Here is a 72,089-nt window from a genome sequence, read left to right on the forward strand (position 1 = left end):
ATACCCCTTTAACCCCTTAACCCCTTAAGGACTCAGGGTTTTTCCGTTTTTGCACTTTCGTTTTTTCCTCTTTACCTTTTAAAAATCATAACCCTTTCAATTTTCCACCTAAAATCCATATTATGGCTTATTTTTTGCGTCACCAATTCTACTTTGCAGTGACATCAGTCATTTTACCCAAAAATGCACGGCGAAACGGAAAAAAAAATCATTGTGCGACAAAATCGAAAAAAAAACGCCATTTTGTAACTTTTGGGGGCTTCCGTTTCTACGCAGTGCATATTTCGGTAAAAATTACACCTTATCATTATTCTGTAGGTCCATACGGTTAAAATGATACCCTACTTATATAGGTTTGATTTTGTCGCACTTCTGGAAAAAATCATAACTACATGCAGGAAAATGTATACGTTTAAAAATGTCATCTTCTGACCCCTATAACTTTTTTATTTTTCCACGTACGGGGCGGTATGAGGACTCATTTTTTGCGCCGTGATCTGAAGTTTTTATCGGTATGATTTTTGTTTTATCGGACTTTTTGATCACTTTTTATTCATTTTTTAATGTTATAAAAAGTGACCAAAATACGCTTTTTTGGACTTTGGAATTTTTTTGCGCGTACGCCATTGACCATACGGCTTTATTAATGATATATTTTTATAGTTCGGACAGTTACGCACGCGACGATACCACATATGTTTATTTATTTATTTTTTTACACTGTTTTATTTTTTTTTATGGGAAAAGGGGGGTGATTCAAACTTTTATTAGGGAAGGGGTTAAATGACCTTTATTAACACTTTTTTTTTTACTTTTTTTTTGCAGTGTTATAGGTCCCATAGGGACCTATAACACTGCACACACTGATCTCTCATCCTGATCACAGGCGTGTATTAACACGCCTGTGATCAGCATTATCGGCGCTTGACTGCTCCTGCCTGGATCTCAGGCACGGAGCAGTCATTCGTCGATCGGACACCGAGGAGGCAGGTAAGAGCCCTCCCGGTGTCCGATCAGCTGTTCGGGACGCCGCGATTTCACCGCGGAGGTCCCGAACAGCCCGACTGAGCAGCCGGGATACTTTCAGTTTCACTTTAGAAGCGGCGGTCAGCTTTGACCGCCGCTTCTAAAGGGTTAATACCGCACATCGCCGCGATCGGCGATGTGTGGTATTAGCCGCGGGTCCCGGTCGTTGATTAGCGCCGGGACCGACGCGATATGATGCTTCATATCGCGGGAGCCGGCGCAGGACGTAAATATACGTCCTGCGTCGTTAAGGGGTTAAGGACTCAGCCCATTTGGACCTTAAAGGGGTACTCAGGTGGTCAACGTGTTTTTCTGTTTTTGACTTACTCTATTTGTTTTGTTTCATTTCTATTCTTGTTGTTTAGCCTACCCTATTTCCGTTCTTTGTTGTCTTTTTATTCCCCACTTTGTTTTCCTATCTTTGCTTCTATTTCCTTTTTCTTGCTGTGCTGAAAACTACAAATCCCAGCATGCCACATGCCTTGCTGGTTTGGGGCGGCTCCATTTTTTGTTCCGCACTTTACCCATCCTACTATTTTCCCGGATCAGCCCCCTTATACACAACACACTAATATAATCAGCCTTGGTTGGGATACACTGGCATACACACACAAAAGGGACTACAACTCCCAGCATGTGTCATTCAGGAGTCTTCAGTCTGTGGTATAACACCAGCATGCTGCCTCTGTAGTCTCCTGGAGGTTGTAGTTCACCACATCTCTATAGGGCATACACCAGTATTTCCCAACCAGGGTGCCTCCAGGTGTTGCAAAACTATTACTATCAGCATGCACAGACAGCCAAAAGGTGTCCGGGCATGCTGGGAGTTGTAGTTTTGATACAGGTGAAGACACCCTGGTTGGGAAACAATGCACTTTGTTTGTAATATACTGAATAGGCTAGGCCAGCATGCTCAAAGGCTGTCAGGGAATGCTGGGAGTTGTAGTTTTACAACAGCTGGAGGCACACTGGTTTGGAAACATTGGTGTAACATGACGTGTATGCTGAATAGGCTAGGGCAGTGTTTCCCAACCAGTGTGCCTCCAGCTGTTGCAAAACTACAACTCCCAGCATGCATGGACAGACTTTGGGCATGCTGGGAGTTGTAGTTTTGATACAGCTGGAGGCAGACTGGTTTGTAAACACTAGCATACACACACATAACAGAGACTACAACTCCCAGCATGTGTCATTCAGGATTCCCCCCTTCACACATAGAAATCATCCCCAGTCCGAGATTTATTCCCCTGCAGTCTATACATCCCCAGCCTGTGCACTTTGTTATCCCTTCACACACATCTTCTGTCTTCTTTCAGTGCAGACCTGCGTCCTCACAAGACAAAGCAGGGGGGAGAGGAGATGAGGAGCTGTGTAGGAGCTTCTTGCTTTCATGCACACCTGTGACCACCTGAAGGGGGAGACGAGGGGGCGTGGCTTATTTCCCTCATGCAGTTTTGAAAGAACAGAGGAAAAAAAAACACATGACATCTTGTCCACAGCCTAATCCGAACCTGTGGACAACAGTCAGAGATCCAACACAGAACTACAGAACTTCCTGGCCTACAAACAGGTAAGAAAAAAAGGCACATGCTATACAGACATATAATACATGTCAATTGCAAAAAACATTAAAAGAAGATGCAATATAGCCAAAAATCTTAACCACCGGAGTACCCCTTTAAGGACTAAGACAATTTTATTTTTACATGTTTGTTTTTTCCTCCTCCCCTTCAAAAAATCATAACTTTTATATTTTCATCCACAGACTAGTATGAGGGCTTGTTTTTTGCGCGACCAGTTGTCCGTTGTAATGCCATCACTCACTTTACCATAAAATGTATTGCGCAACCAAAAAAATACTATTTGTGTGGGGAAATTAAAAAGAAAACCGCAATTTTGCAAATTTTGTAAGGTTTTATTTTCACGCCGTACAATTTATGGTAAAAATTACATGTGTTTTTTATTCTTTGGGTCAATACGATTAATACAATTAAAATGATACCCATGATTATACACTTTTCTATTACTGTTGCCCTTAAAAAAACTTTTTAACCAAATTAGTACGTTTAAAATCCCCCTATTTTGAAGACCTATAACTTTATTTCATTTTTCTGTATAAGCGGTGGTATGAGGGCTCATTTTTTGCGAAATGATCTGTACTTTTTATTGATAGCATATACAAAACTTATATTACATTTTTTATAAAAAATATTTTTTAATAAGATGTTATAAAAAAGCTGCTATTTTGGACTTTTTTTCTTTTTACGTTCACGCCGTTCACCGTACGGGATCATTTACATTTTATTTTAATAGTTCGGATATTTATGTTCGGATACCAAATATGTATATAAAATAATTTTTTTACACTTTTTGGGGGTAAAATAGGGAATATGGGACAATTTACGTTTTTATTGGGGGAGGGAGTTTTTCACATGTTTTTTTTTTAACTTTTATTTTTACACTCTTATAGTCCCCAAAGGGGACTATTTAAAGCAACCATTCGATTGCTAATGCTGTTCAGTGCTATGTATAGGACATAGCACTGATCAGCATTATCGGTCATCTTCTGCTCTGGTCTGCGGGAAGGCAGATCAGAGCAGAAGACTCCCGGAAGGCAGCGGAGGCAGGTGAGGGGACCTCTGTCTGCCGTGCAGGATGATCGGATCGCCGCGGCAGCGCTGCGGGCTATCCGGTCATACTGTTAAGTGACCGCGATGCTGCAGATGCCGTGATCTATATTGATCACGGCATCTGAGGGGTTAATGGCGGACATCCGCGGGATCGCGGGTGTCCGCCATTATCGGCGAGTCCCTGGCTGCGATCCACAGCCGGGACCTGCCGCGCATAATGCCGGCATCGTTCTGATGCCGGGGGTTATGCTCAGGATGTAAATGTACGTCCTGGTGCGTTAAGTACCTCATCACCAGGAAGTACATTTACATCCTGCGTCATTAAGGGGTTAAATACCAGCGCATCAGGACGTACATTTACATCAGTTGTCATTAAGGGGTTAAAAATTATAACTTTTTGTTAGAAAATGAGTATGCTTAAAATTGTCCTTCTGACCCCTATAACCTTTTATCTTTAGGTATACAGGGCTGTATGAGGGTTTCTTTTTTGCGCTGTGATCGGTAGTTTTTATCGATACAATTTTTGTTTTGCTGGGATTTTTAAATCATTTTTTTCTTTTTTTCTAGTATATGAAGTGACAAAAATATGCAAATCTGGACTATGGTATATATATATATATATATATATTTTTTTTTTTTTTTTTTTTACGTTTACGCCATTGACTGTGCGGTTTCTTTAATGTTATATTTTCATTGTTTAGAAATTTCTGCACGCAGTGTTACCACATGTGGTTATGTTTATTTTTGCTTACTGTCAGGCCCAAGGCCTGATTATGGAAACATACATGTGTTTCATAATCGTATCTGTGTATAAACTAAGACATGGGTGAGGGGTCATTCAGACGGTGTATCCTTTGTTTTTTGTGTATTGCATTTTATTGGGGGTCTGGCTGTTTGTTTGTATCTCTTTTGAAGTTATGCACTCTGGTCTCATCATATAATCAAAGAGATAAAGAGTCAGGGAGAGAGATGCCCCACCTGGTGGGATCAGAGGGGAGGGGGGGGGGGGATGGAATTTCCCTCCAAAGAAGCAGATAAGACTTAAAAATGTTGGACTCAACTGTTGTTCAAGGCTGTGCAAAAAGCTGACAAGAGCTGGATTCACTGAAGGACGCCTATATCATCATGCTGTAAGAACTTCATCTTTTGTTTTCTGAACTTGTCTTGCAAAACTCTTTTATATATTTTTATACCTGTATGTAATTTGTTACTGTATTTTTATATGCTTAACACTGTGATACATTTTATCAGATTAAATGTTTAATTAATCAGCTCTGGTCTTTGATCTCTAAATATATGAGCTCACCTTTCTGAAGGCAGCTCTGGTGGAAACACGTTTATCTCAGGGTTAATTTGGTGACTTGCTGGGACTAGTAGTGGATACCTAGAGGTCTGGCGGCTTTAACCCTTGCACCATCACACTATTTGGGAAAAGGGGGGTGATTTGAATTTTCATTATCTTAAAAAATCCCCAGGATAGGCCATCAATATCTGATTGGTGGGGTTCTGAAACTGATCAGCTGTTCTACTGAGCTGCCTCAGCTGGATCTACGCTGTCAATGGGGCCAGAAACAGATGTAGATACAGTGAATGGGAGCAGAGCTGCAGGAGCTCAGCATGGGCACTACACAGTGAATGGGGCCATCTCATTCCGGCCCCATTCACAGCGCAGATCCAGCCGCGGCAGCTCCGCAGAACAGCTGATCAGTTTCAGAACCCCACCAATAAGATATTGATGGCCCATCCTGGGGATAGGCCATTAATATGTGGAACAGGAACTACTATCAGGGGTAATTAAGACATTTTATTACATGTATCAGGGTGCATTCACATGCTGGTAGCAAGCAGTGTGCTCAACATGGCAAACTAAGACCTAGCTCGGTCTTAGGTTCGAGTTCCCTTAACCCCCCCCCCCCCCTGTTTGGTTTTTCTGTTTGCCAGAACCTTGGTCGCCCCATCCAGCAGACAAGCAGCTCCCACCTCCTAGTGGTTAGAGCAGCTACCTTGGAGTGTAGAAGTTGTGAGTTTGAGTCCTGTGAAGACCCTGAGACCAATAAGGAGCAATCGAAGGTGACAGCAGCTGTTAAAGGAGATGGATTGTAGCACCAGTGGTTGATGGACTGAGGCAAGGAGAGCAGAAGGTGGTCCATTGTTGATGGTGGAAGTGGAGGCAGGTGCTCTCCTTCCTGTGATAGTGGGTCCTAGGTTGTAGATCTGCCAAAAGTGGTGTTGTGTCTGCTGAAGCAAGTAGATCAGTGGGATTTGGCAAAGGTGGGCTTTTATTGCTTTTTTTTTTTTGTTTAAAATTTTATATATCAAGAAATTGGGCTCCTCTCTATCAAACACCATTGTCTCCAAACACTTTAAGCCACACACCCCACCCATCTTCCTCCTATGACACCTTCCACCCCACCAACACAACCATCACCCCTGCCCACCCACTCCCTCAGCCATTCAGTTCAACAACTCCCCCACTTTGACAACTTCTGGACCCATGACCATCAGCTGCTTCTCCCACACACTCTTTCCTCAACATCCTCTATTTCTACACTCCATCAGCATGTTATCCATCAGGCTTGCTCCACTCCCACAATTTCTCCAAATCAGGGTCCTCAAGGGACTTGAACTCACAACATCTGCACCCCAAGGCAGCAGTTCTGATCACTGGGCTGTGGGAGCTGCATGGAAACAGGTCAGGGCAACCATGGTCTTGGCAAAAAGAGAAAGTGCACAGAGGGGGGACTCAAAGTCTAACACCAAGCTTACCATATGGGTATGTTCACACTACGTAATTCCCGCGGAATGGGTCTCTGTTCACACTGCAGAGTTTCATCGGCAGACAATTCCACGCATAGAAAGAACATGTTCATTCTTTGTGCAGAAGTCCGCAAGCACTGCATAGCCATCAATGGTGACGGTGCAGTGCCACACAGTCCTACCACCGCCATCGACTGTCAGGCTGAATCTCAGCTCCCGGAATTCTGCAAGCAGAGATTCCATTCACACTCTGTAGTGTGAACATACCCTATCTAGAGTTTGAGTCCCACAGCCTAGTGGTTAGAGCAGCCCCTTTGAAGCACAGAGGTTGTACATTTTGTACATTTGAGTCTTGTGAAGGCCCTGAGACTGATTTGGAGCAGATGTAGGAGACAGCAGCTGTTTTGGGGCTTTCTATAGATATATATATAGCAAAGAGGTTCTAGAGCAGCACTACCAATATGAATAGATGCAGGTGCACGCAATCCAGAAAAGCCGGGTCACTGCTACAATAGGAGATATATACAAAGAAGATTGCAGCACTCGTGGTTCAGGTGAAAGAACTTTCATGCTTGAAAATGGTCGCATGTGGCGACCAAAACGTCACATTTTGGATGGAATAAAACCACTCTAAGTTTTTTCACCTGAACCTCGAGTGCTATATATATATATATATATATATATATATATATATATATATATATATATATATATATATATAATCATTTTAATTGCATTAACCTACAGAATAAAGGTAATGTATCATTTTTACTATAAAGTGCACTGTGTAAAAACCAATCCCCCCAAAAGCTGCAAATATGTAGTTTTCTTATAAGGTAAATAATATTTTTTGTGTTGCACTGAACACTTTGGCCCTCATTTACAAAGACTGGAGTGTCGGTTAGGTTTTTCTTTTCAGTGTACTCATCTTTATTTTCCTTGTGATTTAATAATCTGTCACCCAATTTCCCTTTCTTTCTGTCGCAGGTTTTTTTTGTCTCACAAAATGTATTCTGTGCGACAGAAAAAAGTCTCTGCAAATTCTGACTACATTAGTGCTTGTACTACTATCCCCATCATGGAACAGGGTCTGTTCCATGTTGGGGGTAGTAGTAGAGGGGCTGAGGGATTGATCGCACCAGGTCTCACTTCTGAGACCAGATCCGATCAGATGTTTTTAAGCAGGGGAGTGGGCGGCATGTTCCGATCCCCTGCAATGTACAGTAAGCTTGCCTGTTTGGCTGTGAACAAAGCAGGCTGGCAGCTCTGAGTGTTTAGGACTCCAGCATGAGTCAGAAATGCTTGCTGACAGGACTGATCGGGAAAAATACAATAGAAAGAAGCATATTTTTCATTAACATGCTATTGGAAAGTTATTCAACATTCATTAATCTAAAATATATCCAAAGTTTATTTGATGAGAGGTACCCTTTAAATTTCTAACCAGAAGCCCTGAATGGCTGGGGCCGAGGAGCCAATCAGGGCTCCTGGCAGGGTTTTAATATAGAAGCGCTGTGGTGGGCAAAGATGTATAGAATCGCTGGGGGGGTATATATCTGGCCCCTCCAGCGTTTCTATATATCTTTTCCCCTGCTGCACTATATCAAACTTAGTTCTCGCTGTGCTTGAATAAATGTACTGCCCCCCAGCGCTATTATATATCTATACTGACCCCCGCTGCGCATATTTATATATACACTGACCCCCCCAGCTGTGCATATTAATATTCATATTTTCTCCCTCCCCTGGCTGCCAATGAATGAAAACTCTATTAGCGGCGGAGCGGAAGTCTGCTGCCCACTCACGCTGCTAAGAGTTTGTCATTCATAGCGGGCAGCAGCTGCATATCATGCTGTGGGGGTCAGACATATGGATATATGTCTGACCCTCACATCATACATATACAAATGCCGGCTCACCGCTATGAATGATAAGTAAGCTATTAGGAGCAACAGCGCAAGCCTCCCTGCACTGCTTTACTTGCTATTCATAGCAGTGAGCCGACATTTGTATATGTATGATGTGAGGGTCAGACATATATCCATATGCCTGACCCCCACAGCATGATATGCAGCTGCTGCCCGCTATGAATGACAAACTCTTAGCAGCGTGAGCGGGCAGCAGCCTTCCGCTCCACCGCTAATAGAGTTTTCATTAATTGGCAGCCAGTGGAGGGAGAAAATATGAATATTAATATGCGCTGCTGGGGGGGGGGGGGGGGTCAGTGTATATATAAATATGTGCAGTGGGGGTCAGTATAGATATATAATAGCGCTGGGGGGCAGTACATTTATTCAAGCGCAGCGGGCACTAAGTTTGATATAGTGCAGCAGGGGGAAAGATATATAGAAACGCTGGTGGGGCCAGATATATACCCCCCCCAGCGATTCTATACATCTTTGCCCACCACAGTGCTTCTATATTAAAACCCTGCCAGGAGCCCTGATTGGCTCCTCAGTGCCGGCCATTCAGGGCTTCTGGTGGGAAATTTAAAAATGAAAGTTTACTGTACATTGCAGGGGATCGGAACATGCCGCCCGCTCCCCTGCTTAATAAGATCTGATTGGATCGGGTCTCAGAAGTGAGACCCAGTGCGATCAATCCCTCAGCCCCTCTACTACTACCCCCAACATGGAACAGACCCTGTTCCATGCTAGGGGTAGCAGGATTCACTCCGTTTTGAGGAATTTACCGACAGCTCTGAGCTGTCGGCTTTCTGTGAGGCAAAACTCACAGGTTTTCCTGTGTGTTTTCTTCACACTCACTGTTTTTTCTGTTTTTGTCGGGTTCACGCCCCTGTTCGAGTAAAACACGCCATTTTGTAGGGTATCTCGGAGTGTTTAAGAAAATGTAGGTTGTGCGCCTAAATTGAAGTCACAGATTTGGTCGCAAGCGGGATGCGACCAAATTTTAGGCGCAATAACCCGAGAAAAAGTGTTGGTTATCCTTCAGTAAATGAGGGCCTTTATGGTGAAATGAAAGATGTTATTACCAAGTACAATTGTTCGCTCAAAAAAATAGCTCTCATATGGGTATGTAGGTGAAAAAATAAAAGAGTAATGGACTTTAAAAGGAGAGGAGGAAAAAGTGAAAATGCAAAAATGCCCGCCACGCTCCCTCCCATAGACTTACATTGAGGGGGTGGGGCCATGACATCACAATACTCCTTCCCCTGTACCGCCAGTCATCAGCCACAGAGCAATCCTCGCTCTGTGCAGCTGAAAAACAGGGTGCTGCAGGAGAGATCGCGGGGGGTCCCCAGCGGCAGGATCCCCGTAATCTAACATCTTATCCCCTATCCTTTAGACAGGGGATAAGATGTTTGTGGCGGAGTACCCCTTTAACCTCTTAAGGACCAATGACGTTGTGGAACGTCATGGCACCCTGGGCTTTAAGGACCAATGACGTTCCACAACGTCATGGCGTTTTCCGGTCTCTGCCTCTCGCCGGGCAGAAATCCTTCAGCAGGCATCCAGGGCAAACGCCGAGGGGGGCCATGTAGGGAAATCGCCCTTGCGATCTGCGGTGATACCGGGCTGATAGGGTCTTTGGGACCCGACCGCCCGGTAATTTTGCATGATCCCGGCTGTCACAGACAGCCAGGACCATGATGGAGCCTAGGAGCGAGGTGGCAAATCGGCCACCTCCTCCTATCCCCTGCGATCTGTCGGTTAGTTAACCGACCAATCGCAAGGGGGGGGGGGGGGCGGTTACTTCCTCCCATCCTGCCCGGCCCCTGGAAGTCCGGAGAGGACGGGAGGAAGACCGGAGGACGCGGCGGGGGACGGGGGAGTGCTGGGGACCGGCCTCGGTACTTACCTCGTCCCTGAAGACCCGGATCCCGGCGACGGAGACGGCGGCAGCGGCGACAGGTGAGTTGATGTTCAGCCGCGGTCGGGCCCTTTACAGCAATGCACGTCGCCGTAAAGCGACATGCATTGCTGTAATGGGACCCTGTAAACTACAACTCCCAGCATGCCCAGACAGCCTTTTGCAACATCTGGAGGTCCACAGTTTGGAGACCACTGTGCCCTTCCAGATGTTGCAAAACTACACATCCTCAGCATGCCCTTACTGTCCAGGCATGCTGGGAGTTGTAGTTCTGTAACATTTGGCCCTTCAGATGTTGCAGAACTACAACTCCCAGCATGCCTGGACAGTTTTGGCATACTGGGAGTTGTAGTTTTGCAACATCTGGAAGGGCACAGATTGGGAACCACTGTATTAGTGGTCTGCAAACTGTAGTCCTCCAGATGTTGCAAAACTACAACTCCAAGCATGCTGGGAGTTGTAGTTCGGCAACATCTGGCTCTAAAGATGTTGCCGAACTACTACTCCCAGCATGCCTGAGAATGTTTGGGAGTTGTGGTTTTGCAACATCTGGAGGCACACTGGTTGGGAAACATTGTCTGTTTCCCAACTCAGTGTTTCCCAACCCGTGTGCCTCCAGCTGTTGCAAAACTATAACTACCAGCATGCACTGATAGACTGTGCATGCTGGGAGTTGTGGTTTTGCAACAGCTGGAGGTCCCCCCCCCCCTGTGAATGTACAGGGTACACTCACATGGGCAGGGGGCTTACAGTGAGTATCGGGCTGCAAGTTTGCGATGCAGCAAATTTTGCACGGCAGCTCAAACTCGCTGTAACCCCCCCGCCCGTGTGACTGTACCCTAAAAACACTACACTACACTAACACAAAATAAAATAAAAACTAAAAAACACTACATATACACATACCCCTACGCAGCCCCCCTCCCCTCCCCAATAAAAATGAAAGCGTCTGGTACGCCACTGTTTCCAAAATGGAACCTCCAGCTGTTGCAAAACAACAACTCCCAGTATTGCCGGACAGCCGTTGACTGTCCAAGCATGCTGGGAGTTTTGCAACAGCTGGAGGCACCCTGTTTGGGAATCACTGGCGTAGAATACCCCTATTTCCACCCCTATGCAAATCCCTAATTCAGGCCTCAAATGCGCATGGCGCTCTCACTTTGGAGCCCTGTCGTATTTCAAGGCAACAGTTTAGGGTCACATATGGGGTATCGCCGTACTCGGGAGAAGTTGCCTAACAAATTTTGGGGGGATTTTTCTCCTTTCACCCCTTATGAAAAGGTGAAGTTGGGGGTCTACACCAGCATGTTAGTGTAAAAAAAAAATTTTTTTACACTAACATGCTGGTGTTGCCCCATACTTTTCATTTTGAAAAGAGGTAAAAGGGAAAAACGCCAAGACTACGGAGATACCCCATATGTGGGCGCAAAGTGCTCTGGGGACGCACAACAAGGCCCAGAAGCGAGAATGCACCATGTACATTTCATTTGAGGTGATTTGCACAGGGCTGGCTGATTGTTACAGCGGTTTTGACAAACGCAAAAAAAAAAAAAAAAAAACACATGTGACCCCATTTCGGAAACTAAACCCCTCACGGAATGTAATGAGGGGTGCAGTGAGAATTTACACCCCACTGGTGTCTGACAGATCTTTGGAACAGTGGGCTGTGCAAATTAAAAATTTTGTACAGCCCACTGTTCCAAAGATCTGACAGACACCAGTGGGGGGTAAATGCTCACTGTACCCCTTGTTACATTCCTCAAGGTGTCTAGTTTCCAAAATGGTATGCCATGTGGGGGTTATTTTGCTGTCCTGGCACCATAGGGGCTTCCTAAATGCGACATGCCCCCCGAGCAAAATTTGCTCTCAAAAAGCCAAATATGACTCCTTCTCTTCTGAGCATTGTAGTTCGCCCGTAGTGCACTTCAGGTCAACTTATGGGGTACCTCCATACTCAGAAGAGATGGGGTTACAAATTTTGGGGGGTATTTTCTGCTATTAACCCTTGCATAAATGTGAAGTTTGGGGGGAAACACACATTTTAGTGAAATTTTTTTAACATTTTTTTACATATGCTAAAGTCGTGAAACACCTGTGGGGTATTAAGGCTCACTTTATTCCTTTTTACGTTCCTCAAGGGGTCTAGTTTCCAAAATGGTATGCCATATGGGTATTTTTTCCTGTTCTGGCACCATAGGGGCTTCCTAAATGCAACATGCCCCCCAAAAACCATTTCAGAAAAACGTACTCTCCAAAATCCCCTCGTCGCTCCTTCGCTTCTGAGCCCTCTACTGCGCCCGCCGAACAATTTACATAGACATATGAGGTATGTGCTTACTCGAGAGCAATTGGGCTACAAATATAAGTATACATTTTCTCCTTTTAGCCCTTGTAAAAATTCAAAAATTGGGTCTACAAGAACATGCAAGTGTAAAAAATGAAGATTGTGAATTTTCTCCTTCACTTTGCTGCTATTCCTGTGAAACACCTAAAGGGTTAAAACGCTGACTGAATGTCATTTTGAATACTTTGGTGGGTGCAGTTTTTATAATGGGGTCATTTATGGGGTATTTCTAAGATGAAGACCCTTCAAATCCACTTCAGACCTGAACTGGTCCCTGAAAAATTGTGATTTTGGAAATTTTGTGAAAAATTGGAAAATTGCTGCTGAACTTTGAAGCCCTCTGGTGTCTTCCAAAAGTAAAAACTCCTAAATTTTATGATGCAAACATAAATTGGACATATTTTATATGTGAATAAAAATTTTTTTGGGGGGGAATATCCATTTTCCTTACAAGCAGAGAGCTTCAAAGTTAGAAAAATGCAAAATTTTCAATTTTTTCATAAAATTTTGGAATTTTTCACTAAGAAACGATGCAAGTATCGACAAAATTTTACCAATAACATAAAGTAGAATATGTCACGAAAAAACAATCTCGGAATCAGAATGATAGGTAAAAGCGTCTTAGAGTTATTAATGCTTAAAGTGACAGTGGTCAGATGTTCAAAAAACGCTCTGGTCCTAAGGTGTAAAATGGCCTGGTCCTTAAGGGGTTAAGAACTAATTTCTTCCAAAAAAAAGTATTACCCCTGTCCTAAGGTTGTGTGTGGTATTACAACCTGGCTCCATTCACTTCAATGGAACTGAGCTGCAATACCACACAAAACCTGAGGACAGGAGTGGTGCTGTTTCAAAAAGAAATCAGCAGTGTTATCCTAATCCTGGATAACCCATTAACCACATTTTATGCATTTCTCTCTGAAGTTTTCAAACATGTAAGAACAGCAAGTAGGAGCAGCTGAAAACATGGCTGCCAATACAATGAGCACCAAACAACAAACAACTGGGGCTCAAGGGCCGGTGTGCCGATCACTGATCCCACGTGGAGGTGCAGTAAAACACAGGAAAGCTGTGAAAGTGTCCTCCACCCCGTTACACCCCAAGGTTCACTTAGGGTAGGTTCATACTGTGTTTGTGCCCCATTAGGGGTGTCTGTTTGCATTCTGCCAAAAACAATAGCAGTATTTGCAGTTAACAGGAGCAGCGAACCCGATTGATGTCTGTGGCCAAACAGTGTCACCTAGGGGGAGATTTATCAAAACCTGTCCAAAGGAAAAGTTGCTGCGTTATCAATAGCAACCAATCAGATTTCTTCTTTCAAGCGATCTGGAAGAAGCAACTCAGCAAATTTTCCTCTGGACAGGTTTTGATAAATCTCCCCACTAATGACTCTGCACTATTTTCAGGGGACTCAATAGAGCGGCAGCCTACACTTTTGAGTACGCAGAAAATAGCGCATATGTCCCAAACCTATTCATATACCAGTGCTTCCTAACCAGGGTGCATCCAGCTGTTGCAAAACTACAACTTCCAGCATGCCTGGAAAGCCAAAGACTGTTTTGAACTGCTGGAGGCACCCTCGTTGGGAAACATTGCCTTAGGGTAGGTTCAGACGAGCGGATCCACAGCGTATTTTGCGCTGCAGATCCGCCGCTGAAGATCAACTACAGGGTGCCTTTAGATGTGCCTGGTCAGAGTGGCAATACGTCGCTATGAGCAGACACACTGCTGCAATGTGCGAGTTGCCGCGCATGCGTGGTGTACTCGCACACATCGCGGCCGCTCCCCCTGCTCCCGGATGTTTTATACACTTGAAAACTTTAAAAAACGTAAACGGTATCTGATGCTAAAAACGAATGCTGCTGTATGGGTGGGTTCACACTGCACTTTTACATTTGCGTTTTATACACTTGAAAACAGAAAAAACGTAAATGGTAACGTATGCTAAAAACGGATGCTTCTGTACGGGTGGGTTCGCACTGCACTTTTATGTATTCGTTTTATACAGTTGAAAACGAAAAAATGTAAACAGTAACGTATGCTAAAAACAGACGCTGCTGTATGCGTGGGCTCATACTGTACTTTTATGTATGCGTTTTATATACTTACAAACGAGAGAAAAAACGTAAGCGGTAACGGATGCTAAAAGTGGGCACTACTGTATGGGTGTGTTATATCCTTAAAAATGAGGAAAAAAATGGTAAATGGTAATGGATAAATGGTAATGGATGCTAAAAAATGGACGCTGCTGTATGGGTGGGTTCAGACTGTGCTTTTACTTATGGGTTTTATATATTAACAAGCGAGAGAAAAAACGTAAACGGTAACGGTGTTAAAAACGGACGCTGCTGTATGGGTGGGTTCACACTGCGCTTTTACGTATGCATTTTATGTACTTACAAACAAGAAAAAAAGCGTAGACGGTAATGCGTAGACGGGTTCACACTGCGCTTTTACGTATTCGTTTTATACAGTTGTACACGAAAAAATGTAAACAGTAACGTATGATAAAAATGCATGCTGCTGTATGGGTGCGTTCACACTACGCTTTTACGTATGCGTTTTATATACTTGAAAACAAAAAACGTAAACAGTAATGGATGCTAAAACGGACACTGCTGTATGGGTGGGTTCACACAGCTTTTGTGTATGCGTTTTATATAATTAAAAATGAGAAAAAACGTAAACTGTAATGGATGCTAAAAAGCGGATGCTGCTTTATGGGTAGGTTCACACTGCGCTTTTACGTATACATTTTATATACTTGAAAACGAAAAAGCTGAAATGGTAACGGATGCTAAAAATGGATGCTGCTGTATGGGTGGGTTCACATAGCGCATTTGCATAACATATACATTTTAATAAAGAGATGCTGCAGACCCCATTCACTTCTATGGCCAGAGTTCCCTAACGAATACTTTTTGGGACATATTCGCTATTTTTAGCAGACTCCAAACAGGGGGAGGGCGCTGTTGATTTTGTTTGTCCATAGAAGTGGGGTCAGCTGCCCCATATTTACAGTATAAGTCAGCATCCGTTTTTGGCGAGGTGTTGATGGATACGATTAAACAGGAACGCAGTGTGATAAATTTGATAAACCAGCTCTGAAATATGTCCAGCGCTGAAAGGGTGTTTGTGATTCCAGCTCTGGAGGGGGCGTGGCCACTTTATTAAGGACCCTTAAATACAGCTGATCCAGTGTGGCTCAGGTTTCCTGGAGGAGATGAGGACAGGTGTGCACCAAACTTTTGGAGGGAAATGTCAAGGAGCGTTTGTGGCCAAAGTAAGTGAACCTTGGGGTGTAATGGGGTGGAGGACACTTTGGCAGCATTTCCTGTGCTTTACTGCACCTCCATGTGCCAACAGTTATGGGCACACTGGCCCCAGATGTTTGGTGCTCATTGTATTGGCGGCCATGTTCTTTGTTACTCACTTGGGCTGTGTTCACACCTTCGTGTTTTGAGAACTGCAGAGATAAATGCATAAAAATAACACAAGACTTTATAGCATTGTGCTTTATGAGCAGCAGTGAGAAAACAGTTTGTCATAAACAATGTGGTTAATGGGTTATCCAGGAATAGGAAACACACAGCTGTTTCTTCCATCACCACTCCTGTCCTCCGGTTGTGTGGGGTTGCAGCTCCTTTCCATTGAAGTGAATGAAGCAAAGTTCACTCCACCATAAGGCAGTGTTTTGCTGTCGGGGCATGCTGGGAGTTGTAGTTTAGCAACAGCTGGAGGCACTCTGGTTGGGAAACACTGCTATAGGCAGGAATGCTGGGAGTTGTAGTTTAGCAACAGCTGGAGGCACTCTGGTTGGGAAACACTGCTATAGGCTGGAATGCTGGGAATTGTAGTTTAGCAAGAGCTGGAGGCACTCTGGTTGGGAAACTCTGCTGTAGGCAGGAATGCTGGGAGTTGTAGTTTAGCAACAGCTGGAGGCACTCTGGTTGGGAAACACTGCTATAGGCTGGAATGTTGGGAGTTGTAGTTTAGCAACAGCTGGAGGCACTCTGGTTGGGAAACACTGCTGTAGGCAGGCATGCTGGGAGTTGTAGTTTAGCAACAGCTGGAGGCACTCTGGTTGGGAAACACTGCTATAGGCTGGAATGCTGGGAGTTGTAGTTTAGCAAGAGCTGGAGGCACTCTGGTTGGGAAACTCTGCTGTAGGCAGGAATGCTGGGAGTTGTAGTTTAGCAACAGCTGGAGGCACTCTGGTTGGGAAACACTGCTATAGGCTGGAATGTTGGGAGTTGTAGTTTAGCAACAGCTGGAGACACTCTGGTTGGGAAACGCTGCTGTAGGCAGGAATGCTGGGAGTTGTAGTTCAGCAACAGCTGGAGGCACTCTGGTTGGGAAACACTGCTATAGGCTGGAATGCTGGGAGTTGTAGTTTAGCAACAGCTGGAGGCACTCTGGTTGGGAAACACTGCTGGAGGCAGGCATGCTGGGAGTTGTAGTTTAGCAACAGCTGGAGGCACTCTGGTTGGGAAACACTGCTATAGGCTGGAATGCTGGGAGTTGTAGTTTAGCAAGAGCTGGAGGCACTCTGGTTGGGAAACTCTGCTGTAGGCAGGAATGCTGGGAGTTGTAGTTTAGCAACAGCTGGAGGCACTCTGGTTGGGAAACACTGCTATAGGCTGGAATGTTGGGAGTTGTAGTTTAGCAACAGCTGGAGGCACTCTGGTTGGGAAACACTGCAATAGGCTGGAATGTTGGGAGTTGTAGTTTAGCAACAGCTGGAGACACTCTGGTTGGGAAACGCTGCTGTAGGCAGGCATGCTGGGAGTTGAAGTTTAGCAACAGCTGGAGGCACTCTGGTTGGGAAACACTGCTGGAGGCAGGCATGCTGGGAGTTGTAGTTTAGCAACAGCTGGAGGCACTCTCATTGGGAAACAATGCTGTAGGCAGGCATGCTGGGAGTTGTAGTTTAGCAACAGCTGGAGGCAGTCTGGGAAACACTGCTATAGGCAGGAATGCTGGGAGTTGTAGATTAGCAACAGCCGGAGGTACTCTGGTTTGGAAACACTGCTATAGGCAGGAATGCTGGGAGTTGTAGTTTTGCAACAGCTGGAGGCACTCTGGTTGGGAAACACTGCTGTAGGCAGGCATGCTGGGAGTTATAGTTTAGCAACAGCTGGAGGCACTCTGGTTGGGAAACACTGCTATAGGTAGGAATGCTGGGAGTTGTAGTTTTGCAACAGCTGGTTGGGACACACTGCCATAGGGGGAGATTTATCAAACCTTGTGTAAAGGAACAGGGATGGAGCAGTTGCCCATAGCAACCAGATTCCAGCTTTCTTTTCTAAAAAAAATAAAAGCTGGAATTTGGTTGTCATGGGCAACTGCTCCATTGCTCCTCTGTACAAGGTTTGAAGAATGGACACTGCTGTATGGGGGGGGGGGTTCAAAATCACTGCACCTGTTCTGCCTGTTTGGTCCTAAACAATCTGGTTATAGATTATCCAGGAATAGGAAAAACACAGCTGGTTTCTTCCTCAAACAGCACCACTCCTCTCCTGAGGTGCTTTGTGGTATTGCAGTTCAGGTCCATTGAAGTAAATGGAGCCAAATTTGTAATTCCCTAAGGCAGTGTTTGCCAACCAGGCAGCCTCCAGCTGTTGCAAAACTACAACACCCAGCATGCCCCGACACCTTAGGCAGTAAAGCAGTGATTCCCAACCGCGGTGCCGTGGCACACGTGTGTGCCGTTCGCCACTGGCCGTGGTGCCGCGGGATTTTGCCGTGATTTTTTTTTTTTATTGATTTTTTTATTGATTTTTTTTTAAAATATCCCGCCCCGGCCTGCGCGCTTATGACTGGCGGCGCAGGGGGGAAGGGAAGCCTGCGTGCGCACACAGCGTCCCCCTCCCCCTCCCCACTGCGTCCCCTGCGTCCCCTTCCCCCTGTGTCCCCCTCACTCTTCTACCTTGCGGTGCAGTGGGCCGAAAATGGGTCCCTGGATCGGAACGATCTTCACCTGCCGGACTCCCGTGCCTGCCGGACCTGCAAAGCTGCGCGGACCGGCTTGCTTAAGGTACTGTTCCCTTTCCACCCCTCTGTTACCCCTTCTCAACCCTGTCCAACCCCCCCCCCACTCCATCACCCGGGTCCACCGTATACCCCCCCTGTCGCCCATGTCCGCCCCCCCTGTCGCCCATGTCCGCCCCCCCTGTCGCCCATGTCCGCCCCCCCTGTCGCCCATGTCCGCCCCCCCTGTCGCCCATGTCCGCCCCCCCCTGTCGCCCATGTCCGCCCCCCCTGTCGTCGCCCATGTCCGCCCCCCCTGTCGTCGCCCATGTCCGCCCCCCCTGTCGTCGCCCATGTCCGCCCCCCCTGTCGTCGCCCATGTCCGCCCCCCCTGTCGTCGCCCATGTCCGCCCCCCCTGTCGTCGCCCATGTCCGCCCCCCCTGTCGTCGCCCATGTCCGCCCCCCCCTGTCGTCGCCCATGTCCGCCCCCCCTGTCGTCGCCCATGTCCGCCCCCCCTGTCGTCGCCCATGTCCGCCCCCCCTGTCGTCGCCCATGTCCGCCCCCCCTGTCGTCGCCCATGTCCGCCCCCCCTGTCGTCGCCCATGTCCGCCCCCCCTGTCGTCGCCCATGTCCGCCCCCCCTGTCGTCGCCCATGTCCGCCCCCCCTGTCGTCGCCCATGTCCGCCCCCCCTGTCGTCGCCCATGTCCGCCCCCCCTGTCGTCGCCCATGTCCGCCCCCCCTGTCGTCGCCCATGTCCGCCCCCCCTGTCGTCGCCCATGTCCGCCCCCCCTGTCGTCGCCCATGTCCGCCCCCCCTGTCGTCGCCCATGTCCGCCCCCCCTGTCGTCGCCCATGTCCGCCCCCCCTGTCGTCGCCCATGTCCGCCCCCCCTGTCGTCGCCCATGTCCGCCCCCCCTGTCGTCGCCCATGTCCGCCCCCCCTGTCGTCGCCCATGTCCGCCCCCCCTGTCGTCGCCCATGTCCGCCCCCCCTGTCGTCGCCCATGTCCGCCCCCCCTGTCGTCGCCCATGTCCGCCCCCCCTGTCGTCGCCCATGTCCGCCCCCCCTGTCGTCGCCCATGTCCGCCCCCCCTGTCGTCGCCCATGTCCGCCCCCCCTGTCGTCGCCCATGTCCGCCCCCCCTGTCGTCGCCCATGTCCGCCCCCCCTGTCGTCGCCCATGTCCGCCCCCCCCTGTCGTCGCCCATGTCCGCCCCCCCTGTCGTCGCCCATGTCCGCCCCCCCTGTCGTCGCCCATGTCCGCCCCCCCTGTCGTCGCCCATGTCCGCCCCCCCTGTCGTCGCCCATGTCCGCCCCCCCTGTCGTCGCCCATGTCCGCCCCCCCTGTCGTCGCCCATGTCCGCCCCCCCTGTCGTCGCCCATGTCCGCCCCCCCTGTCGTCGCCCATGTCCGCCCCCCCCTGTCGTCGCCCATGTCCCGCCCCCCCCTGTCGTCGCCCATGTCCGCCCCCCCCCTGTCGTCGCCCATGTCCGCCCCCCCCTGTCGTCGCCCATGTCCCGCCCCCCCCTGTCGTCGCCCATGTCCGCCCCCCCCCTGTCGTCGCCCATGTCCCGCCCCCCCCTGTCGTCGCCCATGTCCGCCCCCCCTGTCGTCGCCCATGTCCGCCCCCCCTGTCGTCGCCCATGTCCGCCCCCCCCTGTCGTCGCCCATGTCCGCCCCCCCTGTCGGTCGCCCATGTCCGCCGCCCCCCTGTCGTCGCCCATGTCCGCCCCCCCTGTCGTCGCCCATGTCCGCCCCCCCCCCTGTCGTCGCCCATGTCCGCCCCCCCTGTCGTCGCCCATGTCCGCCCCCCCCCTGTCGTCGCCCCATGTCCGCCCCCCCCTGTCGTCGCCCATGTCCGCCCCCCCCTGTCGTCGCCCATGTCCGCCCCCCCCCCTGTCGTCGCCCATGTCCGCCCCCCCTGTCGTCGCCCATGTCCGCCCCCCCTGTCGTCGCCCATGTCCGCCCCCCCTGTCGTCGCCCATGTCCGCCCCCCCCCCCCCCCGGTCCGCCCCCCCCCCCCCCCCCCCCGGTCACCCATGTCCGCCGCCCCCCCCGCCCCCGGTCACCCATGTCCGCCGCCCCCCCGCCCCCGGTCACCCATGTCCGCCGCCCCCCCCCCCCCCGGTCACCCATGTCCGCCGCCCCCCCCCCCCCCCCCCGGTCACCCATGTCCGCCCCACCCCCCCCCCCCCGGTCACCCATGTCCGCCCCACCCCCCCCCCCCCGGTCACCCATGTCCGCCCCCCCCCCGGTCACCCATGTCCGCCCCCCCCCCCCCCCCCCTCCGGTCACCCATGTCCGCCATCCCCCCCCCCCCCCCGGTCACCCATGTCCGCCCCCCCCCATTTAAAAAAAGTTCGGCGCCTAATAGATTTGTTTTGCAGGTTTAACGGTGAAGAATTGTGTGTGGAAGAAAAAGTGATGATGGCCCGGACCAGATGGAGAAGAGAAGGCAACATTGCAAATTAGAGAAGACGTCATTGGTGAGTTGCTGTATAAAGCAGCACTTTTAAACTACATACCACTGATAAATAGATATAGTGCATTGCATTTTTTTTACCATTCTCCCCCCCTTTTTTTTTTTTTTTTGCTTGTCAACCTCTGTAGCGGTGCCCCGCGGATTATTTTTTTTTCGAGGTGTGCCCCGACCCGAAAAAGGTTGGGTAACACTGCTGTAGAGGAATGCTGGGAGTTGTTTTAGCAACAGCTGGAGGCAGCCTGGGTGTGGAGCACTGCTGTAGGCAGGCATGCTGGGGGGTTGTAGTTTTGCTAAAGCTGGTTGGAAAATACTGCCATAGGGGGAGATTTATCAAACCTTGTGCAAAGGAACAGTGAGTGGAGCAGTTGCCCATAGCAACCAATAAGATTCCAGCTTCCCTTTCTGAAAAATGAAAGCTGGAATCTGGTTGTCATGGCAACTGCTCCATTGTTCCTCTGTACAAGGTTTGAAAAATGGACGCTGCTGTATGGGTGAGTTCACTCTGAGCTTTTGCTTTGGTGTAAGGTATGTAATTAACCCCTTGGGGACGGAGCCCATTATAACCCTAAGGATGGGAGCATTTTTTGAAATTCTGACCACTGTCAGTTTAAGCATTAATAACTCTGGGATGCTTTTACTATTCATTCTGATTCAGAGATTGTTTTTTCGTGAGATTCTACTTTGTAAGTGGTAAATTTTTGTCGATACTTGCATCATTTCTTGGTGAAAAATTTCATTTTTCTAAGGGCTGGGTTCACACTACGTTTTCTCCCATACGGGAGCGCATACGGCAGGGGGGAGCTAAAACCTCGCACTCCCGTATGTCATTCATTTCAACGAGCCGGCCGGAGTGAAACGTTCGGTCCGGTCGGCTCATTTTTGCGCTGTATGCGCTTTTACAACCGGACCTAAAACTGTGGTCAACCACGGTTTGAGGTCCGGTCGTAAAAGCGCATACGACGCAAAAATGAGCCGACCGAAACGTTTCACTCCGGCCGGCTCATTGAAATGAATGACATACGGCGGCGCATACGAAGGCATACGGGAGCGCGAGGTTTTAGCTCCCCCTGCCGTATGCGCTCCCGTATGGGAGAAAAGGTAGTGTGAACCCACCCTAACTTTGAAGCTCTCTGCTTGTAAGGAAAATAAACATTCTAAATATTTTGATTCACATATACAATATGTCTACTTTGTTTGCATCATAAAGTTGACATGTTTTTACTTTTGGAAAACATCAGAGGGCTTCAAAGTTCAGAAGCAATTTTCCAATTTTTCACAAAATTTTCTAAATCGGAATTTTTTTAGGGGCCAGTTAAGTTTTGAAGTGGATTTGAAGGCCTTCATATTAGAAATACCCCATAAATGACCCCATTATAAAAACTGCACCCCTCAAAGTATTCAAAATGACATTCAGTAAGTTTGTTAACCCTTTAGGTGTTTCACAGGAATAGCAGCAAAGTGAATTCAAAATCTTAATTTTTTACACTTGCATGTTCTTGTAGACCCAGATTTTGAAATTTTACAAGGGGTAAAAGGAGAAAAAGCCCCCCAAAATTTGTAACCCAATTTCTCTCGAGTAAGGAAATACCTCATATGTGTATGTCAAGTGTTCAGCGGGCGCAGTAGAGGGCTCAGAAGGGAAGGAGCGACAATGGGATTTTGGAGAGTGAGTTTTGCTGAAATGGTTTTTGGGGGCATGTCGCATTTAGGAAGCCCCCATGGTGCCAGAACAGCAAAAAAAACACATGGCATACTATTTTGGAAACTACACCCCTCAAGGCACGTACAAGGGGTCCGGTGAGCTGTTGCAAGACTACAACTCCCAGCATGTACGGTCTGTCAGTGCACTCTGGCAGTTGTAGTTTTGCAACAGCTGGAGGCACACGGGTTGGAACCACTGAGTTAGGAAACAGATTCTAGCTCAGTGTTTCCAACCAATGTGCCTACAGCTGTTGCAAAACTACAATTCCCAGCATGCCCGTACAGTCAGGGATGCTGGGCGTGTAGTTCTGCAATATCTGACCCTTCAGATGTTGCAGAACTACAACTCCCAGCATGCCTGGACAGTCTGGGCATGCTAGGAGTTGTAGTTATGCAACAACTGGGGAAGAACAGTGGCCTCCAAACTGTATCCCTCCAGATGTTGCAAAACTACAACTCCAAGCATGCCCAGACTGTCCAGGCATGCTGGGAATTGTAGTTCTGCAACATCTGAAGGGCCAGATATTGCAGAACTACACGCCCAGCAATCCCTGACTGTCTGGGCATGCTGGGAGTTGTAGTTTTGCAACATCTGGAGGGCTACAGTTTGGAGACCACCATATAGTGGTCTCCAAACTGTGCCACTTCAGATGTTGCAAAACTACAACTCCCAGTATGCCCAGACAGCCTTTGGCTGTGTGTGCATGCTAGGAGTTGTAGTTTTGCAGCTTTTAGAAGGCCACAGTGAAGATCACTTATCACGATCTTCATTGCAGCCTTCTCAGCCGCACTTTCCGACCCCCGCTCCTCCTGCTCGTGCCGCTGCTCCGGGATGCCGCCTCCGCCGCCTCCTCCGGTCCGGGTAAGCCGGGCCATGTCCCCTACCTCGCCGCCTGTGTTCCCCCCGCTCTGTACCGACTTCGATCGGTGCGCAGAGCGGAGCGAAATGAACTCTAACCCCCCCGCCCCCCTCCTGCCATTGGTGGTCAGCCTGACCGACCAATGGCAGGGGATTGGAGGGGGGTGGCAACATTGCCACCTCGCTCCTATGCTTTAGGCTGGTCGGAGCGGTCTCTGACAGCTCCGATCAGTCTTATTTTCCGGGAGATCGGGTCACCAGTGACCCGATTTGACCGGATCGCGGTAAATCGCAGGTCTGAATTGACCTGCGATTTGCTGCGATCGCCGATATGGGGGGGGGGGGGGGTCTCAGGACCCCCCTAGGCATTGCCACGGGATGCTTGCTGATAGATATCAGCAGGCATCCCGGTCCGATCACCGCCCGGCGAGCGGCAGTGATCGGAAATGCCGAGGGCGTATGGATACGCCCTCTGTCCTTAAGTGACGGGACGCGAGGGCGTATGCATATGCCCTTCGTCCCCAAGGAGTTAAATAGAAATAAAACATAAGTTATAAGAGACCTCCTCATGACCTCGATCGCAGTCATTGGCCGGTAAATTTTGACCAGCGAATCACGGCGCTCACGGGCCAGTTTGGCTTCCAGGGGCACGGAAGATAAGGATGATGTAAATGTCTCTGAAAATGTCAGAGGGTTAGCCTGTGATTTTTCATGTGACAAATTTAGACACAAAAGTCTAAATGGTTTGATTCCCCTCAGAGCGAGTAGGTTAGGGGGAAAAATATATACCTGCTGATCAATAATTGTTACTGATCAGCAATACATGAAATAATAAATGAAATAGAGTAATGCTCCTTTCACACTGCCGTTAGTGCGGTTAGTGCAAGCAACGTATTTTCCTCCCGCTATATTCGGCCACAATAACAGGAGTTCTAACAGACGCTAGTGGAATCCCACTCAAGTGAATGGGGGATCCTCTTTGCCCGTTATGACTCCCGTTAGGCTCCGTTACAATAACGGACATTAAGGGCAGTTAAAGTGGGGGCAAAAAAAAAACCTTAATGTCCGTTTGTAACGGAACCACTTACATAGTGTGAAAGAAGCCTAAGGGGGAGATTTATCAAAAAGCTCTCTGAAGGTAAAGTCGCTGAGTTTCCCATAGCAACCAATCAAATCTTTCATTTTTAATAGGCGTCTGAAAAATGAGTCATCTGATTGGTTGCTATGGGCAACGTTTCCTCTGGACAGGTTTTGATAAATCTCCCCTATAATACTACATTTACACACACCTTTTATACGGTTACTCTCTCCCCACATAAAAATTTAGCCCGTAGGCAGGGGCCCCATCAGGGGGGTACAACCGATACCCGGCGCCTTTTTCATTTTTTGTTTTTATGGCTCCAGTGGAGCAGCCGCTATACACAGTTAGCATAATGAAGGTGCAGTTCGCAGGCACGTCCGCTGCGCTATAATCGGCATGCCCCGCCATCTCAGTAGTGCTGCCTGCTGGGGAGGAGCTGAAGCGTACCGGATGAATAGGCCTAGACACCTTGGAGAAGAGCCTACCCTGAGCTGAATGCACCCCGGCCGACCGTGAGGGTACTTAGTAGTATAAGCATGGGTGGGGTGGGTTCCAATGGAGTGTTGGTGTAAATACGGAATGACAGTGGCAGGCAGCTGGGTCCTGGGGACTGAGGTCTGCAATTATATGGGAGCAACTGTTAGCATGTGGTGATATGGGGGTATAGTTGTCGAAGGGCCCCTCTTTGCCGACAGTTGCTCCCATATAGTTGTAGGTCACAGTCCCCAGGTATGTCGCCATCTGAGAGGGGCCTACAACAACTATATTAACAGGGGGCCTACCCAGACTAAATGAACTAACTCGTATACATTGGGTGTACCTGTACAGCAGTCTTTCCCAACCAGGGTGCCTCCAGCTGTTGCAAAACTACAACTCCCAGCATGCCCAGACTGCATTTGGAACATGAATATGAACTATATGCCTCTGGAACTTGGAAATGAGAAATGTGGACAGGACCAGGGAGAGACAAATGAAAGGGGTGACTGATGGCCATCATGGAGGGGGGGGGGGGGGATGATTATGAATTATGTACTCATGTGAACTGTGAACAGGGCAAAAAGAAAGGGGTGACTGATGGCCATCATGGGAGAGGGGGGGGTGGTGATTATGAATTAAGTGTGCCTAACTATGGAAATCAGAGATGTGAATAAGGCAGGGGAAAAAGAAAGGCGTGATGGCCATCATGGAGGGGGGCGGAAATGTGACACGAGGGGGGGGGGGGGCGAAAATGTGACACGAGGGGGGGGGGCGGAAATGTGACACGAGGGGGGGGGGGGCGGAAATGTGACACGAGGGGGGGGGGGGCAGAAATGTGACACGAGGGGGGGGCGGAAATGTGACATTGTGGAATTGACATAAAAAGGGTTGATGTGAAAAAGGGGGGTGTGGACATAAAATTGCGGAATATCGTAATCTAGGAGCCAGCAAAATAAATTAGTGGCCAGGTTCTGAGGTAAATATAGAACAGTGAGGACTATTTGAGTGTGTTTTCACATACTTTTATATTTACTTTTTTAGTTGTATCTTGATTTTTATTTCATTTTATGTTGTCATTTTTTACTCTTATTCAACTTGACTGCAGAGCCAGTGCAATGTGTGCATGCCTGTTTTATTACTTTTACTTCTTGCCTACTGTTTGGGTGTATCCATCAAGGTGGAGAACCCTGCTTAAAATATCCATGATGAGCCCCACTAATTTTATACTATTTACACACACATAAGATGCCATATACCGTATACTCGAGTATAAGCCGACCCGAATATAAGCCGAGGCCCCTAATTTCACCCCAAAATCCCAGGAAAAGTTATTGACTCGAGTATAAGCCTAGGGTGGGAAATACATCATCCCCGTCATCATCCAGACCCCCGTCATTAACACCCACCCCCCCCCTTCATCATCCCCTTGTCATCATCCCACCACCCCCTTCATCATCCCCTTGTCATCATCCCACCACCCCCTTCATCATCCCCTTGTCATCCTCACCACATGTCATCAGCCCCCCACCATCATCACCGCTTGTCAATGTCTGATAAAGGTCTTCAACCTGCGGACCTCCAGATGTTTCAAAACTACAACTCCCAGCCATCGGCTGTCCGGGCTTGCTGGGAGTTGTAGTTTTGAAACCTCTGGAGGTCTGCAGGTTTAAGACCACTGCGGCCTTCGACATCATCCAGCCCCCCCCCCCCCTCACCCCTTTTAGTTTTGTACTCTCCGCCGCTCGGCGGGACGTTAGGGTGCGCTGGTCCGGTGCTGCAGGACTGTCTGGTGGGATAGTGGTTCTGGGCTGCCATCTTCACCGGGGGGCCTCTTCTCCACGCTTCGGGCCCGGATTAGAGGCGTTGCCTTGACGACGATGCAGAGGGACGTTGGAAATGAACGTCCCTCTGCGTCGTCGTCAAGGCAACGGGACTATTCCGTGGCCGAGCCCGAAGCGCGGAGAAGAGGCCCCCCGGTGAAGATGGCAGCCCGGAACCACTATCCCACCAGACAGTCCTGCAGCACCGGACCAGCGCACCCTAACGTCCCGCCGAGCGGAGGGGAGTACAGAACTAAAGGGGTGAGAGGCGGGGGGGGCTGGATGATGTCGAAGGCCGCAGTGGTCTTCAACCTGCGGACCTCCAGAGGTTTCAAAACAACTCCCAGCAAGCCCAGACAGCCGATGGCTGCCCGGGCTTGCTGGGAGTTGTAGTTTTGAAACCTCTGGAGGTCCGCAGGTTGAAGACCACTGAGGGCGGAGAGTTCACTCGAGTATAAGCCGAGGGGTGTGTTTTCAGCACGAATCGTGCTGAAAAACTCGGCTTATACTTGAGTATATACGGTATGCGTCATCCACAGGTAAATACCAGTGCGTCATCCACAGGTAAATACCAGTGCGTCATCCACAGGCAAATACCAGTGCGTCATCCACAGGCAAATACCAGTGCGTCATCCACAGGCAAATACCAGTGCGTCATCCACAGGCAAATACCAGTGCGTCATCCACAGGCAAATACCAGTGCGTCATCCACAGGCAAATACCAGTGCGTCATCCACAGGCAAATACCAGTGCGTCATCCACAGGCAAATACCAGTGCGTCATCCACAGGCAAATACCAGTGCGTCATCCACAGGCAAATACCAGTGCGTCATCCACAGGCAAATACCAGTGCGTCATCCACAGGCAAATACCAGTGCGTCATCCACAGGCAAATACCAGTGCGTCATCCACAGGCAAATACCAGTGCGTCATCCACAGGCAAATACCAGTGCGTCATCCACAGGCAAATACCAGTGCGTCATCCACAGGCAAATACCAGTGCGTCATCCACAGGCAAATACCAGTGCGTCATCCACAGGCAAATACCAGTGCGTCATCCACAGGCAAATACCAGTGCGTCATCCACAGGCAAATACCAGTGCGTCATCCACAGGCAAATACCAGTGCGTCATCCACAGGTCCCAATTTGTCAGGATGTAATTTTCTCTACATTATAAGGCAAATTTTACGGAATATAACGTTATCGATAAATAATATTGTTCTAAAGTTTTTGTTTTATTAGTTGTGTTATTTGTATCCTCCCGACCTATGTGGATGCTTGCATGCAGAATATTCTCTATAAAAACTTATTGAAACTATAAACAGGGTACCATCCTATGTGTATTCGGCTTAAAAAATGTGGCTCTCAAAATAAATTTCAATCGTGGTTTTGGCGAGATTTGGCTCATTTGGTAAAAAAAAGGTTGCCCACTACTGTACTAGAAGAAAAAAATGGAAAGTGGTCAATAGTCCCATCAGCACAAAAAATGTCCCTCATAAATCCATGTATACAGAGAGTTATAGGAGTCAGAAAAGAATTATATAAGCCTATTTGTCTTACAAAAATATCATTTTTTACAAGTAGTAACATAAAACAACCTATAAATTGGGTATTATTGTAATTGTATGTACCTTAAATTAGAAATGAATGGAGGGGGCGCGGTGGCCGCATCAACAGTCATCGGCCATGGTGCACAATTCTCTCCGTGTGCCGAATAACTGGGTGCCGCACCGGAGATCGTGGGGGTCCCGCGATCTAACATCTTAGGTTTGGGGTGGAGTACCCCTTTAAGTGGTTAAGGGTATTAAATTATAAAGGTACATAAAATTACAATGGTACCCAATTGATAGGTTGTTTTATGGTACTACTTGTAAAAAATTATAACTATTTATGACAATAAATATCTTCTTCTGACTCCTATAACTTATTTTTCTGTATACAGGGATGTATGAGGGGCATTTTTTGTGCTGATGGGACTTTTTGACACCATTATATTAACCCCTTTTAAGGAAATTTTTTTTTTTTTTGCATTTTCATTTTTCCTTTCTTGCCTTCTAAAAGCCATAACACGTTACATTTTCCACTTATAGACCCATATGGGACTTTTTTTGTGCCACCAATTGTACTTTGTAATGAAATCAGTAATTTTGAGTCTATGGAAAAAATTGTGGGGTAAAATTTAATAAAAACCATAATTTTGCAACTTTTGGGGGTTCATACGATTAAAATGGTAATTAATTCATACTAAAGTTTTACTTCATGGTTCAAAAAAATATATATAGTTCCTAGAGTTGGGGAGGACTTGGGTGTGGAGTAGACTGGCCCTAGTGGGGGGAATCAGAGGTGGGCCCCTGGGGTGGGGGGGGGGCCTATGCCTTGATCAGTGTAAGGGGCCCCGAAATTTCTGACAGCAGCCCTGAGCATAGGGCACTGTTATCCAAACAGGGAGCCTCCAGCTGTTGCAAAACTATAACTCCCAGCATGGCCAGACAGCCTTTGATGGTCCAGGCATGCTGGGAGTTGTAGTTTAGCAAAAGCTGGATTCTCCCTCTTTGGGAACCACCACCCTACGGGCTATTTATATTTTCTTATGGGGAGGTACTGTTTTACCCACCAAACCCCCCCATGATCCAGTGATAAGGTGTCCTCTAGAACAGTGGTTCTCAACCTTTTTAGCGACTGTACCCACAAAGGCTGAAAGCATGTCTGCGGGTACTCCTCAAGCGGAACTTGCGCGCGAGGGGTACCCGTGGACAAAAGGCGTGTGCTTTCCTTTATACTAATGCGATACTTAATCCCCTTGTTCCATTATTCCCCCCCTCCCTCTGATGCCCTTTTGCCATTATCCCCCTCCATCTTAAGCTGCTTTCACACTATAAAATTAATCCGTTTTAAAGATCCGTTTGATGTTCCGTTATGAAAACCCTGAAAATCGGCCATTAAACGTCCTTTAGAAAATCCCATACATCTGTTGTAAAAATCCCATAGACTATAATGGGATTTTCTATGATCCGTTTCAATCTGTTATAGTCCGTTATTAATAACGGACATTATTTTGTAACGGGAGAATGAACGGAAGAACTAGTGCATGCACTATTTCTCCCGTTACTATCTTCCGTCACAAAATAACGGACTAGAACTGATTAAAACGGGATCATGTAAAAATCCCATAGACTATAATGGGATTTTCTAACGGACGTTTAATGGCAGATTTTCAGGGTTTTCATAACGGAACATCAAACAGATCTTTAAAACGGATGAATTTTATAGTGTGAAAGCAGCTTAAGATGGAGGGGGGATAATGGCAAAAGGGGATTAAGGGGGATTAATCACACCCTATATTAATCCCCTTGTGCTTTTATTATCAGATATGGCAAAAAGGGAAACGGAGGGGGGGGGTAATCAAATTTAGTGACTATTTTTTTTTTACACTTTTTTTTTTACACTTTTTTTTTTTTATAGCACACGGGCATTAGAATAGAGGGGGGAGGGATAATGGCACGAGGGGGTCAGAGGGAGCGAGGATAGTAATCACCCCCCTCCATATTATTCCCCTTGTAACCGTATGGACCTACAGAATAAAGATATGGTGTCATTTTTACAGGAAAGCGTACTGTATAGAATCGGAAGCCCCAAAAGTTACAAAATGGGTTGCTTTTTTTTAATTTTTTTCAATTTTGCCCCACAAATATAAATTTTTCTGGTTTTGCGATTAAAAAGTTTTGTCATTAAAAAGTACAATTGGTGGCGCAAAAAATAAGCCCGCATATTGATCTGTAGGTGCAAAATTGATAGTGTTATTATTTTTAGAAGGTGATGAGCAAAAAACGAAAATGCAAAAACTGAAAAACTCTGTGGGGTTAAAATGACTTGGGTGCCATGGTTTTTGCATGGAGAAGTAGAGAAAATTCTGCAATGTGAACATAGCCATAGCCTACGTTCACACAGCGCAAGGTCCGTGCGGAATTCCGCATAAATATTCTGCATCGCACAACAATCGCCCCTGCAGCAACTTCTACTGCGGAAATCCTTATTCTGACACCAGTAACAACATTGAACCTGTTCTGTTCTCGTGGATTCCTCTCAGAAATGCATTGCTGTCTGAGGCAGAGCATTTGTGAGCAGTTCTAGCGTGTTCTGCCAGTGCTCCGCTGTGTGGAATGTCTGTTTGGACATTTAACCGTGCAGACATTCCTGTGTGAACATGGCCATAGGGGGAGATTTGTCAAACCTTGTGCAGGAGCAGTTGCCCATAGCAACCAACTGGATTTCAGCTTTTATTTTTAGAAAGGCTTTAAAAAAAAATGAAAGCTGGAATCTGGTTATCATGGTCAGCTGTTCCTCTGCACAAGATTTGAAAAACGTACACTGCTGTCTGGCTGAGCTCACTCTGCGCTATTCCATATAACATATGTTTTATTTGCGTAACGTATAAGGCATCAGCATTTTCTACCTTAAAACGCATGATCAGCATTGATCACGGCGTCTAAAGGGTTAATGAGCTGCGGGATTGCTTCTGATAATAGCCGTCTCTCACCGCTTATGAAATGGGCACAGCTCCTGCACTTCATGGCCATGTAACGGTTAAACCCTTGGAGGCGGAGCCCATTATGACTCTAAGGACGGGAGCATTTCTTTTTTCAAATCTGACCTCTATCACTTTAAGCATTAATAACTCTGGGATGCTTTTACTTATAAACTTGATTCCGAGATTGTTTTACGTGACATATTCTACTTTGTTAGTGGTAAATTTTCGTTGATACTTGCATCATTTCTTGGTGAAAAATTCCAAAATTTGATGAGAAAATTGGAAATTTAGCATTTTTCCAACCTTGAAGCTTGTAAGTAAAATAGACATAGCAAATAAATTATATATTGATTCACATATACAATATGTCCACTTTGCTTTATTAAGTTGACATTTTTATTACTTTTGGAAGACATCAGAGGGCTTCAAACTTAAGCAGCAATTTTCAAATTTTTCACACAATTTTCAAAATCTGAATTTTTGAAGGACTAGTTCAGTTTTGAAGTGGATTTGAAGGGCCTTCATATGAGAAATACCCCACAAATGACCCAATAATAAAAACTGCACCCCTCAAAGTAGTCAAAATGACTTTCAGAAAGTTTAACCCTTCAGGTGTTTCAGAGGAATAGCAGCAAAGTGAAGGAGAAAATTCAAAATCAGGGGTCCAGTGAGCCTTAACTCCACACAGGTGTTTGACAACTTTTCGTTCAAGTTGGATGTGTAAATGAAGAAAATAGTTTTTTCACTAAAGTGCAGTTTTTTCCCTCCAAATTTACAATTTTTACAAAGGGTAATGGGAGAAAATGCCCCCCAAAATTTGTAACCCCGTCTCTTGAGTATGGAAATACCCCATGTTAGGATATAAAATGCTCTGCGTGCAAACTGCAATGCTCAGAGGAGTCACAGTTGGCTTTTGGAAAGCAAATTTTGCTGAAAAGGTTTTTAGGGGGCATGTCTCATTTAGGAAGCCCTTATGGGGCCAGAACAGCAAAAAAAAAAACCACATGGCATACTATTTTGGAAACTACACCCCTCAAGGAACGTAACAAAGGGTACAGGGAGCCTTAACACCTCACAGGTGTTTGACGACTTTTTGTTAGTCGGATGTGTAAATGAAGAAAAACATTTTTTTTTCCCCCAAATTTACATTTTTACAAGGGGTAATAGGAGAAAATGCTCCCCAAAATTTGTAACCCCATTTCTTCTGTATATGGAAATACCCCATGTGTGGACTACAAGTGCTCTGCTGGCGCACTACAAGTGCTCTGCTGGCGCACTACAAGTGCTCTGCTGGCGCACTACAAGTGCTCTTCTGGCGCACTACACTCAATTGTTCTGGCACTATGGGGGCTTTGTAAACACACGTGGCCTTCAATTCCAGACAAAATTTCTCTCCAAAATCCCAATGGTGCTCCTTCTCTTCTGAGAATTGATGTTCTTACTCAGAAGAAAGGGGGTTACAAATTTTATTTTTTTTTTGTGGGGGGGGGGGGGGGGGGGCTTTTTTTTCCAATTTTCCCTTGTGAAAATGAAAAATTTAGGGCAACTCCAGCATTTTAGTGAAAAAAAGTTTTCTTCATTTTCCCATCCAACTTTAATGAAAATTCGTCAAACATCTGTGGGGTGTTAAGGCTCACTGTGTAATTTCCAAAATGAGGTCACACGTGGGTATTTTTTTGTGGTTGTCAGAACCGCTGTAAAATCAGCCACCCCTGTGCAAATCACCAATTTAGGCCTCAAATGTACATAGTGCGCTCTCACTCCTGAGCCTTGTGCGTCTGCAGAGCATTTTACGCCCACATATGGGGTATTTCCATACTCGGGAGAAATTGCGTTACAAATTTTGGGGGTATTTTCTTCCTAGCAACACCAGCATGTTAGTGTAATTTTTTTCAATTTTTTTTACACTAACAGGCTGGTGTGGACCCCAACTTTTCCTTTTCATAAGGGGTATAAGGAGATAAAGCCCCCAAAATTTGTAGTGCAATTGCTCCCAACTACAGAAATACCCCATATATGGCCCTAAACTGTTTCCTTGAAATACAACAGGGCTCCAAAGTGAGAGCGCCATGCGCATTTGAGGTCTAAATTAGGGATTTCATAGGGTTGGACATAGGGGTGTTCTACGCCAGTGATTCCCAAACAGGGTACCTCCAGCTGTTGCTAAACTCCCAGCATGCCTGGACAGGCAGTGGCTGTCCGGAAATGCTGGGAATTGTTGTTTTGCTACAGCTGGAGGCTCCATTTTGGAAACACTGCTGTACGATACGTTTTTATTATGAGGGGGGGGCAGTGTAAGAGGGTGTATATGTAGTGTTTTACCCTTTATTTTGTGGTAGTGTAGTGTTTTTATGGCGGGTTTACGGTTAGTGTCCCGCTGGGAGTTCGCGCTGCGGTGAAAAATTTGCTGCAGCTCAAACTTGAAGCAGGATACTCACTGTAAATCTACCCATGTGAATGTACCCTGTACATTTACATGGGGGGGGGGGGGATACTCCAGCTGTTTCAAACTACAACTCCCAGCATGTAGTGATAGACCGTGCATGCTGGGAATTGTACTTTTGCCAAAGCTGGAGACACACTGGTTGGAAAACATTCAGTTAGGTTCTGTTGCCTAACTCAGTATTTTCTAACCAGCAATCAGCTGTCTGGTCATGCTGGGAGTTGTAGTTTTGCAACATCTGGATGGCTACAGTTTAGAGACCACTGTATAGTGGTCTCAAACTGTAGCCCACCAGATGTTGCTAGGCAACTCACCAGCTTCTGTAGTCTGCACGTCTTTGCCGCACCAGGGAGCCGCCTGTTATCACCGCCCACATAGGATCTCGGGACCCCCCCCCCCCCCCCCCCGGGCATTGGCACAGATGCCTGCTGAATGATTTCAGCAGGCATCCCGTTCCGATCACCACCCGGTAATTTGCGGTGATCGGAAATGCAGAGGGCGTACAGGTACCGCCCTCTGTCCTTAAGTGACGTGGGCGTATACATACGCCCTCTGTCCCCCAACAAGTTAACATATAGGTTTTATACACTTGAAAAGAAAAATATATCTATGCTTACGGAAGCAAAAATAGCGTTTTTTTTTTTCTTTTAAGGACCAAGGGACCAGGTACGCCTTTGCTCCCTGGTACTTAAGGACCAAGGGCGTACCTGTACGCCCACGGGAATTTTGGGGACCAGACCGGGGTGACTGCTGATATCGATCAGCAGGCACCCCGCACAGATGTCCAGGGGGGGGGGGGGGGGGGGGGGTCCATCAGACCTCCCCATGTCGGCGATCTGCGCAAATGGTAAGTGAATTCACACTTGCGATTTGCGCAATTACGGGTCTATGGTGACCCGGAAAATAAGGGGGGTCGCGCTTGTCCAAGACACCCACAATCCCCCTGAAGGGATAGGAGTGAGGCGGCAGGGGTGCCACCCCTCCTATCCCTGATATTGGTGGTCTAGACGCAACCACCAATAGATCGGGGGCGGGGGGGATTAACTTTCGTTTTCCCCGTTCTGTCCACCCACAATAGGCGGGGCAGGACGGGGAAATAAAGGGGACCGGCGCTGAAGATCCACTTACCCTGCGGGCGAGGCTGCGGGCGACTATCGGTGTCTGAGATCGGTGCGTGAGGCATGTCGTGCGGCAGAAGAGGACAGCTCCCTGGATCTGACGGAAGCCGGTAAGTTGCTTAGCAACATCTAGGGGACTACAGTTTGAGACCATTATGCAGTGGTCTCTACACTGTTACCATAGCTGTCATGCTGGGATTTTTAGTTTTGCAACAGCTGGAGGGGTCACAGTTTGGAGATCACTGTGCTGTGAACTGTGGCCCTCTAGATCTTGCAAAACTACAACTCCCAGCATGCCCACAAAGCAGTTTGCTGTCTGGGCATGCTGGCATTTGTAGTTTTGCAACATCTGGAGGCCCACAGTTTGGAAATCACTGGGCAGTCGTCTCTAAACTGTAGACCTCCAGATGTTGCAAAACAGCTGTCTCAGCATGCTGGGAGTTGTAGTTGCGTACCTCTAGCAGTTGTGTAACTACATCTCCCAGCATGCACTTTGACTATCAGTACATGCAAGTATTTGTAGTTGTGACACAGCTGGAGGCACACTGGTTGGAAAATACTGAGTTAGGTAACAGAACCTAACTGAAGGTTATCCATCCAGTGTGCCTCCAGCTGTTGCAAAAGTACAACTCCCAGCATGCATGGTCTGTCAGTGCATGCTGGGAGTTGTAGTTTTAAAAAAGCTGGAGGTTTGCCCCCCCCCCCCCATGTGAACGTACAGGGTACATTCACATGGACGGGTTTACAGTAAGTTTCCTGCTTAAAGTATGTGCTGCAAACTCCTAGCGGTAAGCTCACTGTAACCCGCCAGTGCAAATGTACCCTAAAACACTACACGAACACATAATAAAGGGTAAAACACTACATATACACCCCCTTACACTGTCCCTCCCCAATAAAAAATGAAAAACGTATTGTTCAGCAGTGTTTCCAAAACGGAGCCTCCAGCTGTTGCAAAACAACTCCGCCCAGCATTTCCGGACAGCCATTGACTGCCCAGGCATGCTGGGAGTTTAGCAACAGCTGGAGACACCCTGTTTGGGAATCACTGCCGTAGAATACCCCTATGTCCACCCCTATGCAATCCCTAATTTAGTCCTCAAATGCGCATGGCGCTCTCTCACTTCGGAGCCCTGTCGTATTTCAAGGAAACAGTTTAGTGCAATATATGGGGTATTTCTGTACCCGGGAGAAATTGCACTACAAATTTTGGGGGGATTTTTCTCCTTTAACCCCTTATGAAAAGGAAAAGTTGGTCTACACCAGCCTGTTAATGTAAAAATTCTTTTTTTTTTTTTTACACTAACATGCTATGCTGGTGTTGCCCTTTACTTTTTATTTTCACAAGAGGTAAAAGGAAAAAAAGACCCCCAAAATTTGTAACGCAATTTCTCCTGATTACGGAAATACCCCATATGTGGGCGTAAAATTCTCTGCTGGCGCACAAGGCTCAGGAGTGAGAGCGCACCATGTACATTTGAGGCCTAAATTGGTGATTTGCACAGGGGTGGCTGATTTTACAGCGGTTCTGCCATAAACGCAAAAAATACCCACATGTGATCCTATTTTGGAAATTACACCCCTCACGGAATGTAACAAGGGGTACAGTGAGCCTTAACACCCCACAGGTCTTTCACGAATTTTCATTAAAGTTGAGTGGGAAAATTAAAAAAATAAAATAAAATTTCACTAAAATGCTAGCTACCCAAAACTTTTCATTTTCACAAGGGAAAATAGGAAAAAAGACCCCCACAATTTGTAACCCCATTTCTTCTGAGTATATAAATACCCCATATGTGGATGTAAAGTGCTTTGTGGGCGAACTACAATGATCAGAAGAGGAGGAGCGCCATTGGGAATTTGATGAGAAAATTTGTCCGGAATTGAAGGCCACGTGTGTTTACAATGTGCCAGAACAATGGACCCCTCCCACATGTGACCCCATTTTGGAAACTACACCCCTCACATAATGTAATAAGGGGTACAGTGAGCATTTGCGCCCCACAGGTGTCTGACAGTTTTCTGGAACAGTGGTCCGTGAAAATAAAAAATTTTATTTTGCATTTGCTCAGCCCACTGTTCCAAAGATCTGTCAAACTCCAGTGGGGTTGAAATACTCACTGCACCCCTTATTAAATTCTGAGGGGTGTCGTTTCCAAAATGGGGTCACATGTGGGGGGGTCCACTGTTCTGGCACCACTTGGGGCTTTGTAAACGAACATGGCCCCTGACTTCCATTCCAAACCAATTCTTTCCAAAAGCTCAATGGCGCTCCTCCTCTTGAGCATTGTAGTGCGCCAGCAGAGCACTTGAAGTCCACACATGGGGTATTTCCATACTCAGAAGAAATGGGGTTACAAATTTTTGTTTTTAATAATTTGCTTTTTGGGGGAAAAAACTGCATTTTAGTGAATTTTTTTTTTCATTTACACATCCAACTTTAACAAAGTCGTGAAATACCTGTGAGGTGTTAAGGCTCACTGTACCCCTTGTTACGTTCCTTGAGGGGTGTAGTTTCCAAAATAGTATGCCATGTGTTTTTTTTTTTTTTTTGCAGTTCTGGCACCATAGGGGCTTCCTAAATGTGACATGTCCCCCAAAAACCATTTCTGCAAAATTTGCTTTCAAAAAGCCAAATGTGACTCCTTCTCTTCTGAGCATTATAGTTTGCCCGCATAGCAATTTACATCATAACATGGGGTGTTTCCATGCTCAGAAGAGATGGGGTTACAAATTTTGGGGGGCATTTTCTCCATTGCCTTTTATAAAAATGGTAAATTTTGGGAAAAAATTGCACTTAAGTGAGAAATTTTTTTTTCATTTACACATCGGACTTTAAGGAAAAGTCATCAAACACCTGTGGGGTGTTAAGGCTCACTGGACCCCTTGTTAAGTGCCTTGAGGGGTGTAGTTTCCAAAATGGTATGCCATGTGGGGGGTTTTCTGCTGTTCTGGCACCGTAGGGGCTTCCTAAATGTGACATGCCCCCCAAAAACCATTTCAGAAAAATTCACTCTCCAAATTCCCATTGTTGCACCTTCCTTTCTGAGCCCTCTACTGCGCCCGCTGAACACTTGACATACACATATGAGATATTTCCTTACTCGAGAGAAATTGGGTTACAAATTTTGAGAGGATTTTTCTCCTTTTACCTCTTGTAAAAATTAAAAAACTGGGTCTACAAGAACATAAGTGTATAAAATGAAGATTTTGAATTTTCTCTATTTGGCTGTTATTCCTGTGAAACGCCTAAAGGAGGGTTGGACCTGAGGAAGAGGGGAGCGTGTTCCTTCGTAAAGCGTAGTCCCTTGTACATGTTCTGAATAAAGTGTGTTCTTACTTACCATCAGCTTCTGAAATTCTACTCTGCCGCACTAGTGAGCGCCACTACAGGATTGCTTCTTCATTGCCATTATATCTTCCACGTTGATCGTCCTGTGAGACGGGAGGATCCAGGCTGCACACCGTGACCACCGACCCACACCAGCTGGGCTCCCAAAGCAACCACAGATGTTATGCTCTTAGCATAACATTACCAGATGAGCACATTCTATTGTGATACCCTACTCCTTTGTTGGTTAGGATAACGGCACAGATATGGGCGCATTGTCCTTTTTTGTTTTTCATACTCCACCTAAAGCGTTAACACACTTACTGAATGTCATTTTGAATACTTTGAGGGGTGCAGTTTTTATAATGGGGTCATTTGTGGGGTATTTCTAATGGGAAGACCATTCAAATCCACTTAAAACCTGAACTGGTACATGAAGAAAAATTCCGATTTTGAAAATGTTGTGAAAAATTGGAAAATTGCTGCTATACTTTGAAGCCCTTTGATGTCTTCCAAAAGTAAAAACATGTCACCTTTATGATGCAAACAGGAAGTAGACATATTGTATTTGTGAATCAATATATAATTTATTTGGAATATCCATTTTCCTTAAAAGCAGAGAGCTTCAAAGTTTGAAAAATGCAAAATTTTCTATTTTTTCATCAAATTTGGGAATTTTTCACCAAGAAATGATGCAAGTATCGACAAAATTTTACCACTAGCATAAAGAAGGTCATGAAAAAAACAATCTCGGAATTAGAATGAAAGGTAAAAGTATCCCAGAGTTATTAATGCTTAAAGTGACAGTGGTCAGATGTACAAAAAACGCACTGGTCCTACACTGAAAATTGGCCTGGTCCTTAAGGGGTTAAGAACCAAGCCCATTTTCACCTAAACCCCTTAAGGACCAGGGGGTTTTCAGTTTCTGCACTTTCGTTTTTCCTCCTTACCTTTAAAAAAAATCATAACCCTTTTAATTTTGCTCCTAAAAATCCATATGATGGCTTATTTTTTGTGCCACCAATTCTACTTTGTAATGACATCAGTCATTTTACCCAAAAATCTACGGCGAAATGCAAAAAAATCATTGTGAGACAAAATTGAAACAAAAAACGCCATTTTGTTAATTTTGGGGACTTCTGTTTCTACGCAGTAAATTTTTCGGTAAAAATGACACCTTTTCTTCTGTAGGTCCATACGATTAAAATGATACCCTACATATATCGGTTTGATTTTGTCGTACTTCTGAAAAAAATAACTACATGCAGGAAAATGTATACGTTAAAATTTGTCACTTTCTGACCCCTATAACTTTGTTATCTTAACGCGTATGGGGCGGTATGAGGACTAATTTTTTGGTCTGTGATCTGAAGTTTTTAGCGGTACTTGATCACTTTTTATTCATTTTTTCCTGATATAAAAAGTGATCAAAAATACACAATTTTGGACTTTTGAATTTTTTTGCGCGTACGCCATTGACCGTGCGGTTTAATTAATTATATATTTTTATAATTCGTACATTTCCAAACGCGGTGATATCACATATATTTATTTATTTACAGTTTTTTTTTATGGGAAAAGGGGATGATTCAGACTTTTATTAGGGGAGGTGTTAAATGATCTTTATTCACTTTTTTTTTTTCCACTTTTTTTTTTTTTTGCAATGTTATAGCTCCCATAGGGACCTATAACACTGCACACACTGATCTATTACAGATCACTGGTTTCTCATAAGAAACCAGTGATCAATGATTCTGCCGCCTGACAGCTCATGCCTGGATCTCAGGCACTGAGCAGTCATTCGGCAATCGGACACCAGGAGGCAAGGTACGAGACCCTCCTTGTGTCTAATAGCTGTTTGGGACGCCGCGATTTCACCGCGGCGATCCCGAACAGCTCCCTGAGCTAACGGCATGGTTTCACTTTAGACGCAGCGTTCAACTTTGAACACCGCGTCTAAAGGGTTAAAAGCGCGCAGCACCGCGATCACTGCCACGTGCTATTAGCCACGGTTCCCGGCCGTTGTTAGAGGCCAGGCTTGACCCGCTATGACGTTATAGAAAGGGAAAGGACTCAGGATGTACCGGTACGTCCTTGGTCCTTAAGGGGTTAAGGACCAGGCCGATTTTATGTTTGCGTTTTCGTTTTTCCTCCTCGCCTTCTAAAATCCATAACTCTTTTTTATATTTCCATCTACAGACCCATATAAGGGCTTGTTTTTTGCATGACCAATTGTACTTTGTAATGAAACCTCTCATTTTACCATAAAATGTACGGCGAACCCAGGAAATTTAAATGAAAACCCAAATTTTGCACATTTTGGAGGGGTTAGTTTTCAGTGTACAATTTACGGTAAAAATTGTGTGGGTCAATATGATTAAAATGATACCCATGGCTAGATACTTTTAGATTTTTTTTTAAGCGTACAAAAATAAAAATAAACTTTTTGTTCAAAATCGGTAATCTAAAATCGCCCTATTTTGACCACCTATAACTTTATAATTTTTCCGTATATAGGGCGGTATGAGGGCTCATTTTTTGCGCCATCATCTACTTTTTTAAGATACCACATTTGCATATATAAAACTTTTAAATCTAATTTTTTTTTTAAATAAAATGCGACAAAAAAAGCATAATTTTTGGACTTTTTTTTTATTTACGTTTACGCCATTCACCGTACGGGATCATTAACATTATATTTTGATAGTTCGGACATTTACGCATGCGGCAATACCAAATATATAAAAAAAAGTTTACGCCTTTTGAGGGTAAAATGGGGGGAAAAACTGACAATTTTCATTTTTATTGGGGGAGGGGATTTTTCACTTATTTTAAATTTTATTTTTACATTTTTCAATTTTTTTTTTTTACACTTTTATGTCCCCAAAGGGGACTATCTATAGCAATCCTTTGATTGCTAATACTGTACAGTGCCATCGGTGATCTTCTGCTCTGGTCTGCTCGATCTCAGACCAGAGCAGAAGACTCCGGGAGACGGCCGGAGCCAGGTGAGGGGACCTCTGGCCGCCATGCTGGATGATCGGATCGCCGCGGCAGCGCTGCGGGTGATCCGATCATCCATTCCATGTACCGCAATGCCGCAGATGCCGTGATCTGTATTGATCACGGCATCTGAGGGGTTAATGGTGGACATCCGTGCGATCGCGGATATCGGCCATTACGGGCCGTGTATGATGCGAGCACCGTTCCGATGCTCGCGCTCATACACAGGGCGTAAATGTACATCCTGGTGCGGGACGTACATTTACTTCCGTGGTCGTTAAGGGGTTAAATATAATATAAACAGGAAACCTAATATAATAATGTTTAATAACGTATTAAATGGAAATAAAATCTGTAAATGGATGCAGCTGTAATGGGTGGGTTCACACTGCACTTTTGTTTGTGCATCATGTAAATGTTTAACCCCTTTATGACCTAGGGTTTTTCAGTTTTTGCACAATTTTTTCCTCCTTACCTTTAAAAAACCGTAACGTTTTAAATTATACACCTAAAAATCCATATGATGGCTTATTTTTTGCACCACCAATTCTACTCTAATCAGTCATTTTACCCAAAAATCTACTGTGAAATGGAAAAAAAAATCATTATGTGACAAAATTGAAGAAAAAAACACCATTTTGTAACTTTTGGGGCTTCAGTTTCTATGCAGTAAATTTTTCGGTAAAAAAATGACACTTTATCTTTATTCTGTAGGTCCATATGATTAAAATGATTCCCTACTTATATAGGTTTGATTTTGTTGTACTTATGGAAAAAATCATAACTACATTAAGGAAAATGTATACGTTTAAAATTGTCATGTTCCGACCCCTATAACTTTTTTATTTTTCCATGTACGGGGCGGTATGAGGGCTAATTTTTGCGCCCTGATCTGACGTTTTTAATTTTTGCAATGATCGGACTTTTTGATAGCTTATTAAATTTTTCATGATTATAAAAAGTGACCAGAAATACGCTACTTTGGAATTTTTTTGCACGTACGCCATTGACTGTTTAACTATTTCCTCACGTGGCCATATCACATGGTTATTTCTATTTATTAATTTTTTTAAGGGAAAGAGGGGGGGGATTCAAACTTTTATTAGGGAAGGGGTTAACTGATCTTTAATCATTTTTAATTTTTTTTCTTTTCACTTATTTTTTTTTTTTTTTTTTTGCAATGTTATAGCTCCCATAGGGGGCTATAAAACTGCACACACTGATCTTTACATTACATTGATCACGGTTTCTCATAGGAAACCACCGATGATTCTGCCGCTTGACTGCTCGTGCCTGGACCTCAGGCAATGAGCAGTCATTCAGTGATTGGACTGCATGGAGGCAAGTAAGGACCCTCCGGCTGTCCTGTAAGCTGTCGGGATGCCGCAATTTCACCGTGGCGATCCCGATCAGCTCCCTGAGCTAACTGGCAATGTTTTAGTTTCACTTTAGATGCGGCGATCAACTTTTGCGCGCTATTAGCCATGGGTCCCGGCCGTGGCTAGGTGCCGGGCCCCACCCGCTATGATGGAGTGGCCCCGTGTTATAGAATGGGAGCCGACCCATGACGTACATGTATGTCATGGGTCGGGAAGGGGTTAAAGGGTTGTTCGGGTGGAAAACTATATATAGCAACAGAAGAATGCAGCAGCACACTGCCAGCACAAGGATATAGGTGAAACATGAAAATGCAGTTAAAACATGGAGAGCTATACAGCTATGGTGTAATAGATGCAAATGTGAAACTATGAAATAGTGAGGCACTTAGCTCGCAAATTTGTCTCCGCCAGCGGTCAAATAGCTTGGACCGTCCCACCGCGATAAGGTAGCCTCCTGGGACGGACCCTACACTGTGTATATGCCTCTGTGTGAACAATTCAGTAAGCATGGCAGGATCTGGAACATCCAAGACACCTTATATACACACCTGATAGAGGTGGGTGGGGTGCAAGGCCAACATGGAGGTAGCCACTCCCCCGTATGTGCAATACAGACAAAGAATAAGTTAGCCAGCACTTTAGTTGATACCAAACTATTATATGGACCTGGCCTACAGGTGCACGCTACTAGGCTAAATATACAGCAACAGAAGAATGCAGCAGCACACTGTGCCAGCACAAGGATATAGGTGAAACATGAAAATGCAGTTAAAACATGGAGACAGGTGTGTATATAAGGTGTCTTGGATGTTCCAGATCCTGCCATGCTTACTGAATTGTTCACACAGAGGCATATACACAGTGTAAGGTCCGTCCCAGGAGGCTACCTTATCGCGGTGGGACGGTCCAAGCTATTAGACCGCCGGCGGAGACAAATTTGCGAGCTAAGTGCCTCACTATTTCATAGTTTCACATTTGCATCTATTACACCATAGCTGTATAGCTCTCCATGTTTTAACTGCATTTTCATGTTTCACCTATATCCTTGTGCTGGCAGTGTGCTGCTGCATTCTTCTGTTGCTGTATATTTAGCCTAGTAGCGTGCACCTGTAGGCCAGGTCCATATAATAGTTTGGTATCAACTAAAGTGCTGGCTAACTTATTCTTTGTCTATATATATATATATGTATATGTGTATGTATGTATGTGTATGTATGTATGTGTATATGTATGTGTATATGTATGTATATATATATATGTGTATATATATATATGTGTATGTATATATGTATATATATGTATATATATAATTTTTTTTTTTTTTTCAAATCAACTGGTTCTAGAAAGTTACAGATTTGTAAATTAACTCTATTAAAAAATATTAATCCTTCCTGTACTTAGCTGCTGTGTACTACAGAGGAAGTTGAGTTGTTCTTTTCTGTCTGACCACAGTGCTCTCTGCTGACACCTCTGTCCATGTCAGGAACTGTCCAGAGCAGGAGAGGTTTGCTATGGGGATTTGATCCTACTCTGGACAGGTCCTGACAGATGTCAGCAGAGAATGCTGTGGTCAGACAGAAAAGAACTCAAGTTAGTCTGTAGAGTAAACAGTTGATAAGTACTGGAAGGATTAAGCTTTTTTGACTTGAATTATTTTTCCACCGGAGTAGCCTTTAATACACTTAGGGCAGGGTCACACGTAATGGATCTGTAACATATTTTATGTTGCAGACCAGTCGGAGACTAGAGTGTGCCTCCCGATTTGCGGATTGCTGCTACTAGCAGACAACGCAGGCACGACAGGGACCAGCGAGTCGTTGCGAGCATGTGCAGTGTACAAAGACTTTGCAGCAGTTTTTGGCCTACCTCGAAACGGGTGTGTGGGGGGGGGGGGGGGTGTTGGAGTACACTGCGCCCGGAGGTCCCTGTGTGTCTGCTCCTGGGGGCAGATTGCTGCTAGGAGCAAACAATGGGCGCACACTCTAGGGACGGTCATTGGCGTTACCTGTGACCCTACCCTAAAAAAGGTATGCGATGGACCATAATTTCCCATTGATTTCATTATTTAAAAAAAAAGCCACTGATCTGTTCTTTTTTTTTTTTTTCCTGTACACAATGGTTAAATACATTTCTGCAGATGGTTCCTATCAGTAGCCAGGACCTGAACACTAATGACTTATAGCAGGGATCCCGCCGCTGCTAGTCATTAACCCCTTAAGGACACAGCCAGAAAAAATAACTCTGAAAGGGGGTGATTTCAAACTTTTATTAGGGAAGGGGTTAAATGATCAGTGCGAAAAAGTGAAAAAAAAAATTGAATGTTATAGCTCCCATAGGTGGCTATAACACTGCACACACTGATCCTTTTACAAGGATCAAAGGTTTCTCATTGGAAACCATTTATCAATGATTCTGCCGCTTGACTGCTCATGCCTGGATCTCAGGCACTGAGCTGTCGTTTGGCGATCGGACAACAGGAGGCAAGGTAAGGGACCCTCCTGCTCTCTTACAGCTGTTAGGGATGCCGCAATTTCACTGCGGCGATCCCGAACAGCCCCCTGAACTTTGAACTCCGCTTCTAAAGGGTTAATAGCGGCGCATTATTAGCCACTGGTCTCGGCCCGACCCACTATAACGCGGGGCTATGGCGTGGCCCCCCCCCCCCCGTTATAGAACGGGAGTGGATTTAGGGCGTACAGGTATGCTCTCAGTCCTTAAGGAGCTAAACATTATGTTGGTTAAACATTTGTGTTTTTTCTGGCATTCAGCCCCCCCCCCCCCCATTTCTTCAATAGAAATCCTTGAGTCACATGATAAAAAAAAAAAATTACAATGTTAACCTGTCACGCCCCCTCCCATAGGCTTGCATTGAGGGGGCAGGTCATCACAATATCCTGGTCCCTTTATCACGTGTCATCATCCACGGCGCGATCTTCTCTGTGCAGCTCATGAACAGGGGTGCTATAGGAGAGATCGTGGGGGTCCCCAGCGGCTGGAACCCCACGATCAGACATCTTATCCCCTATCCTTTGGATAAGTGAGAACATGTTTAGGGGCGGAGTACCCGTCTAAGGGGTTGTAACTAGACCTTAGCAATATCGAGGACTCTATAAACAGAATGTTTCCTAATCTCCCTTCCCCACATGGCAGCGCCAATAGCACTCAACTGGCTGGTGGCAGCAGGGCACTCTCCTGCTGCCACCTCCTGAGTGTCTTCCTTGCCTCTATAACTGCCTTCTTTCTTCAGATCTCCATGTAGGTTGGGAGGGCACACAGCGACCAAGGGATAGAAAACACCCTAAGCTACCGCTCTGGCCATACTGCAGTCTTGTGGTTTTATTGTGGGGTAAAAGGAGTGGAAGTGAGGAAGGTGCTACTTCTTGCCACCACTATGGGTGGCACGAGCAGCGCCACTTTCTGCGCAGGCAGCTTAGTGCTCAATTCTGAGAGAATACATCTGCACCTGGGTGTATCTAACCACTGTACGCCACCTCTACTATTTGAGCTCACAAACATCTGACGCCAGCATGAAATTCTTAGTCACCGTGGCAAACTGGTGCCTGAGCTTTGCCAAGCCCTGCCCTAATGTAGGAGGGTGGCGTATGTGTGTGCCTAGTGTATCCTCTACCTCTCTCCAGCTTAGTGCTGTATATAGGTTTTATTAATTCATACATGTACTATACATGGGTATACTGAGGTTTATACTGCTTTTTTCCTCAGTTATCAATAGGTATCCCACTGAGTATAGAATACTAATGTATACTGTGACATACAGCAGATGGTGAAATTAATTTCATTGGCATCAACGGAGTCTAGTGACTCCATTTAGGCTGCATTCCCCTGATATAAAATTATTTGTCCCATTACACTAACGTATACCAGCAGAATACAGGTCACTAGGTGATTCCGTTCTTGCCACTGACATGAATGGCATTGGCTGCTGTACACCACAGGATATCTTGGTATTCCATTCTAGGCTGATACTGAGGAATCCTCACTTTGGTGTGCTCTCTCCCTTGCCATACTCCACACTGTCGGATATTGCATATGCACAACAGTAAATTATTTTTTGCTTGAAATGTTATTTAAAGGGGATTATATGGGATTAGAAAAACATGGCTGCTTTCTTCAAAGTACGGTACCACACCTATCCATCCATTGTACAGTATCGCAATTTAGCCTCACTCAGTAGGGATGAGCTGTGATAACTAAAAAAATAAATCAGCCATGTTTTCTATTACTATAAATCCAAATTAAGATGGAATATCTAGATATATTAATAATTTTTTCTTATTAGCAGGAGCATTTGGTGCTGCCTCCTAACTCTGGACACACATTCCTAGGAGAGTAATACTACCAACCTCTACATCAGCCTCAGCATTACCGGATATCTACCCAGACTGGAAGGAGCTGCACTCAGTAAGTTCCAATTTCATAATTATGTAGTAGCTACTTAAGCATGGCTCGTTGCAAGGATAATGGGGAGGGGTTATCATTGTGGCACCATGTGAAAGTAACTACATAACTTGGATTTTTGACCCTGGTTTGCCCCTTGGTGCTACTGCTGTAAGAGGCCCAGTTGGAAGTGTAATGTGAGGTCTAAGAAACAGTGCTCCTGGCCCTTCTGTCCTCGTCCTCACAGCTCTCTCTGGGCAGTGGTAGGTGGATGTCCACATGTCTGCCAGTGCAGTGAAAACAGCTATTCCAGCCAAGATATCACTAAGGGCAAGCTAAGCAGCAGTCCCCGGTAGGAATACTGCTTGCTTGTCACTTTGTGCCCCCTGTTCTTTCACAGAGGCCCTGTCACCTGTCCCCCACAGAGTGCCTACCACCTTCTGTATCCTTCTGCCCTATCCCCACAGAGGCTATGCCCCATCAAGGAGAACTCACAACTCTGTCCTTGAAGCCAGCAGAGTCTCTGCCACCTTGACTCTCTAACCTCCAAAGCTTATAGCAGCAGTACAAAGCTTATTCTTGTAACCATTATGCCTCTCCAATTATATTGAATAAGCCCACAGCAGCTGTTATCCCTTAGCTGCTGCAACATAGCTTAATTATTACAGCCGCCATTAACCCTTTGCTGCTGATTGTGACTCCAAACCTTTCTATTCTGTGGATGAGTGGAAGACTGTTGTTGCCTGCCACATTCTGTCCCCCTGTTCTCTGCCCCTAAAGCCCTTTCCACCTTTCACCTTGCATCGTTATCCGTGTCCCCATCTCCCCTTCAAGACTCCCTACAACCTTCTGATCCTCTGCCCAAGACAGCTCTAGTCACCTACTTTCCTACCTTCCTGTACCCCACACAGTACCCCTGCCACCTTCTGTACTCCATCTCCTAACAAGTCCTTCCACCTTTCTGCCTTCTAGATCCCTAACCCCTCCTGGCTTCTGCTTCTAGCCCCCTACCCTCAAAGCTCACTCACAGAGCCACTGGCATCTTTGGACTTCCCCCCCCCCCCCCCCCCCCCCCCCCCCAACAGAGTATTTGCCTCCTTTTGTGTTCCACATCACTGTCTCCTCCCCCCCCCCCCTTACAGAGGCCCTAGCACTTGAACCATCACTTGTCCAGAGCTCCCAACATCATGTGTTTCATCTTCAATGATGGGCAACAGATGTAGGGGTCTCTCTGGAGGGGGGGTGCAGTGGGGGTGAAGGTGCCAGAGGCTCTGTAAAGGGGGGAAGGTCTGTGACATGGTACACAAGGATTCTGGTGAAGGGAATCAGAAGGTGTCGGGGGTTCTGTGTGAGGGGGGGGGGGTGGCCTTGTTGGGGATGGTGGCTTGAAACAGATGCTAGAGGGGGTTGGTGATTTGGAAGGTAGAAAGGTGGAAGCACTGCTCTTAGGGAAGTGGGTACAGAAAGTGATAGGAGTACTAGGTGGGGTATAGGAAAGTGAGAAAGTAGGTGGCTAGGGCTCTACCTAGGGCAGTGGGTCAGAAGGAGGCAAGAAGTCTTGAAGGGGAGGTGGGGATATGGATTCGATGGAAGGGAGAAGTTGGTAGGGGTTCTGTTAGAGGAGGTTGGAGATGGTGGTAGGGATACAGTGCCTTAGGGGAAAAGTACAGGAAAAGGGAATGTGACAGGGGCCATAGGGGCAGGGAGACATAAGGCGGCAGAGGGCCTGCTGGGTTCAAGGATACAGAGAGTTGCAAGCGCTTCTTGATCGGGTGTAGTCTATGTAGGGGTAGGAAAAAAGGGTACAGAACGTGATAGGCACTCTGTGGGGGAAAGGTGAAAGGGAATCTGTGCAATAACAGAGAGGCACAAAGTAACAGGCAAGCAGTCTTCCTATCAGAGACAGCTGCTTAGCCTGTCCTCAGTGATACCTTGGCTAAAACTGCGGTCTTCACTGCACTGGCAGACTTCTGTTAAAGAGATTTCCCCCGGCACATCGCGTTCGTGTGAAGACAAGAAGTGAAGGAGCAGAAGTAGCTAACAACTAGCAAGGGTGAGCACTGTTAAGGCCTTATGTAGGCCTTAGTCTGTAGAAAGCAGTCTTTCATATTTGATGATTTGGTGTGATGTCTATCCATATAAAACACTTAAACTGTGGGTTGCTCGCCATTATAGCTATTTAAACTTAAATTGGCTAACTGATGCTGATTGTTGTTTTCACATTTACGTTTGATTCTTTTTTTCTAGCTCTGTCTTTGATTAAATTTTTTTCTCCTCTACTTCTATATCTTTGGTTCTAGCGATTGGCATATGAACTATACTCACAGGTGTTTCTATAACTTACTGAGTTTGCCCCTTTTAGCCCTTGTAGGTATGAAATGTTTATTCTACTGCTTGTTGTGGATCTAAGAACCACCCTAAACTTCCCCTCTTACTGTACTGAACATGGCATCTAGTCATTATCATATGGTAAGGCCATAGGTTTTTACGTTTTTTCTTTTTCCCCTAAAGAATGGCAGTACACTTGAAAGGCATATGCCCTGGTTCATAACCTTTTACCCTATTCAGTTACCAGACATATACCTCTACTGAGATGCTACCAGAATGTATGTTTTACTGAGCAGTATAACAACCTTTTATAATGCTTTATAGCAAAATGGCAGTTTGTTAGAAACGTTATCAGAATGCCACCATGTGGAAGTAGCTATAACTAACCCTAAATATTGATGCAGTGCATTGCTGCTTCAGTGCTGGCATCTTCCAGAGAAGTAGGATTTATGTAGTTCTGTCAGGATAGTCAGTAGCTACCTAAGCATGACTTGTTGCACTGGTAACCTTGGGGGTTTCAGTGTGGCACCATGTGGAAGAAGCTAACATTAGAGTAGCAGGACTTTATGATCTTATTGTGCCCAGGATGCAAAAAGTGAAAAAAAAAAAAAAAACTTGCTTACCTTCCACCGTTGTGCAACTATCTCTTTGGTCGTCCGGTTCCCGTCTTTTTCCTGCTTCTGTGTGCACAGATCGTCAAACTGAGGTCAGTGTATTGCTGGCCGCAGCGATGTCCTGCCTTGGCCCTTGATAGGCTGAGTGCAGTGTCAGGGCCTGTTGCGTTTAAGTGTAGGGTCATGTAACAGGCCCTGACACTGCGCTCAGCCTATCACCGACCGAGGCAGGACATCACTGCAACCAGCGATACACTGACCAGTGTGACTATCTGTACACACGGAAGTAGGAAGACGACAGACCAAAGGTGAAGGTGGAAGGAGAGTTATCTTTTTTATAATTTTTTTACTTTTTGCAGCCATGCACAATAGGATCCTAAGGTTCTTCTACACTACTCCTTTAAACCTAAATAATCAGCTAATTATTGATGTATATTACTAAACCAATAATGGGTAGTGTGTAGGTTGAAATAGCCAATCTTATGATCACCCCTCCTGGATTCAACAGGTATTTTAATTACTTACTGTTTTTTTTCTTGTAGGTATGAGATGTTGATTCTACTGCCTGATGTGGATTTTTGAAGAGCCTTAAACAACTTATTCGCCTAAGAGCGTTCCCACAATAGCCTTAATTTTTTAAGTGTTGTCACTCATCTTTACTTGCTACTGCTGTGCAGTTTTCACTGTATGAAAAGCCCTCCCACCGTACTGCCCAGTCTCTCTACAGTGATTATGGTGATCCTGTCCATAGCAAGGCTGATAATGGATGAACATGTGACATACATATAACTCTTCATACTCCGTAGGCATATATAGGTGCAGTGGAGTCACATACTCCTCCATACTTGGCCAAATTATGGATATGATTCCATAGTCACTAAAGATAAGGGCGAGGTAGAATGGGGCAGGACTTGTTGAATAGTAAAAACACAGCACAGCAGGAGCAAGTGACTGAGTGATACTTTACAATTATAGCACTTATACATCCATCCAATCGGCAAAGAGACCTGCATCTGGCCATAATCGCATGGTAAGTCCTTACTATTAAAGAAGAATGGCAGTATGAAGCTATTCCATTATCACTTGAAGGCATAACGGTTCATAAGCCCCCCCTTATGGATCCAAACCTTTCTGTGCTGGTGGACCAGTGATAGACTGCTTTTTTTTTTTTTTGTATTAAAGGAGCTTAACTTCAAAATGTATTGGATATAAGCAATGTGTTAGCTTGCTTTAGACTAACTCACTTAGTTCTATAGTTTACTTACCACAGCAGTACAAAGCTATTCCATTATCACTTGAAGGCATAACGATTCATAAGCCCCCCCTCTTGTGGATCCAAACCTTCTTGTGCTGGTGGACCAGTGGTAGACTGCTGTTTATAGTTCACAGAGCTCGTATTGGCAATTAGCAGTGTGTTAGTCTAGAGCAGTGGTCGGCAAGTCGCTCTTTACACACTTTAATGCGGCTCTTTTGTGTGCCGCGCCCGCTCCCCTCCCTCCTCTCGGGCGGCCGCCCCAAAAGTCAGGACTCTGCAGCTAGCCTCTGTAAGTGCGCGCCCTGTGTGCAGCCCCGGCGGTTGGCTCCAGTCGGGTCATGTGGTATAGGGGGGGCGTGACTTTCTGTGTGGCGCCACGGCGGCGAGGCAGCATCCTCTGTCTGCCGCCCTCAGAAGAAGACTGTGCCTCCCAAATCAGCAGCGTGTCATCCGGTAGGTGTAGCAATAGCCTGGCCTGCCTGCCTCTGGAGACCCAATTTCTGTGACAGAAAAAGGAAGGGTTGAGGGGGAATGGAGGGGAGGAGGGGATGAATATGAACTATATGCCTCTGGAACTTGGAAATGAGAGATGTGGGCAGGGCCAGGGAGAGACAAATGAAAGGGGTGACTGATGGCCATCATGGAGGGGGGGGGGTGATTATGAATTAAGTGTGCCTAACTATGGAAATTAGAGATGTGAACAGGGCAGGGTAAAAAGAAAGGCGTGATGGCCGACATGGAGGGGCAGAGATGTGACATGGAGGGGCAGAGATGTGACATGGAGGGGCAGAGATGTGACATGGAGGGGCAGAGATGTGACATGGAGGGGCAGAGATGTGACATGGAGGGGCAGAGATGTGACATGGAGGGGCAGAGATGTGACATGGAGGGGCAGAGATGTGACATGGAGGGGCAGAGATGTGACATGGAGGGGCAGAGATGTGACATGGAGGGGCAGAGATGTGACATGGAGGGGCAGAGATGTGACATGGAGGGGCAGAGATGTGACATGGAGGGGCAGAGATGTGACATGGAGGGGCAGAGATGTGACATGGAGGGGCAGAGATGTGACATGGAGGGGCAGAGATGTGACATGGAGGGGCAGAGATGTGACATGGAGGGGCAGAGATGTGACATGGAGGGGCAGAGATGTGACATGGAGGGGCAGAGATGTGACATGGAGGGGCAGAGATGTGACATGGAGGGGCAGAGATGTGACATGGAGGGGCAGAGATGTGACATGGAGGGGCAGAGATGTGACATGGAGGGGCAGAGATGTGACATGGAGGGGCAGAGATGTGACATGGAGGGGCAGAGATGTGACATGGAGGGGCAGAGATGTGACATGGAGGGGCAGAGATGTGACATGGAGGGGCAGAGATGTGACATGGAGGGGCAGAGATGTGACATGGAGGGGCAGAGATGTGACATGGAGGGGCAGAGATGTGACATGGAGGGGCAGAGATGTGAAATTGCGGCATATCGTAATCTAGGAGCCAGCAAAATAAGTTAGTGGCCAGGTTCTGAGGTCAATATAGAACAGTGAGGACTATTTGAGTGTGTTTTCACATACTTTTATATGTACTTTTTTAGTTGTATCTTGATTTTTATTTCATTTTATGTTGTCATTTTTTTACTTTTATTCAACTTGACTGCAGAGCCAGTGCAATGTGTGCATGCCTGTTTTATTACTTTTACTTCTTGCCTACTGTTTGGGTGTATCCATCAAGGTGGAGAACCCTGCTTAAAATATCCATGATGAGCCCCACTAATTTTATAATACTATTTACACACACATAAGATGCCATATATGCGTCATCCACAGATCCCAATTTGTCAGGATGTAATTTTCTCTACATTGTAAGGCAAATTTTACGTTATTTAACGTTATCGATAAAGTTTTTGTTTTATTAGTTATTTGTATCCTCCCGACCTATGTGGATACTTGCATGCAGAATATTCTCTATAAAAACTTATTGAAACTAAAACAGTGTACCATCCTATGTATTTTCGGTTTTAAAAATGTGGCTCTGAAAATAAATTTCTATCGTGGTTTTGGCGAGATTTGGCTCAACTGAAGAAAAAGGTTGCCCACCACTGGTCTAGAGCAACTCACTCACTTAGGATTAGTTGTCACTATAAATTTCTATAGTAGTTTGCTTACAGCAGCAGTACAAATCTATTCCATTATCACTTGAAGGCATAACGATTCATAAGCCCCCCCTCTTGTGGATCCAAACCTTCTTGTGCTGGTGGACCAGTGGTAGACTGCTGTTTTGGTTTACAGAGCTTATATTAAAAATCTATTGGAGATGAGCACTTTTATATTTGCATACTGCAGCAGTACAAAGCTATTCCATTATCACTTGAAGGCATAACGATTCATAAGCCCCCCCTCTTGTGGATCCAAACCTTCTTGTGCTGGTGGACCAGTGGTAGATTGCTGTTTTAAGTTCACAGAGCTCGTATTGGCAATTAGCAGTGTGTTAGTCTTGAGCAGTGGTGGGCAACCTTTTTTTTTTTTTTTTTTTTTTTTTTAACTGAGCCAAATGTCGCCAAAACCACGATTGAAATTTATTTTGATCCATGTTTTTAAAACCGAAAATACATAGGATGGTACCCTGTTTTTAGTTTCAATAAGTTTTTATAGAGAATATTCTGCATGCAAGTATCCACATAGGTCAGGAGGATACAAATAACACAACTAATAAAACAAAAACTTTAGAACAATATTATTTATCGATAACGTTATATTCCGTAAAATTTGCCTTACAATGTAGTGAAAATTACATCCTGACAAATTGGGATCTGTGGATGATGCATATATGGCATCTTGTGTGTGTAAATAGTATTATAAAATTAGTGGGGCTCATCATGGATATTTTAAGCAGGGTTCTTCACCTTGATGGATACACCCAAACAGTAGGCAAGAAGTAATAAAACAGGCATGCACACATTGCACTGGCTCTGCAGTCAAGTTGAATAAAAGTAAAAAATGACAACATAAAATGAAAAAAAATAGATACAACTAAAAAAAGTACATATAAAAGTATGTGAAAACACACTCAAATAGTTCTCACTGTTCTATATTGACCTCAGAACCTGGCCACTAATTTATTTTGCTGGCTTCTAGATTACGATAGTCCGCAATTTTATGTCCACACCCCCCCTTTTTACATCAACCCATTTTGTCAATCCCACAGTGTCGCACTTCTGCCCCCCTCGGTGTCGCACTTCTGCCCCTCTCGGTGTCGCACTTCTGCCCCCCTCGGTGTCGCACTTCTGCCCCCCTCGGTGTCGCACTTCTGCCCCCCTCGGTGTCGCACTTCTGCCCCCCTCGGTGTCGCACTTCTGCCCCCCTCGGTGTCGCACTTCTGCCCCCCTCGGTGTCGCACTTCTGCCCCCCTCGGTGTCGCACTTCTGCCCCCCTCGGTGTCGCTCTTCTGCCCCCCTCGGTGTCGCTCTTCTGACCCCCTCGGTGTCGCTCTTCTGACCCCCTCGGTGTCGCTCTTCTGACCCCCTCGGTGTCGCTCTTCTGACCCCCTCGGTGTCGCTCTTCTGACCCCCTCGGTGTCGCTCTTCTGACCCCCTCGGTGTCGCTCTTCTGACCCCCTCGGTGTCGCTCTTCTGACCCCCTCGGTGTCGCTCTTCTGACCCCCTCGGTGTCGCTCTTCTGACCCCCTCGGTGTCGCTCTTCTGACCCCCTCGGTGTCGCTCTTCTGACCCCCTCGGTGTCGCTCTTCTGACCCCCTCGGTGTCGCTCTTCTGACCCCCTCGGTGTCGCTCTTCTGACCCCCTCGGTGTCGCACTTCTGACCCCCTCGGTGTCGCACTTCTGCCCCCCTCGGTGTCGCACTTCTGACCCCCTCGGTGTCGCTCTTCTGACCCCCTCGGTGTCGCTCTTCTGACCCCCTCGGTGTCGCTCTTCTGACCCCCTCGGTGTCGCTCTTCTGACCCCCTCGGTGTCGCTCTTCTGACCCCCTCGGTGTCGCTCTTCTGACCCCCTCGGTGTCGCTCTTCTGACCCCCTCGGTGTCGCTCTTCTGACCCCCTCGGTGTCGCTCTTCTGACCCCCTCGGTGTCGCTCTTCTGACCCCCTCGGTGTCGCTCTTCTGACCCCCTCGGTGTCGCTCTTCTGACCCCCTCGGTGTCGCTCTTCTGACCCCCTCGGTGTCGCTCTTCTGACCCCCTCGGTGTCGCTCTTCTGACCCCCTCGGTGTCGCTCTTCTGACCCCCTCGGTGTCGCTCTTCTGACCCCCTCGGTGTCGCTCTTCTGACCCCCTCGGTGTCGCTCTTCTGACCCCCTCGGTGTCGCACTTCTGCCCCCCTCGGTGTCGCACTTCTGCCCCCCTCGGTGTCGCACTTCTGCCCCCCTCGGTGTCGCTCTTCTGACCCCCTCGGTGTCGCTCTTCTGACCCCCTCGGTGTCGCTCTTCTGACCCCCTCGGTGTCGCTCTTCTGACCCCCTCGGTGTCGCTCTTCTGACCCCCTCGGTGTCGCTCTTCTGACCCCCTCGGTGTCGCTCTTCTGACCCCCTCGGTGTCGCTCTTCTGACCCCCTCGGTGTCGCTCTTCTGACCCCCTCGGTGTCGCTCTTCTGACCCCCTCGGTGTCGCTCTTCTGACCCCCTCGGTGTCGCTCTTCTGACCCCCTCGGTGTCGCTCTTCTGACCCCCTCGGTGTCGCTCTTCTGACCCCCTCGGTGTCGCTCTTCTGACCCCCTCGGTGTCGCTCTTCTGACCCCCTCGGTGTCGCTCTTCTGACCCCCTCGGTGTCGCTCTTCTGACCCCCTCGGTGTCGCTCTTCTGACCCCCTCGGTGTCGCTCTTCTGACCCCCTCGGTGTCGCTCTTCTGACCCCCTCGGTGTCGCTCTTCTGACCCCCTCGGTGTCGCTCTTCTGACCCCCTCGGTGTCGCTCTTCTGACCCCCTCGGTGTCGCTCTTCTGACCCCCTCGGTGTCGCTCTTCTGACCCCCTCGGTGTCGCTCTTCTGACCCCCTCGGTGTCGCTCTTCTGACCCCCTCGGTGTCGCTCTTCTGACCCCCTCGGTGTCGCTCTTCTGACCCCCTCGGTGTCGCTCTTCTGACCCCCTCGGTGTCGCTCTTCTGACCCCCTCGGTGTCGCTCTTCTGACCCCCTCGGTGTCGCTCTTCTGACCCCCTCGGTGTCGCTCTTCTGACCCCCTCGGTGTCGCTCTTCTGACCCCCTCGGTGTCGCTCTTCTGACCCCCTCGGTGTCGCTCTTCTGACCCCCTCGGTGTCGCTCTTCTGACCCCCTCGGTGTCGCTCTTCTGACCCCCTCGGTGTCGCTCTTCTGACCCCCTCGGTGTCGCTCTTCTGACCCCCTCGGTGTCGCTCTTCTGACCCCCTCGGTGTCGCTCTTCTGACCCCCTCGGTGTCGCTCTTCTGACCCCCTCGGTGTCGCTCTTCTGACCCCCTCGGTGTCGCTCTTCTGACCCCCTCGGTGTCGCTCTTCTGACCCCCTCGGTGTCGCTCTTCTGACCCCCTCGGTGTCGCTCTTCTGACCCCCTCGGTGTCGCTCTTCTGACCCCCTCGGTGACGCTCTTCTGACCCCCTCGGTGACGCTCTTCTGACCCCCTCGGTGACGCTCTTCTGACCCCCTCGGTGACGCTCTTCTGACCCCCTCGGTGACGCTCTTCTGACCCCCTCGGTGACGCTCTTCTGACCCCCTCGGTGACGCTCTTCTGACCCCCTCGGTGACGCTCTTCTGACCCCCTCGGTGACGCTCTTCTGACCCCCTCGGTGACGCTCTTCTGACCCCCTCGGTGACGCTCTTCTGACCCCCTCGGTGACGCTCTTCTGACCCCCTCGGTGACGCTCTTCTGACCCCCTCGGTGACGCTCTTCTGACCCCCTCGGTGACGCTCTTCTGACCCCCTCGGTGACGCTCTTCTGACCCCCTCGGTGACGCTCTTCTGACCCCCTCGGTGACGCTCTTCTGACCCCCTCGGTGACGCTCTTCTGACCCCCTCGGTGACGCTCTTCTGACCCCCTCGGTGACGCTCTTCTGACCCCCTCGGTGACGCTCTTCTGACCCCCTCGGTGACGCTCTTCTGACCCCCTCGGTGACGCTCTTCTGACCCCCTCGGTGACGCTCTTCTGACCCCCTCGGTGACGCTCTTCTGACCCCCTCGGTGACGCTCTTCTGACCCCCTCGGTGACGCTCTTCTGACCCCCTCGGTGACGCTCTTCTGACCCCCTCGGTGACGCTCTTCTGACCCCCTCCGTGTCTGCCATCACGCCTTTCTTTTTACCCTGCCTTGTTAACATCTCTCATTTCCATAGTTCGGCACACTTAATTCATAATCACCACCCCCCCCTCCCATGATTGCCATCAGTCACCCCTTTCATTTGTCTCTCCCTGGCCCTGCCCACATCTCTCATTTCCAAGTTCCAGAGGCATATATAGTTCATATTCATCCCATTCCCCCCCCCAACCCTTCCTTTTTCTGTCACAGAAATTGAGTCTCCAGAGGCAGGCAGGCCAGACCCTTGCTACACCTACCGGATGACACGCTGCTGATTTGGGTGGCACAGTCTTCTTCTGAGGGTGGCAGACAGAGAGGATGCGGCCTCGCCGCCGCAGCGTTACAAAGTCATGCCCCCCCCCTATACCACATGACCCGACTGGAGCTGTGTGGAGCCGGCCGCCGGGGCTGCACACAGGGCGCGCACTGACAGAGGCTAGCTGCAGAGTCCTGACTTTTGGGGCAAGCGCCCGGCACACAAGAGCCGCATGTGGCTCGTGAGCCGCAGCTTGCCGACCACTAGAGCAACTCACTCATTTAGGATTAGTTGTCACTCTAAATTTCTATAGTAGTTTGCCTACAGCAGCAATACAAAGCTATTTCCTAATCACTTGAAGGCATAACGGTTCATAAGCCCCCCCTTGTGGATCCAAACCCTCTTGTGCTGGTGGACCAGTGGTAGATTGCTGTTTTCGGTTAACTATCGTGGAAACTAAATGTAAGAATTCTTTGTTTTCCAGATTCTGACTGACTGGGGAGAGCTCTGCATTTCTGAAGTTGCTGTTTTATGTAGTCAAAAACCATCAAGTATGAAGAACTCTTGTAACCCGGAGCCCTGGCTGAGCTGGATTATGATTTTACAAACATTAAAAAATTTAATTGACCGTTTTCTTTATGTATGACATTGAATCTTTCTCCTGATGAAATGTTTTAGAATCAGTTTTTCAAATATTTTTTTACTTTCTGTCAATAAAATTTGGTTTATAGAATTTCAAGAACATCTTGCATTTACTTGTGTTGGATGGAGTACTTTATTTATTTATTTTTTAAATGCACTTAAATCTTGTTTCCTGCTCCATCCTAATGTTTCCATCATTCATTTTGACATTTCATTCATTGGCTGACTGTTCAGTCTTGAATCAATAGCATGTCACAGGATGAGCATTTGAGTTTTGGTGGGCGGAGGCAGGCTCTTATGAGACTCTAGCTTTTACACAGCCAGAGAGAAGGTTAAACTGAAAGCTACATATTAGTGTGTATGCCATAAATTAACTGAGAAAGTAGTTAAAGGACATCTGCAGCAAAAAACAACTTGATCGCGGGGGTCTGAACGCTGGCGATCTCCTGATTGGGTCCACGGCTCTCTCGTCAGGAGGCATGCCGGCCAGAGTGACGTTGCGGCCCACACGCCTCCTCCATGTAGTTCGTACCTACTTGCCTCTCCCATAGAACTGTATGGGGAGAGGGTGTACCGTTGACCTCAGAGAGGTTCACATTACGTGCATTAGCCACTCGCCTAGTGCGGCAATGCGGGCCTCCATTTGTGACAAGGGGAGGGGGAATGTGACATGAAGGGGGATGTGACAGGGGAGGGGAATGTAACATGAAGGGGGGAAGAATGTGACAAGGGGGGGAGAATGTGACAAGGGGGGGAGAATGTGACAAGGGGGGGAGAATGTGACAAGGGAGGGAGAATGTGACAAGGGAGGGAGAATGTGACAAGGGAGGGGGAATGTGATGGGTGGATGTGAAATGGGCGGGGGGGAGATGTGAAATTCAGTGCAAAAAATTGTACCGCTTTTGCTACAAATTTCCAGAAAGAATCATACCGCCAGGGAGGTTAACATCGAATTCTGCTATTTGTTTCAATACATATTATATGGCCTGGGATTAAAAAGATACTTGACCGACCCATCTCTCCACCTATCTCGGGGAACTCAGTCCAAGCTAAGCAGTTCATTTTAACTGGTCAATACACAGAAAGCAGAGTCACAATACCTTCCTCTTCTAGAGCAGTACTTAACCACTTAAGGACCCAAGACGTACCTGTATACCCTGATTCTGCTCCCTTTCTGAGTGCCGCACGCTATTAATCCTTTAGACGTGTCGTTCAAAGTTGATCATTGTCTAAAATGAAAGTAAACTATTCCAGGCTAGCTCAGTGGGCTGTTCGAGACTGCTGCGGCAAAATTGTGGCGTACCAAAAAGCTGGAACACAAAAGGCGGGCCCCCACCTTCCTCCTGCATGTCCAGTCACCGAATGACTGCTCAAGTGCCTGAGATCCAGGCCTGAGCAGTCAATTGGCAGAATCATTGATCAATGTTATCCTATGAGATAACAATGATTAATGTAAAAGATCAGTGTGTGCAGTGTTATGGGGGCTATAGCATTGCAAAAAGTGAAAAAAAAGTTAGATCATTTAACCCCTTCCCTAATAAGTTTGAATTGCCCCCCCCTTTCCCATTTAAAAAAAGTGTAAATAAAAATACACATGTGGTATCGCCGCATGTCAGAATTATAAAAACATATAGTTATTAACCCCTTAAGGACCCAGCCATTTTACACCCCAGGACCCGGCCATTTTTTGCAATTCTGACCACTGTCACTTTAAACATTAATAACTCTGGAATGCTTTTAGTTATCATTCTGATTCAAAGATTGTTTCTTCGTGACATATTCTACTTTAACATAGTGGTAAAATTTTGTGGTATCTTGCATCCTTTCTTGGTGAAAAATCCCAAAATTTTATGAAAATTTTGAAAATTTTGCATTTTTTTTTTAACTTTGAAGCTCTCTGCTTGTAAGGAAAATGGATATTCCAAATTTTTTTTTTTTATTCACATATACAATATGTCTATTTTATGTTTGCATCATAAAATGTACGTGTTTTTACTTTTGGAAGTCATCAGAGGGCTTCAAAGTTCAGCAGCAATTTTCCAATTTTTCACAAAATTTCCAAACTCACAATTTTTCATGGACCAGTTCAGGTTTGAAGTGGATTTGAAGGGTCTTCATATTAGAAATACCCCACAAATGACCCCATTATAAAAACTGCACCCCCCAAAGTATTCAAAATGACATTCAGTCCGCGTTTTAACCCTTTAGGTGTTTCACAGGAATAACAGCAAAGTGAAGGAGAAAATTCACAATCTCCATTTTTTACACTCACATGTTCTTGTAGACCCAATTTTTGAATTTTTACAAGGGGAAAAAGGAGAAAATGTATACTTATATTTGTAGCCCAATTTCTCTCGAGTAAGCACATACCTCATATGTCTATGTAAAGTGTTCGGCGGGCGCAGTAGAGGGCTCAGAAGCGAAGGAGCGACAAGGGGATTTTGGAGAGTACGTTTTTTTGAAATGGTTTTTGGGAGGCATGTTGCATTTAGGAAGCCCCTATGGTGCCAGAACAGCAAAAATCCCCCACATGGCATACCATTTTGGAAACTAGACCCCTTGAGGTACGTAACAAGGAATAAAGTGAGCCTTAATACCCCACAGGGGTTTCACGACTTTTGCATATGTAAAAAAATAAAAATAAAATTTCACTAAAATGTGTTTCCCCCCAAATTTCACATTTTTGCAAGGGTTAATAGCAGAAAATACCCCCCAAACATTGTAACCCCATCTCTTCTGAGTATGAAGGTACCCCATAAGTTGACCTGAGGTGTACTATGGGTGAACTACAATGCTCAGAAGAGAAGGAGTCATATTTGGCTTTTTGAGAGCAAATTTTGCTCGGGGGGGCATGTCGCATTTAGGAAGCCCATATGGTGCCAGGACAGCAAAATAACCCCCACATGGCATACCATTTTGGAAACTAGACCCCTTGAGGAACGTAACAAGGCATAAAATGAGCATTTACCCCCCACTGGTGTCTGTCATATCTTTGGAACAGTGGGCTGTACAACATTTTTAATTTGCACAGCCCACTCTTCCAAAGATCTGTCAGACACCTGTGGGGTGTAAATTCTCACTGCACCCCTCATTACATTCCGTGAGGGGTGTAGTTTCCGAAATGGGGGTCACATGTGTTTTTTTTTTTTTTTTGCGTTTGTCAAAACCGCTGTAACAATCAGCCACCCCAGAACACTTTACGCCTACATATGGGGTATCTCCGTACTCGGGAGAAATTGCGTTACAAATTTTGTGGGGCTTTTTTCTCCTTTACCTCTTGTCAAAATGAAAAGTATAGGGCAACACCAGCATGTCAGTGTAAAAAGTTTATTTTTTTACACTAACATGCTGGTGTAGACCCCAACTTCACCTTTTCATAAGGGGTGAAAGGAGAAAAAGACCCCCAAGATTTGTTAGTCGATTTCTGCCGAGTACGGCGATACCCCATATGTGGCACTAAACTGTTGCCTTGAAATACGACAGGGCTCCAAAGTGAGAGCGCCATGCGCATTTGAGGCCTGAATTAGGGATTTGCATAGGGGTATTCTACGCCAGTGATTCCCAAACAGGGTGCCTCCAGCTGTTGCAAAACTCCCAGCATGCCTGGACAGTCAACGGCTGTCTGGCAATACTGGGAGTTGTTGTTTTGCAACAGCTGGAGGCTCCATTTTGGAAAGAGTGGCGTACCAGGCGTTTTTCATTTTTATTGGGGAGGGAGGGGGGCTGTGTAGGGGTATGTGTATATGTAGTGTTTTTTACTTTTTATTTTATTTTGTGGTAGTGTAGTGTAGTGTTTTTAGGGTACAGTCACACGGGCGGGGGGTAACAGCGAGTTTGAGCTGCCGCGCAAAATTTGCTGCATCGCAAACTTGCAGCCCGATACTCACTGTAAGCCCCCTGCCCATGTGAATGTACCCTGTACATTCACAGGGGGGGACCTCCAGCTGTTGCAAAACTACTACTCCCAGCATGCCTGAGAATGTTTGGGAGTTGTGGTTTTGCAACAGCTGGAGGCACACGGGTTGGGAAACACTGAGTTAGGAAACAATGTTTCCCAACCAGTGTGCCTCCAGCTGTTGCAAAACCACAACTCCCAAACATTCTCAGGCATGCTGGGAGTAGTAGTTCGGCAACATCTGGAGGACTACAGTTTGCAGACCACTAATACAGTGGTTCCCAATCTGTGCCCTTCCAGATGTTGCAAAACTACAACTCCCAGTATGGCAAAACTGTCCAGGCATGCTGGGAGTTGTAGTTCTGCAACATCTGAAGGGCCAGATGTTACAGAACTACAACTCCCAGCATGCCTGGACAGTAAGGGCATGCTGAGGATGTGTAGTTTTGCAACATCTGGAAGGGCACAGTGGTCTCCAAACTGTGGACCTCCAGATGTTGCGAAACTGCAACTCCCAGCATGCCCAGACGCCAAGGGCTGTCTGGGCATGCTGGGAGTTGTAGTTTACAGGGTCCTATTACAGCAATGCATGTCGCTTTACGGCGACGTGCATTGCTGTAAAGGGCCCGACCGCGGCTGAAGATCTACTCACCTGTCGCCGCCGCCACCATCTTCATCGTCTGGATCCGGGTCTTCAGGGACGAGGTAAGTATCGGGGCCGGTCCCCAGCACTCCCCCGTCCCCCGCCGCGTCCTCCGGTCTTCCTCCCGTCCTCTCCGGACTTTCAGGGGCCGGACAGGACGGGAGGAAGTAACCGCCCTCCCCCCTGCGATTGGTCGGTTAACTAACCGACAGATCGCAGGGTATAGGAGGAGGTGGCCGGCTTGCCACCTCGCTCCGATACTTCAGCATGGTCCTGGCTGTCTGTGACAGCCGGGATCATGCGAAATTACCGGGTGGTCGGGTCCCAGAGACCCGATCAGCCCGGTATCGCCGCAGATCGCAAGGGCGATTTCCCTACATGGCCCCCCTCGACGTTTGCCCTGGATGCCTGCTGAAGGATTTCAGCAGGCATCCGGTTCCGATCTCTGCCCGGCGAGCGGCAGAGACCGGAAAACGCCATGACGTATGCATACGTCATGGGTCCTTAAGACCCAGGGTGTGATGACTTATGCATACGTCATGGGTCCTGAAGAGGTTAAACCACACGGTCAATGGCGTACACACAAAAAAATTCCAAATTCCAAAATAGCTTATTTTTGGTTTGGTCACTTTTTATCATGAAAAAATGAATGAAAAGCGATCAAAAAGTTTGATCAATACAAAAATGGTACCACTAAAAATTAAGATCACGGTGCAAAGAATGAGCCCTCATACCACCCCGTATGCGGAAAAATAAAGTTATAGGGGTCAGAAGATGACCATTTTAAACGTATACATTTTCCTAGAAACATAGAATGTGTCGGCAGATAAGAACCATTTGGCCCATCTAGTCTGCCCAATAATCTGAATACTATGAATAGTCCCTGGCCCTATCTTATATGAAGGATAGCCTTATGCTTATCCTATGCATGTTTAAACTCCTTCACTGTATTTGCAGTGACCACTTCTGCAGGAAGGCTATTCCATGCATCCACTACTCTCTCAGTAAAGTAATACTTCCTGATATTACTTTTAAACCTTTGCCCCTCTAATTTAAAACTGTCCTCTTGTGGTAGTTGTTCTTCTTTTAAATATGCTCTCCTCCTTTACCATGTTGATTCCCTTTATGTATTTAAAAGTCTCTATCATATCCCCTCTCTCATTTCCTCTAAGCTATACATGTTAAGGTCCTTTAACCTTTCCTGATTAGTTTTATCCTGCAATCCATGTACTAGTTTAGTAGCTCTTCTTTGAACTCTCTCTAGCGTATCTATATCCTTCTGGAACTTCACCAATAAAAGTATTTATTGTCCTGTGCCACTTTTTACCCTTCGTTCAAGTATATCCTTCTGGAGATACAGCCTCCAGTACTGCGCACAATACTCCAATTGATGTCTCACCAGTGTTCTGTACAGCGGCATGAGCACTTCTCTCTTTCTACTGCTTATACCTCTCCCTATACATCAAAGCATTCTGCTAGCGTTTCCTGCTGCTCTTACATGGTCTTCCTACCTTTTAAGTCTTCTGAAATAATTACTCCTAAATCCCTCTCCTCAGATACTGAGGTCAAATAATCTATATTCTACCTGAGGGTTTTTAGGCCCCAGGTGCATTATCTTGCACTTATCCACATAAAATTTCAGTTGCCAGAGTTCTGACCATTCTTCTAGTTTGCCTAAATCCTTTTCCATTTGGCGGATCCCTCCAGGAACATCAACCCTGTTACATATCTTTGTGTCATTAGCAAAAAGACATACCTTACCATCGAGACCTTCTGTAATATCGCTAATGAAGATGGTCCCAGTACAGATCCCTGAGGTATCCCACTGGTGACAAGACCTTGCTCTGAATATTCTCCATTGACTACAACCCTCTGTTGTCTGTTACTCAGCCACTGCCTAATCCACTCAACAATATTGGAGTTCAAGCTCAATGACTGTAGTTTATTGATAAGTCTTCTATGTGGGACAGTGTCAAAAGCCTTACTAAAATCTAGATAGGCAATGTCTACTGCCCCTCCGCCATCTATTCGTTTAGTCACCCAGTCAAAAAAATCAATAAGATTTGTTTGACATGATCTCCCTGAAGTACACCCATGTTGTTTTTCATCTTGCAATCCATGGGATTTTAGATGTTCCACAATCCAATACTTTAATAGGGTTTCTATTTCCCCACTATTGATGTCAGACTTACTGGCCTATAGTTGCTTGATTCCTCCTTACTACCTTTCTGGTGAATGGGCACAACATTTGCTAATTTCCAATCTTCCGGGACGGCTCCGGTTACCATTGATTGGTTAAATAAATCTGTTAACGCTTTTGCTAGCTCACCACTAAACTTTTAATAATTTTAGGTGTATCTCATCAGGCCCCTGTGATTGATTTGTCTTCACTTTAGAAAGCAAACGTAGAACCTCTTCCTCTGTAAAGACACATGCATCAAAGAATTCCTTAGTTTTCCTCTAATGGAGGTCCTTTTTCTTCTGTAAAAACTGAGCAGAAGTATTCATGAAGGCAGTCGGCTAGCCCTTATTCTCTTCTACATACCTTCCTTACTTTGTTTTTAATTTAGTTTATTCCTGGTTTTGATTTCCTTTTTTCATTTATATATCTGAAGAATGTCTTATCCCCTTTTTTCACAGACTGAGCTAGTTTTTCTTCTGCCTGTGCTTTAGAAGTTCTTATAACTTGCTTGTACTCTTTCTGCCTAGTCTTGTAGATTTCCCTATCTTCATTGCTCTGGGTTGTTATATAATTGCTAAATGCTAGTTTTTGTTTATGATTTTGGCCACTTCTGCTGAGTACCACAGTGGTCTCTTCCTTTTTCTGCTTTTACTGACAAATCTAGTGCAATTTTCTGTTGCCTTCAATAGTGTCTTTTAAGCAGTCCCATTTCTCCTGAACTCCATGTAATTTGTTCGTCTGATAGGGACTCATTTATGACTAATCTCATTTTTGAAGTCTGTTTTTCTAAAATCTAAAACTTTAGTGTTTGTGTGGTGTGACTCCTTCACTGTTCTTATATTAAACCACACTGATTGGTGATCACTAGATCCCAAGCTTTTGCCAACAATAACATCATATACCAAATCCCCATTTGTGAATACCAAATCCAAAATGGTCTCCTTCCGCGTTGGCTCCTCAACCACTTGTAGAGATAATCCCAGTAGGGACTTTAGAATATCTGTACTCCTGGCAGAACTTGCTATTTTGGTTTTCCAGTTTATATCCGGAAGATTGCAGTTTCCCATAATAACCTCTCCTTTCATTGTCATTTTAGATATTTCTTCAACTAGATCTACTTCTTTAACTTGGCCAAATGGTCTGTATATCACACCTACACAAGTTACTGCATGATTACCAAACAGCAACGCAACCCAAACTGACTCTGTGGTTGCCTCACTAACTTGTATTATGTTAGATTGTATGCGATCTTTCACATATAGGGCCACTCCTCCTCCTTTCTTGCCTTCGCTGTCTCTTCTGTATAAAGAGTACCCTGGTATGGATATGTCACAGTCATTCCTTTCATTAAACCATGTCTCAGTAACAGCCACTAAATCTACATTCTCAGATGCCATTATTGACCCAAGTTCATTGATTTTATTACCTACACTGCGGGCATTTGTAGACAGGACTCTGAGCTTGTCATTTCTTAACCTCTGTGCTACTGACATGTTCTGGCATTGTTTCGGGGGGCAATTGGACTCATGGATTTTCACTTTTGCGCCCCCCCCCCCCCCTTCCTAGTTTAAATGCTCCTTAGCAAATTCTTGGAATTGTTCACTGAGTGCATTTGAGAGAAAGATGCAAACCATCTTTTTTTGTACAGTTCCTTTCTATTCCAAGTAGAGCTATCATGAGACACAAAGCCAAATCCTTGCTCTTGACACCATTTACTAAGCCATAAGTTGAACTCTTTAATGTGCCTCTGCCTATCATGCTGATCGTTATGCACAGGCAGAACTTCAAAAAAAAAATGAAACAATGGATGCAAAATCCTGTACATCATTACCAAGTGTGATGAAAGATTCCTTAAACCCTGAAACTTCATTGCGAGCCAGGTCATTTGTCCCTAGATGGACAAGAACATCAACTTCCCCTTCCTACTTTGCTTGCTTAACAATATTACGAATACATCTTATATCTCTTCTAGCAGTAGCTCCCAGGAGACATCTCACAAAACCATTTTCCTAAATCTTACCTTTTTTTTTGTTTTTGAGTGTAGCCACCTCCAGCCAACCTCCTGACTATTTCCTGCAATATCTCTCCAATGCACTTAGAAACAGCAGCAATTGTATACAGCAGCTAATGAATTAAGCCAGCTAATGAGTCAGAGCCTATATATATATATATATATATATATATATATATATATATATACGCACACACACACACACTCCCTCACAAGCTCCTCCCCCAAAAACAAATGTAACACCTTGATGAGCTAGGCTCATTATCAAACACACAATACTAAACACCTGAACAAATTCCTTACCTGTTCTCAAGCAGTGGTAAGCAGAAACACAGATGTTGCAGTTGAAAAAGTTCAAGTAAGTCTCCTGCAATATCTTTCCAATGCACTTAGAAACAGCAGCACTTGTATACACCTGCATGTAGTAATTTTTTCCGGAAGTACGACAAAATCAAACCTATAAAAATAGTGTATCATTTTAATCGTATGGACCAACAGAATAAAGCGGTGTCATTTTTACCGAAAAATGTACTGCTTAGAAGCGGAAGCCCCTAAAAGTTACAAAATGGCGTTTTTTTCTTCGGTTTTGTCGCACAATGATTTTCGTCATAGATTTTTGGGTAAAATGACTGTCGTCACAAAATAGAATTTGCTGGTGCAAAAAAATAAGCCATCATAGGGATTTTTTCAGGTGCAAAATTGAATTTATTTTTTTTTTTTTTAAGGTAAGGGGGAAAAAAAAAACGAAAGTGCAAAAGACTGAAAAACCCCGGGTCCTTAAGGGGTTAAAGGGGTACTCTAGTGGACATTTTTCCCGTATCATCTGGCTCCAAAATGTTAATTTGTAAACTACTTTTTATTAAGTAACTGAAGGATTAAGATTTTTTTATCAGCTGATGTATGCTGCAGAGGAAGTTGAGTTGTTTTCTTTCTGACCACAATACTCTCTGGACAGTTCCTAACTCAGACAGAGGTGTCAGCAGAGTAGGAGCAAATCCCCATAGTAAACCTATCCTGCTCTGGACAGTTCCTGACATGGACATAGGTGCCAGCAAAGAGCACTGTGGTCAGACTGAAAAGAACTTCCTCTGTAGTATATAGCAGCTAAGTACCTCAAGGATTAACCCCTTAAGGACTCGGTGATTTTCCGTTTTTGCATTTTAATTTTTTCCTCATCACCTTCTAAAAATCATCACTTTCAATTTTGCACATAAAATTCCATATGATGGCTTATTTTTTGCGCCACCAATTCTACTTTGCGGTGACATTAGTCATTTTACCAAAAAATCCACGGCGAAACTGAAAAAAAATTCATTGTGCGACAAAATTGAAGAAAAAATGTCATTTTGTAACTCTTAGGGGCTTCCGTTTCTAAGCAGTGCATTTTTTTTGTAAAATGACACATTCTCTTTATTCTGTAGGTCCATACGGTTAAAATAATACCCTACTTATATAGGTTTGATTTTGTCGTACTTATGAAAAAAATCATAAGAAAATGTATGTTTAAAATTGTCATCTTCTGACCCCTATAACTTTTTTATTTTTCCGCTTATGGGCCGGTTTGAGGGCTCATTTTTTGCGCCGTGTTCTGAAGCCTTTATCGGTACCATTTCTGCATTGATCGGACTTTTTGATTGCTTTTTATACATTTTTTTATGATATAAAAAGTGACCAAAAATACGCTATGTTGGACTCTGGAATTTTTTGTGTGTACGCCATTGACCGTGCGGTTTAATTAACGATATATTTTTATAGTTCGGACATTTACGCACGCGGTGATACCACATGTTTGTTTTTACTTAGTTTTTTCTTTATGGGAAAAGGGGGTGATTCAAACTTATTAGGGAATGGGTTAAATTACCTTTTGTAAAAAAAAAAAAAAAAAATCTCTTTTTTTTTTTTTTTTGCAGTTTTCTAGCTCCCATAGGGGGCTAGAACACTGCACACACTGATCTCTTATACTGATCCATGCAAAGCCATAGCTTTTCATGGATCAGTGAGATAGGGGCTCGATTGCTCAAGCCTGTAGCTCAGGCTTGGAGCAATCAAACCCAGATCGGATGTGACGTAGACAGTTAAGGGGACCTCCGCTCGCGTCCTAGCTGATTGGGACATCGCGATTTTATCGCCATGTCCCGATCAGCCCGACTGAGCGGCCAGGAAGCGTTTACTTTCACTTTCAGATGCGGTGGTCAACTTTGATCGCCGCATCTGAAGGGTTATTAGCCCAGGGTCCCGGCTATGACTAGCAGCCGAGATCGACCCGGTGTGATGCGGGGGTCACGGCGTGACCCTGCTTTAAACACCGGGCTCAGGGCGTACAGGTACGCCCTGAGTCCTTAAGAGGTTAATATTTTTGAAGATAAATTTTTAGAAGTAACTTACAAATCTGTCTAAAGGAAATCTGTCACCAGTGTCACCTGCATTAACCTGTCGGTACCGACAGGTAGTGCAGGTGACACTGATGACGACAGTACTCACCTTGTCCCGGTCCGTGGCGGGGATCTCCTGTAATCTTTTCTGCAATCTTTGCTCCCGGCACGGGCGGAGCTTAATGACGTAACAGCTGCTGCCTGGGACCCTGCAGAAAGCAGCAACGGCTTGGGGCATGGGCAGAGCTTAGGGATACCACTGCTGCTGCTCTCTGCTGGGTCCTGGGAACAGCAGCGGATACATCATTAACCTCCACCCATGCCAAAAGCTGGTAAAGATACCAGAAAAGATTACTGGAGATCCCCGCCACGGACTGGAACAAGATGAGTGCCGTTGTCATCAGTGTCACCTGCACTACGTGACACTGGTGACAGATTATTTTTTAACTTTCTGACACCTGTTGATCGAAAAGCTTTGTTTCTACACCCCGGAAGAAGCCTCATTGGTGAAACGTTGGGTGAGGGTGGTCTGGTGCACGTCTATTACTCTGCTCTTGGTAACTATACCTGCCTATTGTTTATTTTTGATGGATACTCTTTGCTGCAACTCTGCAATTTGCTTTACTTATACCTACTTTATTGCTTTATTGACCACTGGGTCTTCTGAGGGGGCTTTATTTATTTTTGCTCCCCTCCTCACATTATTATTGCTATATTCCTTTTGGGCACTCAGTAGGTTTCTCCTTATTTTTACTTTGTGAGTCACTTCTATGGTAGCACTTGAGTCCCACCGGACCACCCTATATGTTCTGTGCCTCTGTGGCTGCAGGCCTTGCAGTTGTATCTGCGCTTTATATAGTCATATATATTTTACTTGGTTTTAAATGTCTGTAATTGGATTTTGGATTTATGTCAATAAAATTTTCATTTCTTATCATGGATCTGCATACGCTTCTTTTTTCATATATCTACCAGGTGACACTGGTGACAGATTACCTTTTAACTTTCTGCCACCTGTTGATCGGAAAGATTTGTTTCCCACTGGAAAACCCCCTTTTTAAGTAAGTTCCGATGCCCCCCAGATCATGGGTGTCAAACATGCGGCCCACAATTAATATCTTTGCGGCCTGGCAAAGATATTCATTGCTCTGGTCAGGGCCGGATTATCATTGGCGCTCCTGGAGCGCCTGCTCCGGGCCCCATGCCCGCAGGGGCCCGCTGTCACATCCCTGTGTCCCGAAAAATCTTTTCAGGACATAAGGATGCCCGGTTACCTCTTTGCAGCCCCGTGTTTACTTTAAAAACGCTGGGGCTGCAGGGAGGTAGGGCACGCAGGGACGTCACTGATGTCGCGTACACCCATAGGAGAAGAGCAAAGTGGACCAGTGTAGAGGACACGTGGGTATGGTCACCACTCACCAGCACCTCATCTTCGGTATTCCGACCCCCGCTCCTCCGGTCCCGGGACCTACTGCTATGGCCCATAGGCTATAGCAGTAGATCATAACCCCGGACTGGAGGAGTGGGGGTTGAAATACTGAAGTGGGGCAGTAAACAGGCATACAGCCTCCAGCCATACACTGTATATGGCTGAAGGCTGTATGTCTGTGGGGGAACTGTACTGCACACCTAATGGGGGGGACTGAGGGGCATGGGGTCTTGTGCAGGGGGGCATGTTTATTTTTTTTTATGTGGCCCACATAAATTTTAACCTTTTTTTTTTTGGCCCATGTTAGCCTTTGAGTTTGACATGCTTGCCCCAGATGGAGGAAAAGCTGCCTTTTGGCTTTAATCCTGATGTGAAGATTGAGGTTCCTAATCACATTATGTTCCATAAGGGTTTTTACAACAAAGTATGTTCCACAGGGTCAAAAAGGGGACCCAAAGAAGTAAGCCATGAAGAAGCACATGTAGCATGAAACAATTGTCGCTTACATTGTTATGCAACTGTCTGATCCTGCTGCTCCTAAGAAAATAAAGCGGTGTCTGTTCATTGCAAGACGTGAGTGCCGCCCATTCATTCCTATGTCTGTGGGATGAAAACTGACATGTTTCGGAAAAAAAGTCCATAGTCATAGTTGACCTGAATTATCCCAAAAGGGATGTGCCCAAGCTGTGCCCTTTCTTTAACAGATACAAGAGGCCCAGACCCCATGGACTTCTGCTTAACCAGAATTGACCGTTGGCCAGAGTTTGAGTATTCTGTCTTGTCTACCCTACAGTGTAGCATTAGAGAGAGTTCAGCGCAGCAGTCGGTGGTGTCCCCCGAAAGTGAACAAGAAGTGAAAAAACTCACGTTTGTTAAAATGAATCAAGCATGGATCAGTGAGTAATTTAAAATGCCTTTGCCTGATGCTACTCAATAGATAGCACATCCACGATCTCTTCTGCCCACTGGTTACTAAAATTTCAATCAGTCTACCACTGCTTGCAGTCCACTGACCACTACAACTCCAACC

The 72,089-nt window shown here is 46.2% G+C and overlaps 1 long non-coding RNA gene across 2 annotated transcripts; it reads left to right on the top strand.

Annotated features, from left to right (window-relative positions):
- Positions 1 to 15,754: 15,754 nt before the first annotated feature.
- Positions 15,755 to 58,589, top strand: LOC130267760 (uncharacterized). 2 transcript variants are annotated; one of them, XR_008843274.1, is made up of 5 exons: positions 15,755 to 15,868; positions 47,075 to 47,196; positions 49,535 to 49,641; positions 50,657 to 51,144; positions 58,370 to 58,589. It is a non-coding gene; the product is annotated as an uncharacterized LOC130267760 (long non-coding RNA). The 2 variants fall into 2 exon arrangements; XR_008843273.1 differs by lacking the exon at positions 49,535 to 49,641.
- The last annotated feature ends 13,500 nt before the right edge of the window (positions 58,590 to 72,089 follow it).

This window comes from Hyla sarda, chromosome 1, assembly GCF_029499605.1.
Source record: "Hyla sarda isolate aHylSar1 chromosome 1, aHylSar1.hap1, whole genome shotgun sequence".
In the NCBI taxonomy this organism is placed as follows: Eukaryota; Metazoa; Chordata; class Amphibia; order Anura; family Hylidae; genus Hyla; species Hyla sarda.